This window comes from Ursus arctos, unplaced genomic scaffold (genome assembly GCF_023065955.2).
Source record: "Ursus arctos isolate Adak ecotype North America unplaced genomic scaffold, UrsArc2.0 scaffold_29, whole genome shotgun sequence".
Taxonomy (NCBI): Eukaryota; Metazoa; Chordata; class Mammalia; order Carnivora; family Ursidae; genus Ursus; species Ursus arctos.
The window spans coordinates 15,117,428-15,189,516 of NW_026622974.1; the positions used below are offsets into that span (position 1 = coordinate 15,117,428).

General features: G+C 37.1%; 1 protein-coding gene across 1 annotated transcript; it reads left to right on the forward strand.

The window, feature by feature from the left end:
• The first annotated feature begins 2,694 nt into the window (after positions 1-2,694).
• Positions 2,695-60,440, forward strand: GFRAL (GDNF family receptor alpha like). The gene is made up of 9 exons (XM_026507200.3): positions 2,695-2,716; positions 7,120-7,254; positions 9,504-9,662; positions 21,974-22,030; positions 22,927-23,257; positions 28,484-28,734; positions 57,221-57,316; positions 57,411-57,483; positions 60,223-60,440. The coding sequence occupies exons 1-9, from the start codon at positions 2,695-2,697 to the stop codon at positions 60,293-60,295; spliced, it is 1,197 nt and encodes a 398-aa protein (XP_026362985.1). The 3' UTR covers positions 60,296-60,440.
• The last annotated feature ends 11,649 nt before the right edge of the window (positions 60,441-72,089 follow it).

Here is a 72,089-nt window from a genome sequence, read left to right on the forward strand (position 1 = left end):
ACAGGAGGGGAAACCCTCAGGCCCTAAAACAAGGTAAAACAGGCCTGAGGCAATTCCAACCCTGGACTCTTCCACTGTGGGAACCTGTTAAAGAAGGTCATTGAGAGGACGTGACCTCCGATTGACCCGAGAGCTGAACCTAGGCAGTCGGAGGCTCCGCACGCCTCCTTGCCCTTGGAAAGTAGGTTACCTTAACCACTCCCACCGCGGGAGCTGTTTCAAGGATGCAGCCCCGAGAGAGGCCTGTGCTATTGAGATCGTCTGGACCGTAGACGTGACTGAATCCAGGTAAGGGTTCTGTGTAAACATGTAAGATTCTGGCAGGCGATGCAGAGACCTACTCCTCTTGAGGCTTCTAGACACAAGCCTCATGTGTAAGTTCCCTTGCTTATAAAACCTGCCGCCTGCCAGTCTGCAGGGCCCTGCCTCTTTCTTGGGCTCTCCTTGTCCTCCCTGTTGGGGGTCGGGGGCAGTTTGTGAACCAACTGAGTCACTGAATCTCTCTCTAGCTTTAGCCATTTTTAGTTGGCTTAAATCAAAAAGAACAATCAGGGACGCCTGGGTAGCGCAGTCGTTAGGCATCTGCCTTCGGCTCAGGGCGTGATCCCCGCGTTCAGGGATCGAGTCCCACATCGGGCTCCTCCACTGGGAGCCTGCTTCTTCCTCTCCCACTCCCCCTGCTTGTGTTCCCTCTCTTGCTGGCTGCCTATCTCTGTCAAATAAATAAATCAAAAAATCTTAAAAAAAAAGAACAATCAGCTCGGTAAAGTTTATAACACAAGTTAAGTAACTCAGCATCTTTAAAAGATTTTATTTATTTATTTGAGAGAGAGAGAGTGAACAAGAGAGAGAGAGAGAAAGGGAGAGAGAGAGAGAGAGCATGCATGAGCAGGGGGAGGGAGAAGCAGACTCCCCACTGAGCAGCGAGTCTGATGAGGGGCTCGATCCCAGGACCCTGGGATCGTAACCTGAGCTGAAGGCAGCCGCTTCACCAACTGAGCCACCCAGGCACCTGTAACTCAATATCTTTAAAAGGAGATACTTAAACAATTTTATGATGTAATTCTTTTGTTAAATAATTAAGTCACTGGCTATAGTATAACTGGCATTTGTTGATCTCTGGGATATAAGACCCATATGCATACTTAATGTATATAGCAACCACGGATACAATCAGCATTTTACAGAGAAGTAAATAAGTGTAAATAACTTCCCACATAAAGTCATTTATCTACATTTATAGAGAAAAACAAATTTCAATTTGTTGGACTCCCAAGTCTGTTTTTTCATTATGCATTCTGAAACCAAAATATGTTGTAACCTCTCTCTAGTGGAAAATGAATCTGGGCAATTGGAATCAACAATTCTTCCACTGTGTCACTGTGGACACAAAATGGTTCTATCTCCTCTCATGGCAGTAGCATATCCACACCTGTGATTTCCTAATTCCTTGCCGAAATGGCATTGTATATTTCCAAACATCCATTCCAGAAAGGTCTCAGGTGTTTTAAAAGTGGAAGCCTCATGATGCCCCAGTGGAGCTGATGTGCTCCAGGGTCTTGTGAGGAAGAACATGAGGAAATACAAGGTAAATCCAATCCACCCAGGCTGTTAGAACAAAATACAACAGTCTGGTAGCTTATACACAAGAGAAATCTATTTCTCACAGTTCTGGAGACTCGAGGTCCAACATCAAGGCGCTAGCATGGTCATGTCCTCACGAGGACCCTCTTCCTGGGTCATAGCTGGTGCCTTCCAGTGGAAGGAGCCAAGAGATCTCTCTGGAGCCTCTGTGGTAAGCTGCTTATCCCATTCAGAGGATTCCACCCACCCTGACAACTTAAGCACCTCCCGAAGGCTCTGCCTGTGCCTATAATCATTTTAGGGGGTCAGGATTTCAACATAAGAATTTGTGCAGAGACATAAATATTCAGAGCATAGTAATGTCTCTCATGGAAGCTAGGAGAAAAACAGTTGTTAAGTGGTGAGCGCAAGCGGATGCTTACCTTTCCAGGGGAGCAGGGCACTTCTGCACGGCTGCAAGGAGTCATTGCTTACACCGTCACTGTCTCAGGGGCTTTGGGGAAGTGGACCTGAAGCAGTACAGCTTGAAAGTGTGCTGGAGTGTGAGGCACATGTAGAGAACATTTCTTGTTTGGGAAGGTGAGGCACTCCGGTTTGATTCCAGAGGAACTTGAACTCCCCCATACATTTGCCTGGGCTGCTTAACACTTTTCTCCTTTTCGTATTCTCGGATGGCATAACATTGCTGAATGAGGCTAATTAATGAAGTGGAAACTGAGGAGACTCAAGCACCTTGGAAGTTTTTGGGGTGTAGTTGGGGGGCTTTTACACGGTTAACATTCTAGTTGAAGGAATAAAAAAACCCTTTCTCATGAATGTGCTGAGCATGTATCATTTCTTAGTATCTGGCTTGTGGGCTTTCTTGGAAGCCTAATATCCGACATTAGTACGCTCAGAAGAAAATAATTGAATTTGGACATAATTAGGAAAGTTCACAGCTCAGGAAAGATTGGTGAGGAGATGGTGACAAAGGAAGCTGACTTGAATCAGTAATGCTTGCAGGAAGCAAGAGCAAAAGCCGAAGCCTTGTCTGGACAGTTAATGTTAGGAAGGTGGTTGGAGTAGACACGGCTGCCTTTCCTCCAGGTGGATATCCCCACGTTGTCCAGCATGGTAGCCTTCATTTTCCTCGGTAAGTGAGTCGTGCTTCTAGTTTACCTGGATGCAGAACGCCAATTCTTCATGAACTGAATGCTGTCTTATCTGACTTATCTCTTGATTAAACTAGTGGGCTTATAATAAGAAGGATCAATTGGAAATGTATATTTTAACGTGGTTTGTTACTTTTTAAAAAATGCACGGTTTACTCATTTATAACTGTAGAAAATACGTAATGCGGGATTTGCATTAATCTCTCAGGTTGTTTCTATTTTATTGTGTAAGATAATCCAGTTACTTTGAGTTATTTGTTAGGATTTAGGGAATTCACGTATGTACTAGAGCCTTTGAGAAACGAAACCTTCCAGTATCTATTTACAAGTTATAAGATGATAAATTTCAAATTATCTATTTTTCTTTGAAATTAAATTAAAATGAAATTAATTTAAATCACTCAGTTCCCCTAATTTTTAAGAGTTAATATTTACTAAGTAGGAGTCATTTTGTAGGATAAAGCAACTTAACGTCCCATTGAATGCTTCACATTTCAGTCAGTTTTTGTGAGCTAGAGGTAAGGTTTGGGTTTATTCCTCTTGTGTGGGGTAGTGTGAATGTATTGCAAGATGTTGGTAGAAAAGAATTTATTTATACTTATAGTAGAATCCATGAAGATCTACTTGCTCTATGTGTTATTGGGGACGTTACTATATTTTCTTCAGAATTTAGTAGAATCTATAAAATGGACTCAGGAAAAGAGATAGTTATGATTATAGCTGAATATTAATATTCCATTCATTAAAACAAAGCCAGTACAGTTTTTGCTTACTCTACACTAATAGATATTGATGAATAAAGACATAATTGTGGGCAATGAAAATGAAGGAGTTTATTTCAAATTATGTTGAACGTAAAAGGAGAGTCAAAATAAATCAAATGAAAAAAAGATAAGGGAAGAAGGGATGGAATCTTTTCTGTATCTTCAGTTTTTCTTTAGTTTAGATAATAGTTATTCACTAGGCCAAAATGTTGCTTCTTCTATTTATTTTAATAATATTTCCTTATTTCTATTCTTTATTATAAAGAGAAATCTAAGAAACTTTAACTTTTGTAGATAAGGCAACAATAAAAGAGAACACACAAAATACATTACAACCTCATTCTGGCCGCAGTTGAAAAAGCAAGGATGGCCGCTTGCTTTAAAGTTTCACTTCTAAATTAACCTTGACATTAGGTTGCATGAAGAAGGGAAATGATTTCTAATACTGTTAGGGTCAAAACTGTACTATTTGATTGGTTTAACCAGAATTTCCTATAGTGCATTCTTCAGAATACTTGTTTAACATCATCTAAGTAGGTCTCGCGATGTGCAAAAGTTACAGAGCCAAAGAAATGTGGGATGTAGTGAATTTTTAAAATAGAACACGTATTATCATGATAAGCCTTAAGAGGGTGATATTACGTACAGTATTCTTCATCTTACTATTTTAAAACAGAACTTGTTTTTGACTGAGCATTTGAAGAGAATCCTTGAAAATTCCTGGATTAAATATGTGGCCACAAATCATAGTAAGGAATGACTAAAATTTTGGAAAGCTAGAGTTATTTTCATTCTTGTGGGTCAGATCACTGAGATGGTTTTCCTAGTGGATTCAGTATTTCATTCAAAGGGAAGGTGTAGAAAATCATGTAAAATGATCGAGTGGAACTTAAAATTTTAATATGGAAGAAAAAATAAATTTGGGAAAGATTATATGTAGAATTCATTAACATCACTAGACTGAGGTACTGGCAAGGTTTGCATGATATTCAAAATACTATCACCTATAAGTTTTCTGAGGGAGCTGTTTGAAAAATGTAATGATCAATGTCAAATGAAATTCCAGTTTCTTATGAGTTGAGTTTCTGGCATAAAATACCTGGGCCAGAATCGAAGGGGCTCTCTCTCTTTCTCTAGGCTTGCTAACCTAGGACAGGATTTTGGCTAGATGAGGTTATTCATGAACACATGAAAAAACAGAAGGCTGATATGTCAATTTCTACTCCAGCCCTCAACAAGAAAAATGTGACTGAACCACACCCTTGGGCCTAATCTCCAAATGCAGTGACCCAGCAAATAGTACATATGATCCTATGAGTTGACTTGGATTCTCCTTAGGAGAAGAGGTTTGAAAGAGGTAAGATAAAGACAAGATTGTAGGTTTTACTTGAAGCCTATAACTCTGCACTGGCACAGGTAATTCATAATTAACATCATCTTTTTAAAAATACAAATAATTTGGCCCTAAGACATAGCTTGAGGTCTCTTGATTGTAGTTAATATATCGTCTCTATAATTGCAGTTCCCATATTTTTCTATGGATTGATTAAGCAAGTGTCAGTTTGCATGCTTGCAGAATCAATTCAGGTAATTTGTACAATATACTAAATTAGCATTGCTACTTTCTTGATATTTTTAGAAAACCTACTGGAAACTACTCTTCTACCCAAAATAACTTGTAAATATCTGGAAGGTGTTATTTTTATTACAGTATCACTTACTTATTTATAACTCATTCTTAAACAACTATTCAAGTTGGTTTAAGTCAATATACACACATAATGTGTCATTGTGTTTGATGATGAGGATACGATTATGAATTATGTCTAACGCCTGTCTAATAAAACCCTAGAACCTAGAGGTGGAGATAAGCACATAAATACACACTTTCATTACAGAGCAGTAAAGCTATGGTTGGGGAAATCCTAAGATTGTAGTGAAACAAATGAGTGGTGTTAAAAACAATTTGGATATAGGAAAGGAGGGTATTGAAGTCAGGGAAGCATTCCATAAAATAGGTAATCATTGTGTTGCGTGTTAACAGACAAAAAAAAAAAAAAAAGTGTTCCAGAAGAAAAAGAAATGGAGTGTCTACTAATAATTGTAGAGTAAATACTTGGAAGTACAAGACAGCATAAAGCATTTGGGAAACTATAAATGTTTAAGGACTCCCCAGATTGCATGAGATAAGGAATATAAAAGTTACACTATGAGGAGCCATCCAAAGGATGAAGCGGAGAAATGGCAGGACTCTGGCTGGTGCAGTAGGCAGCTTAGGGGTGTAAAGAACCTATGTGAATAAGGTGAAATTGAAGGCACATTGAGTAATTTGTGAGTTGGTCAAATATTCAAAATAAGAGTCAGGGATCTGTGCAAAAATGGTTATAAGAGAGTGAAGTTGAGGATAAAAAAGGAGGGGGCACCTGGGTGGCTCAGTTGGTTACACGTCTGCCTTCAACTCAGGTCATGATCCCAGGGTCCTGGGATCAAGTCCTGCACAGGCTGTGTCTGCTTGTCCCTCTTTCTCTGCCCCTCTTCTCTCTCACATGCTCTTCCTTTCAAATAAATAAATAAAATCTTAAAAAAGAAAGGAGTCTATCATGAATCCAAGGTTTCTAGTTCAGGTGCCTATGAGAATGGTGAAATTGGTGGAGCAGGGTGGTCAACCAGGGAGTGGTGATGATAGAAAGATACGAGAGTCTGGAAATGTGTCTGGAACATTTAGGTGGAGATAGCAACAAATATAACTGGAATCCTGAAAAATAGTGGGATCGAGTTATACGTTTGAGAACCATTGGTCCAGAGGTTTTAGTTAAAATCATGATAGTACATACAATTGTCCACAGAGAATGTGCAAAATGGGAACGGGAAAAATCTGAGGATAAACATTAACCTAAAAATATAGTTCACCAGAAGAAGACAAGGACCCTGGGAAGAATTCTAACTATGGTCAGAAAATATCAAATGAATAAGTATCAAGAGAACTAGAAGAGAGGGCTGCTAAAGAAACAGAGAATTTCAAGAACAAAATGGCAACAAAATGTTCAGTGATAAAAGTAGGCAAGATTGGGGCACCTGGGTGGCGCAGTCGTTAAGTGTCTGCCTTCGGGTCAGGGCGTGATCCCGGAGTTCTGGGATCGAGCCCCACATCAGGCTCCTCTGCTATGAGCCTGCTTCTTCCTCTCCCACTCCCCCTGCTTGTGTTCCCTCTCTCGCTGGCTGTCTCTCTGTCAAATAAATAAATAAATAAAATCTTAAAAAAAAAAAAGTAGGCAAGATGTAGTCTTAAAACTATTAAGTTTGATGTTTTGGAGATGATTAGGGAAGTTTAAAGAGCAGTTTTGATAGAGCAATACTCACAAACATATAAACTGAGGAATGAATAGGCATCAAATAGGAGTACAAGCATAGACTTTTCATTAAAGAATCTTATATAGGAAGAATATAGATCTATAACTAGAAGGAAAGTTAAGATCCATTCCAACCTTCTAATGATTTTATTAGATTGTATTTTCATTAACTCTGTTCTTTATCATCAGTGACTTAGTTTTGAGGTGCACAACTGCCATGCTGTAATATTGTAAACGTGTTGTTGTTGTTCCGTTACTCTTGTATTTCAGCTGTGGCGCTGTGCTTGGAAAATGAATCCACTTCCGAAACCATTGATTGCACATATTTAAGAGAGCAATGTCTAAGGGATGCAGATGGATGTAAATATGCATGGAGGATAATGGAAGATTCATGCAATGTTTCAGGTACAACACTATTTAAAGCACCCTAGAGTGATTTCTTTTTACTGAGATAAAAATAGGTTTGGATATTTTCTGTCACTATCCTGGGAACTAAGTGAGCTTTGCTCTAAACACCTTACTCAAACTTGATATTCAAGTGATTCACCTTCAACTGCCCGTTAGTGAAGGTGTTTGTAAAAGCTCAAGAGCCCTGATACACTGTGGGGAGCTTTATGAAGGATTTCAATCTTTTTTGTACTTATCTCACCATGTACATTGTCATAATTATATGCATGCTTGTCAGAAGTATGGCAAAAATTTTTCAAATATCTTTTTGCTTACATGTTAATATCTCAGTAATAAAATAGGAAAAATAACATTTGTGACTATTAGAAACTGTTATTTGTATGTGCGTAATACATGTTACACGTGTTACACGTTGTATTCACATTTTACATTCTTGCAACAGATATGTGTCTTCCCTTCCCGCTGTGTCAAGAACAATTTAAAATATATTTTTATTTTTAACTTGTCCTATATTCCAGATATTTAAGGGGAGTCCCAAAGGGTAAAGAATATGAAGATTAGAGTTATTGTTCCTTGTTTTTTTTTTTTTAAAAAAAAAAAAGCCGTACAGAATATATCAATTAGTTGAATAAATATTGAATGGAGCATTGGAGTAGGACTCCGTGTGCTAAAAATAAACTGATGATATAGTGAAACATTGCCCTAATACTATCATCATAAAAGTTTCAAAAAATTGTATTCTAACATAATTTATCATCCTGTATAATGGATATTATAATACTATAAAAACCTAATAAACTTTCTGGAATACTCAGTAAGAAAAACTGAAAAAGGAAAATAATAGATTCTTCCATGTCTCACTTTCTCTATTCATTTCACGAAGATTGAATTCTGTACTGCTCATGAGTCTTCCCTATCTGCGTGTGCTTCCCCTACTTCCCAAAAGATGTAGAGGGGAGTGCTTTGGGTTAAAAGGCAGCAACCTATAGTTCTGATGGCCAATATTTACAATCCCCATCATCAGAACTTCGCCCATCCACAGGACCTCAAGGAATTACATGGGATGCAGAGGAAGGGAGAAAGATTTCCTTCTCTTTCCTGCCCTTGAAAGGAGTATATGTAATTTTTTTTTTTTTAAGATTTTATTTATTTATTTGACAGAGATAGAGACAGCCAGTGAGAGAGGGAACACAATCAGGGGGAGTGGGAGAGGAAGAAGCAGGCTCATAGAGGAGGAGCCTGATGTGGGGCTCGATCCCATAACGCCGGGATCACGCCCTGAGCCGAAGGCAGACGCTTAACCGCTGTGCCACCCAGGCGCCCCGTATATGTAATTTTCATACTCCAAAGAAAGTTATGGCTGTCTCACCTGACATTCTTATTACAGTTCAGGAAAAGAATTTTAAAAGCATAATTTGCTCAAAGTAATGCAATAACCTTCAGATGAGACTAGAAGACAATGACAAAAAAAGATCTGTTATTGGTTTTGATGAAGAAGCTCCTTGTTACATTTTATAAGGCAATTTAAAATATTGCATTCAGTGTCATGAATTATAACATTTACTTCAGTATACAAATAGCAAGTCATTTGCAGTGAATTGCAGTAATATTTGCATAATTATCCCATGCATGAAGCTGAAATAGAAATATTCTCAAATACACAAATGGAATGAACTCAAGTAGTTTTATTCAGAAAAATGAATAAAAGAAAATTGTTGGGTAGATAAATATGGCTTTGTAAATTAAAGCAGAAAATGAAATGTTGGTAATTATGAAAGATTCATTATTCAATAATATTTACTGAGTGCTTACTAAGTGTCAGGAGCACTTCATTTCTCATGGTAAATTCTGAGCCACCTGCATGTCTCTTATTATAATCTTAAAATGACATATAAAACAAAATAGAAGGTTATGACAAATAGCTAATAACATAGCTAAACTGACAAAATGGTGAAGATTGTAGGTCATGCTGGTCACCTCATATAAGGACAGCCTTGATTACTTTGAAGAGTAAAAATCGGCATTCTAAGTGGGGACAAAGTCATTTTAAAATACAGCAAGCTTTAATCTATTTTAGAAAGTAAATACTGGGGGGAAAGTCAGTAAAGAGATTTTGTGCTTAAAATGTCACTTCTGTGGACATGTTGCTACAACCCCAGAAAATCTTACATAATAATGGATTACTCAGATTAATATATTAAAAACATTCAGATTAATATCAGGAATGTTATATGTTTGACTGTGAAACCCAGGTAACCCCTGCAAGATGAAGGACTCATCAAACTGTAACCTGAGCATCCAGTCCTTGGTGGAAAGCAATTTCCAATTTGAAGATTGTCTCTGCACTGATAACCTCTACTGTACTATTAACAAATTGCTTGGGGAACAATGCATCAATGAGTCAGGTAACAATACATTGTTATATGGAATACTTACAGTCATGAAAAAGAAAAGTACGGTTTCACAATTAACCACATCTATGTAATTTAATTCTCATTTTTTGATAATTTGATCCTTTGTGTAATTTAAACTTCCGTGAGCTGTAGATCTCAGTAAGTGCCTAACAGAGTTCTTTAGTTGCTAACCATAATTTCAAGCTTCATTCAATTATAATTCATTGGAATTATAGATTCACTCACTCAATTCATATATTTGTGGGGTTTGCTATGGCTTTGCACAAGACCTAAATGATAGAAGATAAATAAGGTATTGGAGAAAGTCCAAATATAACCATGTATCTAGAATTATACTTGCCTTTGGATAGGAGCATTTAATCATTTAATATATATTTATTTACTGCCTGTTTGAGGTGCCAGGCTGACGCTGAAGTAGTGGTAATCAGAGTACTCTTCCTGTGTCCTTAAGCATTCATAAAGATTTTCAAAGGGATATGTGGGATGAAATGGTTCTAAAGAGATCAGTGTTTGTATCCTCAATGTCCCTATGCACTCTTTTTGAAAAGTGGTCAGCTTGGGAATGCACCTGCTATCATGGGGTTCTTGCCTCTTCTTTGACAATCAGCCTTCTCCCGTTTTACAAGAAATAGAGTTACCTCTCATCTATCATGAATGGTCCTATTGTCCCACCTCTCAAATCATTCATGGTGAGCTCACTGGACAATCTTCTGTTCCATGGTTTTGCTTTTTCCAGAATTTCACATAAATAGAATTATATAACGTGTATTTTTGAGCCTGACTGTTTTTTTTTATTTAACATAATGCATTTGAGATTCACCAATGTTTCATGTACAAGTTTGTTCTCCTTTTTGATTAGTATTCCATTGTATAGTTATACCACACATTGGTTATTCATTCACCATTGAAAGTGATTTACATTCTTTCCAGGTTTTTAGAAATGATAATAAAGCCACTATAAATATTCACATGCAAGTTTTATACAAATAGAAATTTTTGTTTCTCTTGGGTAAGAAATTGGTGGGTCATATGGTAAGGCGTGTGTTTAACTTTATGGGAAGCTTCCATACTGTATTCCAAATTTGATATAACCATCAATGTGTAAGAGTTCCAGTCGTTCCACATTCTCAGTGGCACTTGATTTCTTTATTTGTTTTTGTTTTGGGGCCGTTCTAATATGTATTTAATGGTGTCACATTGTAGGTTTAATTTCCACTTAAATAATAGTAATGTTGAACATATTTTCATGTGCTTATATTTTCATGTGAAACACTATTTAGTAAAGCATCTCTTCAAAATTTTGCCCTTTTAAAATTTGAGTTTTGGCTTTTTTACTGGGCTTTAAGAGTTGCTTCTCTGTATTGAATAGGATTTATCAGAATATGTGTTCTATAAACAATATTTTCCACTCTACGTCTTTTATTTCCTTAGGATTATCTTTAAAAAAAAAGTTATTTTTTAAACTTGAATGATGACCAGTTTATTGGTTTTTTTCTTTTATGAATAATACCTTTGATGTTGCATCTAAGATATCTTTATCCAACCCCAAATCACAGAGATAGTCCTCATATGGCCTAGAAATTATGTAGTTTAGGTTTTACATTCAACTCTATGATATATTTTGAGTTAATTTTTGACTGGTATTAACAATGGGCCAGGTTCCTTTTTTTCCCTTAAGGATAGACAATTGTTCTACCACATTTGCTAAAGAGACCATCAGTTTCACCTTCCTCAAAAATCATTTGGGTGGTATATTAGTGGCTCTATTTCTAGATTTTCTATCCTGTTCCAATAATCTGTATTTCTGAACTTTTGCCAATACTCTACAGTCTTATTGTAGTTTTATGAGGTGTCTTATAATCAAGTAGTATAACTCCTTTAACTTTGTTCTTTTTAAGAATTCTTTTGGCTATTCTTTGACTTTCCATATAAATTTTACAATTAGCTTGTCAGTTCTACAAAAATATCTACCTTTTGGGGGGGCTTACATTGAAACTATAGATCAGTTTGGGTAGAATTGACAAACATGATATATCTCCCCATTTTTTGAAGACTTCTTTGATTTCTTTTATCAATATTTTATAGTTTTCAGTATATAATTCTTACATCGTGTTAAGATTTATACAAATATGCTTTGTTTTTTTGATGCCGTTGTAAATAGTAACTTATTTTATATTTTCATTTCCAATTGATTATAGAAAATCTATCAAAATAAAATTGATATTTTGTATGGACCTTATATCCTATAACTTACTCAGCTCACTTATTAGTTCTTATGTATCTTTTATTTTGTAGAATCTATAGGATTGTCCATATAGATAGAAATATTCATATCAGTGAATAGAGTTTTATTCCTCCCTTTCCAATCTGTAGGCATTTATTTCTTTTTCTTGCTCTGTTGTTCTGGATGGGACCTCCAGGATAATACTAAGTAGGATCCTTGGGAGTGACCATCCTTGTCTTTTTACCTATCTTAGGAGAAATGCATTAGATTTGCACCATAAAGAATGGTTTTTGCAGTAGGTTCTTTGCAGGTTCTCTTTAGCAGGCTGAAGAATTCCTTCTTATATCCCATTTGCTTAGAAATTTTATCACAAAAGATACAGATGTTAAGTTTTGCAAATGCTTTTTCTGCCTCTATTGAAATGATCATGTTTTGCTTTTATATATATATATAAATATATATATGGTGAATTTTATTGTTGATTTTTGAATGTTGGTTCTAACCCTTCATTCTGAGGCTACAGCCTACTCAGTCATGATGTATTATTCATTTTATATATTTCTTGATTCAATCTACTAACATTTTGTGAAGGGTTTTTAATCTATGTCCATGGGGGATATTGGAATATTGCTTTCTTTTCTTACAGTGTATTTGTCTGATTTTGTTGTCTGAATAATGCTGGTTTTTTAAATGAGTTGGGAAGTATTTCCTCCTGTTCTTTATTCTAGAACAGTATACAAAGAATTAGTATTATTTCTTCCTTAAATGTTTGATTTAATTCACCAGTGAAGATACCTGGGCCATTCTTTATTGGAAGGTTTTAAAATGTTCAATGTGTTTAGTTGTTATAGGACTGTTTTACTTACCTATTCCTTTTGAGTGAGTTTGGTAGTTTGTGTCTTTCAGTGAATGTTCCCATTTGTTGCGTTTATGTTGAATTTTTGTTTTTAGGGTTTCCATTTTACTTTTTTTTCTTTTTTCTCTCTCTCTGCTAAGATGTTCCTAATATTCCCAAATTGTCCTTTAAATGTCTATAGGAATTATAGTGATGTCTTCTCTTTCATTCAGACATTGGCAAACTTGTATCCTCCTCTCTCTCTGTCTCTCTCTCTGTCTCGCAATTTGCTCATTATTTTTTGGTTGTTGTGTTTGCTGACTTGAAGTTGCTCTTCGTTTTCTGGTTTCTTAAGATAAAGGCTTATAACATTGACTTGAGATTTTTGTCTTTCCTCCTCTAATCATTTCATTATATGAATTTCCTTCCAAGTGCTGTTTCAGTTACATCCACAAATCTTAGTATGTTGCATTTTCATTTTTATTCAGTTCAAAATGTTTTCTCATTTCCCTTGTGACTTCTTCTTTGATTCACGGTTTATTTGTAATACTGTTCTTTAATTTCCAAATATTTGAGGATTTCCAAGATTCCTTTGTTATTTACTTTTAGTTCAATTCTTAATTAAAATGGTAAGTGCTAAATGTCATCTGTACAACGTGTTACATGCTAGATGATACACACGTGCGCGCGTGCACACACACACACACACACACACTCTCTTACAAAGTATTTGAAGCTATAGATGAAGAAAGAATGGTGACTCAGAAGGTTTCACAGAAGAAATGACAGACTTGGGATTTTAGGGTGAATTGGGTTCATTAGAGAGACAAAATGGATGTTCTAGACAGAGGAAATAGAATGAAGCAGAGCACATTCGAGGAGCAACGAATCCTTTGTTAAGCTGGTCTGTAGAGCGGAGCAGTATTAGCAGATGATGCTGGAAAGAAACCAGATGTTATAAGAAGGAGGGAAGCTGAACTTAGGGATCTTTATAAAGGGATTAGACTTCAAACTGTTATTGCAAGGGGCTCTTAATGCATTTTAAACAGAGGACTGCAGACTCAGCTTTTCAAAGGGTATCACTGGCAGGAGTGCAAAGGACAGAAGGGAGGGGAGGGAAAGATGCAGGCCAGGGATATCAATTAAAAGGACGTCAAAATAATTTGGGAGAGGGGTGATGCAGGCCCAGACTACCACAGTGGTGCCGCAGACTATGAGGAGTAGGCTGGAGTGAGATATGTTTATGAATTGTAATTGATAGGAATTGGTTGACAGTTGGATATGAGGAGGATGAAATGTATGAAGCATGTTCTACAAGTTGCTGGCTTGGGACAAGATACTGTGCTACACTGAGACAGGGAAGAAGCCATAAAATACAGGACTGGAGACAGAAGTGTTGAGTTATATTTTGGAGACGTTGCATCTGTGGAATGCTTTGCAACAGTCACGTTAGGAATGTTAGCATTTTAAGTTTTACATGATACAAGTGATTTCAAAAAAGAAACGAGGGAATGCGTCGTCTAGCTTGCATTTTGAAACATGGATCTTGCACTGAAGAGAATAATCTAAGATAGACATACAAAAAAATAAAATAAGAAAGATAAACAGGTTTTGGAGTTAAAGGTTTACAAGAAGTAGATAAAACCATGAAGGAAGATAGAACTGGTCTGTAAAAGCTATAAAGTGAGAGTATAAAGATCTTGATAACAACATTCATGATCTAGTTGAAGAGACAAAAAAGAAGATTTCAAAGACAGGAAAAGAAACCACAGAAAGAGTTTTTGAAGTCAATGAAAGGTGGAATAGTCAACAATTACAAATGTTGAGATGTCATCAAAAAGGAGAGAGCCCGAAATGAGAGTAGTTAGCTGATTAATAGGTCTTTACTAGTTTTAGTTTGAGGTAGACTGAAATGAAAACATATTGAAATACTAAAATATGTATTGACTTTTGTTTCATAATGGCAAGACAACTTAATTTTTATCTCTCTAACCACTTTTAATCATACCAAGTTTTGACAAAATGTAGTCACCAGTTCAACAGGTATGTACAAAGTTAGAGCAGTTAAACTGAAATCAGTTCACATAGTTAAACCTTTTTTTCCCCCCGAAATAGACACTTATTAGAGACGACTATGTGGTAATATTGATAAGCCAGGAATATAAAAACCCTGTAGAGGAGGAGAACACTTAAACAATCTCACAAATACACTTCATGATGGACATGACCTATTGTTGTGTATACAGAGAGCATTAGCTGATTGCTTATAATTTAGCTTAGAGTGAGAAAGGAAATAATTGAAATCTTATCATTCATCCTATCTTAACTGTGGCATCCTCCACAAACTCTTTGATCATCAGTCCAGCAAGCCATGATCGACCTCTCTCTCCTTCTCTCTCTCTCCTTCTCTCCCCCACCCCCAGAGCCCCCTCTCTCTCTTCTTCCTTCCCTCCCCACTTTGGACTCTCAAAACATTCCCCAACATATATAGGCAGGTACTTTTCTGTTCTTCATTGATATATTGTAAATTTCTCGAACAAATCAGCTTTGGCATTTCTTTTTTTTTCTTTCTTTTTTTCTTACTATGAGAAAGCACCCAGTGTAGTACCTGATAATTAGTAAATGATAGATAAATAAAATGTAAGTATTTAAAATTTTTAAACATATTTTTGAGCACCTGAATCATGTATCTGCTTGTATTTATTATTCAGTTAATATGTGTAGACATTTTATAAATGCTGAAGGATGGCTATGAAGATGAATAAAACATGGGACACCAGGCTGGCTCAGTTGGTTAAGCTTCTGACTCTTGATTTCAGCTCAGGCCATGATTTCAGGGTTGTGAGGTGAGCCCTGCGTGTTGGGCTCTGCGGTCAGCGAGGAGTCTGCTTGAGATTCTCTCCTTCTCCCTCTGTCCCTTCCCCCTCGCTACCTCTCACTCTCTCTGTCTCAAATAAATAAAATCTTAAGAAAAAAAAAAAAGGTGACTAAAACAGTCTCTGCTCTTGACAGCTGAAAACATAGTAAAGTTGATATTTAGCCATATTATTTCATTTAGCCCAGCTAATTAAATATTTAAATAGGAAGATATTTAGATAGATTGACATATAGACAGGTTTCTAGATTATTTCAAAATACATAATTACCATTGTAATAGAACTAATTATATGAGGACAGCATTAATTCACATGCGTCCTATTCATGTAAGCCTGCATATGCTAGCCAAAATGAATAGAAGACCTCTATTTTAGTAAAGGAGTCTGATTTACGTAGTTATAACAATCCATTGTGAGCTGTTATTTGAGAAATGTGTCAAATGCTATCGTAGCGTGTGTTTTCAAACACATGCAGTACAGAGGCTAGACTCAGAATAGTGCTTATAAGGATGCCCTAGCAGTTTTTAAGTAAACGTTTTTATATCATGAAATTGATCATGTTATCTTTGTCTTGTATAAGTGTGAGGCATGTGTAGAAGCTAAGGTGAAATAAAACTCATTTAATAAAACAAAATTAAACAATCGGTTTTTTGTTTGTTTTTAAATCGTAATACTCCAGAAAAAAAAAAAAAGTAACTTTGGAAAGAATGGTAGGGTCAAGGACTTTTTATTGTGGCGATGTATTTGAAGTACCTCAAAGGAAGATACGATATTTTAGAAGTAGACGGTATACTTCTGAAAGCCTATGTTAAGCTGACTTGGAGTCTCGTGTCGAAGTTCTTTTTCTGATCTTTTTTCTATGACGTTCCTATAAGTATGGGCTTGTTGAAACGCTCTAGTAGAATGTGCATTCTCAATGAGGAATAGAACCTCCAGGGGTGAAAATCGGTACGTGGCGGTGGGCAAAAAATGTTTTACTCTTTATTGTGTATGAAGCACAGATATACATCCAGTTTCTAAGCAGATATACAGTATATCTGCGGAATTAAAATCTTACGAGGAGGTTGGTGAATTAGAAAAATAAAGGTCTGAAAAGGCGGTTGAGGGGGAAATAATAAATTTTTTAAAAAGGTGGGAAAGCACTTTGAGTACATTTGTAGTAGAAAATAGAAATCCATAAAAATTTATACAAGGGAAAGTATTACTTTATAAGTATCTTAAGTTATACACGATTTCTATCACTCATCATCGAAATGTAATGAGAATTTGAATAAAAGTAAATGACGAGAACCAAATGTCATCGAGAGAAATTGAGCATTACTATTATGTGGTTACATAAACTATAAATAATCAGTTTTTATTTCAATTTTTAAAAATTCAGGATCATTCACAATAGCTCTTGAAGTTTTTTAATGGTTTTTGAAAGACAATAGTTATAAGAATATAAAATACAAGTCTAGGGACACATGGGCGGCTCAGTTGGTTGAGTGTCAGACTCCTGATTTCGGCTCAGGTCATGATCTCAGGGTCCTGGGATCGAGCCTCAGGTATGACTCCATGCTTAGCAGGCAGTCTGCTTGAGGATTCTCTTTCTCCCTCTCCCTCTGCCCCTCCCCCTGCTCACTCTCTGTCTCTCTCTCTCTCTCTCTCAAATAAATCTTTTAAACAAAAATAAGTCTATATACTTTTTAGAAAACATTTAAAATATCCTAAGTAAATGAACTTATTTAATTTTTGGTCAATTTTTAAAATTTTATTTATAGAAGAATCAGCTCTGTCTTTACATTTGGCTGGACAGTCAAATATCACAAAATGGCTCCATCAGAAAGACACATCATTAATGGTTGGAAAAAAGAGTGACTGTGTCATAGCAGCACATATCTGCCAAGAATCAGAACATTGCACTCTGTTGTATGAAAATTTTAAGAAAACCTGTGGGAGAGAATCAGAACAATGCAAGACCACTGATGGAGGCTACCTGTGTGCCACATTAAGAGAAAGTCTGAAAGAAACGATACTGTGGAATTGTCATTGCAATGACCCTTCAGAAGTAGAGTGCATTGAAATTTGGAAAAGTTTGTTTGAAGACATTTGTATACAGGATGCTCAGATGAGTCAAGTTCCAGCCTTCAGTGATGACTATGAAGATAGATTCAAGCAGGACATTTTTTCAGGTTGGTATTCTAAAGAAGAATTTAGGAACATTAAGTATATAATCACAAATATGGATTCACTAAAGAATATCTAATTTCTGATCGCCACTTTGTCATTTCTGCCTGTGTCTCCTAGAAAATTAAAAATAAAAAATTAATGCCATGACTGTGTCCAAAAGGGATTATGAGGAGGCAAGAGAGGCAAATGCTAAAAGGTTTTAGCATAATGTTAATTGTATTCATTCATTCATTCGAAAAATACTTATGAGACATTTACAATGTGCCAGGTCCTATACGGCAGGATTAAAAAAAAAAAACAATAATGAAACAAAACCAAAAAACACCTGTCCTTCATTCAAGGACAAACTTGTTTGTTAGGGGATTTAAAAAATTAGAGAAATAGATAAAATGTGGTTACGTGCTGATTATTTATTTATTTAATCTTTCTTTTGAGTCCCTACCGTGTCTTAGCCCACGTGCTGAGACCTGGAGGAACAGTAAACAAAACCAATAAGTCATTGCTCTCTGGGAGTTCACGTACTATACTGAGCAGTGTCTTGAATCACCTTCCCAGGCAACGGACTCTGAGACAGAGGTTTGCGCACAAAAGGTGTGTTTGGCTGAAGGTTTAGGAACAAAAGGTAGAAGGAACTGCAGGAAACAGGATCAGGTGGAGGGAGAAGCTGAAATGCAGAGCGGCTACCACAGCAAAATTAGTTTATTCCACAGGAAGTTTGGACCTGGAAAGACCTTTGAGGCAAGGGACCTGATCCTCGAACCCCTCCTATGGGCTAGTCCTTATACAGGAGCTGTCCCTTGGGAAAGTCTGTCACCTTGTCTGTGGCAACTTTCTTCAAATGAGGGCAATGCCTAGAAGAGGACTGGTGTGTGTCTTCACCCAACCAAACTTTCAGCAGCTGAGGAAATGAGAGCCTAAGGGGGTGTCTTAGTAGTGGGTCACAGCATCCAATATGGGGACAAAGAGAAAATTAGCAGGATAAATGACTTAAGATAGATATTTTATTTTATTTTATTTTATTTTATTTTATTTTATTTTTTTAAAAGATTTTATTTATTTATTTGACAGAGATAGAGCCAGCCAGCCAGAGAGGGAACACAAGCAGGGGGAGTGGGAGAGGAAGAAACAGGCTCCTAGCAGAGGAGCCTGATGTGGGGCTCGATCCCATAACGCCGGGATCACGCCCTGAGCTGAAGGCAGACGCTTAACTGCTGTGCCACCCAGGCGCCCCTAAGATAGATATTTTAAACAGCATGAATGCTAAGGAGAAAACAGAAGCAGAGGGGAAAAGAGGTCTGAGTGGGTGATTTGTAATTTTAATAGGATGGCCATGCAGTTTGCACTCTTAATGTTTGAGCAAAGATTAAAAGAGATAAGGGAATGCGCCTTGTGGATATTTGGCGAAAGAGCAGTCAAGGCAGAAGAAACAGGGAGTTAAAGGCCTTCCACTGGACATGGGTCTGGAGGTTTGAGGAAGAGCTAAGGGGAGACACATAGGTAGAAGAGAGAATATGGGAGAGAGGTGTGGGAGGTGAGATCAGAAATAAAACAGGGACAAGATCAGGTAGGGCTTTCTAGATCATTTCTAGGTCATTGGCTCTTTCCCTGAGGGATATAGAAAATCACTGAAGAATTTTCACTAAGAGATTGTGGTGATCTGATTCCTATCTTTGAAAGAATAATTCTGGATTTTATGTTGAAGATAAGCAAAGACTCAAGTAGGAAGACGAGTTAGGAGGCTTTTATGATGACACAGAGAGAAAAAAATGATAGATGACGGACCACTGTGGGAAGTCGTCTATTCTAGATATATTTTGATGGTAATAAACCATATGGGGATGTAAGAAAAAAAAGTAAATGGAGGTTGATTCTGAGGTTTTTGTCCTGAGTTACTAGAAGGATGTGGTTGCTATTATTTTCATTAACTACTATGGGAACAACTACAGGAAGAAGAGGCTTCAGTGAGGGACAGAGAAGTCAGAGGTCAGTTTGGGACATGTGAAGTCTGAAATGTTTATTAGATAGATACCAAAGTAAATATATCAAATTAGGCAGCCCCATGTATGGACCTGATGTCTAAATTCTAGGTATGACACAACAAAGTGAGAACTTAATCTAAGTGGGGGGCCATTCACTTATAGATGATAAATGAGCCCATGACCTAGATGAGGTCAACAGAGAAATGCGTGCAATCTTGGGCCAGGGTGGTAGCTAGGTGAGAAAATGCCAGATTCTGGATATATTTGACATTAGTGGATGAATAAGAAGGAACAATGTGCATTTTTTTTTATGTCTATGATCTATCTCAGATGTAGATTGGATTGGTACAATCTTTTATTTATTCCCATGACATATTGCCCTTTAGCTGCTCTTCAGCGATGAAGCTATGGCTTAAAATATCCTCCGGAAAAAATGCGTATGTACATATGTAGGTACCCTATGAAATTAGAATTTAATGTGCAGAGAATTCATATGAAATTACTCATAGCATATAAAATAGTACACATCCAAGATAGGGTTTATTTTCCCATGCTAAAATAAATGTTTTGTTGTGTTTATAATAATTACCCACATAGTGAGTATACTAGTCTGCTGGGCCTGCCGGAACAAAATACCACAGCGTGGGTGGCTCTGACGACAGAAATGTATCTTCTCATAGTTCTGGGGGCCGGAACTCCCAGATCAAGGTCCAGGAGGGTCCGTTTCTGGTCAGAGCTCTCTTCCTGGCTTGTTGACTTCCTGGTTTCTTTATGCGTCCTCGCATGACCTTTCCTTGGTGTGGGAGTGCGTGGAGGGAGAAGAGTAAGTAAGCTCTCTGTGTCTCTTCTCCCTAGAATGATCATCCTATCAGATCAGGGCCCCACTCTTATAACCTCATTTAACCTGAATAACTTTCAGAGACACGGCCTTCAAATACAGCCACACTGTGGGTCAGGGCTTCAACACGTCAATTTTGGAGGGACATAAACATTCAGTCAAAGTGAGTAAGGTCAGTGTTTATTTATGTTTCAATGATAGTTTCTAGAATATGTTATAGTTAATCAGTGGCATAGCCATACCAATCAGTCCCAAAGCAGAGATATTAATTTACAATAGAGGTCTAGCCTAGACTTTTGTAACCGTTACAAAAGCTATATGCCTCTCTGAGATTCGCTTGTGGGATTTCACTCAATGTGGAATAGTGCAGAGAAGAAGGAACACCTCAGGCTTCCTCAGAGACACAGGAGGGCGGATCTAGAAACACTGTGATTCTTGCGCTGAGACATTATGGGTATAAAAGTGAGAAACCACGTATAGTGAGAACAAATGGAACAAAGCAAGGAGTCTGGAAACACTGACCCAGTGGGGAGTAAAAAAGAATTTTCTTGTGGTTATGCCTTCTTCTTTCTGTGCAATGCATGGGCAGGGAGGGAGTTTGGACAGGTTGCTCAAGTAGGGAAAATTGAGTCATGAAGTCATAACAGAAGTCAATATCTTAATAGCCAATGTAACAATTCAACTTTTATTTTAAAATGCAAATCTGATCATACTGTTCCCCTATCACTTTATGCATATGTCTATTTGCACTCCTTCTATTTTATTTGGATGTTTTATTATATCTCCATATTCCATGCCAGGCTGTGGATTCTCCATAACAGGGACTACGCATTTGTGTCTTCAGTATGGCACCTGGTACATAGTAGGGATTCAACCAATGCTTCTTGAATGAAAGAGTTTGGAAGTAGCTGGCCACTGAGTTCACTTCCATCGACACAATTCTCTAGTTCTCTGATTATAATTCCTAAGGGCTCTAAGAGACTAAGATAATCAGAGGTGGAAACCATCTTTAAATTGCATTTCAATTTAATTAAGACCCTACTGGGAAGGATTTTTTTGATTCAGACAATTTGCTTCTGTTCTTTCTCCCCAGATTCTTTGTTTACTTCAGTACACATGGTCTGATTGTTAGCATTTGTCTAAATCTTCAAGGACTAAATCCTCAGAGCAGGGCTGTTTAACTCACTCAGTATTTGGGGTGGGGGTGTTTTTCTTCATCTACACCTCCTTAATTTTGAGTATTAAGGGTTAAATAAGTGTTACATGAGCTTAAATGTATTTTTGCTTGATTATTCATTTGTAAATGTAACCCACCTTCTTCTATTAAATTTTAAAAAAGTGTTCACTAATGAATTAGTCTCTTTTGTTTTCCTTCTAGGTAATGTGAAAGAGGATAACCAATCCAAGTGGAATCTAACTACTCTTCCCTATCAGGGTAATGTTTATACATTGTAATTTTCATCTGCATTGTAAATACTAGACAATGTAATTTAAAACATAGTTACTAGCTATGTTAAGGATATGCTAATATAAAATAAATTGTGCGGTTTTTTACTAGTCTAATATTGCAAAATGCAAAAAAATCACAGTATTTCTTCTATTCGTATATCAAAGCAACTGTTTTGCCCACCCATCCTCTGTTTACAGTTATGCAAAGGAATGCTTTGCAATTAAAACCAAAGACTAAATCTTTGTTAGATTTCACAGGTATTTTAATCACGTAAATTAACTGTTTGAGGCTGTTTTCATGGATATATGCTTGGTGGGGGGGATGGAGGCGCTCCCATGTACCTATGTTTGCCAGAATGTGAACACCTTTATGTACTAGAATAAGTATGTAAGTATGTGGAGCCTTTAGTCAAGATTTTCACCCAAAATAAGAAGTGCAACAGAACAAAAATCATTTTTATTTGAGCTCATGAACTCACCATAAGCTATATACCTCAAATGAAATTTCTGAAGATTTATTGTTTACATTTGAGAAACTTCGACTCAAGAATTTTTTTTCCCACTCAGTTTCGGACCTACACCCTTCCCATCACTTCTAGATCACAATATGTATCCAGTATAAATGAAAGATGATTCAAATAGCTCACCACTCAGGCCTCAGTAAATTCACACTAACTCTTAAAAAAAAAAAAAGAAAGAAAGAAAAGAAGGAAGGAAGGAAGGAAGGAAGGAACGAACGAACGAACGAACGAACGTTGGCCCCAAATAGCACATTGGTACATCACTGTGTTTTGCTCAAGGTCTTCTCACAGCATTTTGCAGATTCCGTATGTACAGATTTATGCTTACTTTTTCATGACCCGGACATATCCTTGCTTTCAGGAATCAAAGGGATCCAGTCCTGTTTGGAAGTGGCAGAGGCGTGTGTAGGGGATGTGGTCTGCAACGCACAGTTGGCCCCTTACCTTAAAGCTTGCTCAGCAAATGGAAATCTGTGTGATGTGAAACACTGCCAAGCAGCCATACGGTTCTTCTATCAGAATATGCCTTTTAACATTGCCCAGATGTTGGCTTTTTGTGACTGCGCTCAATCTGATATACCTTGTCAGCAGTCCAGAGAAGCTCTTCACAGCAAGCCATGTGCAGTGAACGTAGTTCCACCCCCTACTTGCCTCGATGTAATTCACAGCTGCCGAAATGATGAATTATGCAGGTGAGTAAAAACACGCATACCTTACTTTCTTATTTCGGCACCTTATTTGTTACAGTCAAGTCCTAACACTTGATCTCATTACATTAGCTGGAGTTCCCACCCTCATCCAGCATGACGTAAACAAAGCCAGACAACTCGTATTTTTGAATCCGTGGTACATGTGTAGTATCCTTTTCGTAATTCAAACGCAGAACGTGTTTTTGGAATAAGTGAATTCAGTGTGTCAGGGTTTGGTAGCCAGGAAGCAGCATTATTAATATTATATATTCAAGTTAGACTAACGAATTAGTAAGTAGACCTGACTGGCGCATCAGTTTAATTTGGTTTTTGGTATGATGACCGAAGGCCGTTAAATGTCACAGAGCTTTGATGAGGTGCCTCTTCAAACTTCAAAATGAATCTTTCTCTCTTAGGCTGGAGATCTGGAAGGAGAAGGTAGCTTGAGTCTGGTTTGGACATCGACAGAACCTATGTATGCCATGATGTCGGAAGTGTACCCATTCTCCTCTTCCCAGCCTTACACCCTCGACTTTCAGAGGAGTAACGTTGGTCATTTGCTTGTTTATTTCAATAAATAATTATAAAGCACCTACTACTGCTTTAGGCATCAGTGCACACAAGACCAACATGCTTGCCCTGGGGAGCTTATATTCTAGTGGGGGGAGAAGGGTAATAAATAAGTCAAATGCATATTATAAGGTCATGAGTGCTGTGGAGGCGAACAGGCAAAGGGAGAGAATAGGAGTGGCACTGTGAATGGGCAGAGAGAATTGCAATGTGAACAAGGTGGTCCCAGAAGGGAGCATTTTACCAGATTTAAACAAGTGGGAGAGTGAACCTCTCTCAGTAAGAATCTGAAAAAAGAGATACCAAACAGACCAGTTCTGAGGAAGAAATACTGCATGTTCAAAAACCAGTGAAGGTCGAGCATATGTGAGGGAGAGCAATAGGAGATGCAGTTAGACATCTGACTGGAATGGGGGCGGGCAGGCCTAGATCACAGGGGGCCTAGAGGGACACTAAGGACTTGGTTTGTACTCCCAGGAAAATGGTGGGGTTCTGGAGGATTTTGAGCAGAGGTATGGATGATCTGGCTCACTTATTCAAAGTTCCACTCTTGCTGCTAGTAGAGACTAGACGGAATCTTGCAGGTAATTACTTTTGGGAACCATAAATCTAATTCAACACTAACTTTTTCTTTTCCTCACTGCAGTCTTCATTAACACATTTCCTTGTATATTCAAGATGAATTTATCTTTTGTGTGGTAAGAAATCCACAGTTAAGTGGGCCTCTTTGGACGAGTAAGAAAATGCAGAAAAGAAAGAGTATTGAATACATCCGATGAATCAAAATGATTTGGAACACTGATGTTACCAGGTTAAAGGAGCTTTATTTAAACAACCAGCAATTAAATCATATAATTTATGGATTCATCTTTTTGCTTCTTTTTGGCATAATTCTTCATATCAGTTTGCCCAGTGCCTTTAATTGGGGACTGTTATTTCATTTAAATAAATAAAACTCCATAAATAGCAAAATCATTTCAAGATCAAAATAAACATTTAATGTGGAAGAGTGGTTAGTGTGTGATGGCTCAGAGCAAGGATCGTCACATTTGTCACTTGCTTTGACCATTGCCAAATGAGCTGAAGGTTTTAATACCAACTGCCCAAAGGGATGGATTCTTGGTAAACTTCTTTCTTTTAGATTTTAACTGTCTCCACTCCTTTACGCTGCCATTCCGACTTTCAGAGTAGCTCCAAATCCTATAAATATTTGTCAAAAAAAGACAACTGCTTTACTACAACACACATTCTGTAAGATAAGGGTAAAGATCTCAGCAGAGTGCTAGAACGCTGACGTATTTTTGGTTTCAACTTATCACATAGAATGCCAAAGTTCTTAAGAATGTCTTACTTGAGGATCCTATTTTACGAAAGTTGTGAGGCTTATTAATTATATTTCCTGAGCGAATAATAAAATTAATGATAAAAACGTGTTTTACAATGAAATGTAGATGTTTCAAACTCATATCTTTAAAGTCCTTATTTAGTGAAATATTGATTTCATTGATTCTCAGATGCGATTTTTTTACACATTTTAATATCCCTAACAGCTTTGGAATGAGTCTTAAGCTCAATGACAAGAAAATATTTATGAAATTAAAATAATTTAATTTCCAAAAAGTTACTTTAGTCATAATAAGATAATGGTATTTTCTATAGTCAATGACATAGGATGAAAACGTTTGATTACACTATCTTTATCATATCACAAATAGAATACTTATCAATCATCTATCTACACTAACAATGAAAACTAGTAATACTTTAACCAGCCAGGAAAACTTTTTTTAAAGCAATCCCTGTAAAAATACCAGATGTCTCCACGAATGGGTATCCAGCTTCACCTGATTCCAGTGCCAAGACTGTAGGCATACTACCTCATTACCCTAGTTATTTGCATTCAACTTTCAGAACATAATATATCTAAGCTTCCCTATCAAATTAAGTATTCTAATGGCAAGTGATGGGATTTGTGGTTAGAGTCCCTGAGAAGCCCCAGGAAGGATTCTGAAGCACACACTTCTGAGTTAAATTCATCTTGGCATCAACACCTTCTCAGATTGATTGGTAGAGAGTTGGTAATTGTTTTCCACCAGGAAAGGAGAGAAACCATTATCTCCAAAATGGTTGGTGCACAGTCTGCAAAACCAAAGGCACTTAAAAGAAGTCATCTTATTTCTCTCCACCTTTGACTAGCTTGTGATTAATTTTTATGATTTTTAATGTACATATACATGTCTCTTCTTGTATAATTTCTGTCTTCCATGGATTAATTCAGAGAGTAAGAACTGTGTACTTTAGATTTCTTTTCACAGTGTGCAAATTGTCCCTTAATGAATATTTTATAAAGGTGCTGGAAATATTATTCAATATTAGTAGTCAAGGTGAAAAAGACAAATCCTGTCATTTTCTCAAGCAAATTTTGCCTTAGGGAGATTTCTAGCATTTATATTAACTTATTGTTAATGTAATTCAGATGGAAAAAAATCCAAATGACAAACTACTTCTTCAGTGAGGGTGTTAAGCCCTTCATCTGCTACCTTTTTGGCTGAACAGCCTGTATGTGCAACGAGGAGAGAATTTGGGTCTTGAAATAAAACTTCTGTCCCTGTTCCAGATTCTTCAGTACATGATAGGTTTTGAAACTCCTTTATTTATTTGAAAAGGCCAGAGAAGGCAGTATAAAGACCATTTTTTCAACCGATTTTGTCTAATATAGATGTATACTGAGAGATGAGATTATATTTTGCCAATTATAAATGTTTAGGCACTTACAGAAAATTGTAATACGTTATATTCTCATACGTACAAACTCAAGAAAGTAGTAAAAAAAATATTTGCTTAAAAAATTCTACTTTTTAAAAACAAAATTCTGCAATGTATACACTTATTTTAAGTGCTGTGAGTACTTACAAAATCTGATGACATATTAGGTCACAAATCCATGTGCAGAAATTATACCAACCACATTCTTTACATTGTGTAATGTAACTGGAAATCAATAGCAAAAATGAAAACAAAAATAATTCCATTTAAAAAGTACCTCTAAATAATTGAACACAAAACAACATAGAAAATTGCAGAATATCAAGAAAATAAGGATAATGAAACATTATACATCAAAACATTTAAACCTGAAATAGAATTTCTACCATATAAAGTCTTTTTTGCCATATTGAAATCTTTTTTCAAATCACGTAGGTAATGTCTACTAATTTTATGAATTTTTAATTTAATTTAATTTTTGTTTAAGATTTTATTTGTTTGTTGGACAGAGAGAAAGAGCGCAAGCAGGGGGAGCAGCAGGCAGAGGGAGAAGAAGGCCCCCCACTGAGCCAGAAGCCTGATACAGGACTGGATCCCAGGACCCTGGGATCATGACCTGAGCCAAAGGCAGATGCTTAACCAATTGAGCCACATAGGCAACCCTGATGTTTTAATTTTAAAGTATCCTTTAATTCAGCATTTTTTGCAGAATTTCACAGCTAATTTTCTGAATGAAATAACTTCTATGAGTAGATAACTCATACAACTGTAGCAAAATACGTATTTAAAAATGAATAAATGGCACCTAGGTGCAAATCTCTTCTCTATCAACTCATAAATGGTAATCCATACTGTCAATACTTATATTTAGAAGATATTTTCCATATAACCTTTAATTGCGTTAAAGGAACATAGTTGTTCTTCTGGCTCAAAACTTTTGTAGGATTTTCTTAAATATAAATTTTATTAGATTTTTTTCCATTACATTAAAAAGCTGATTCCTTTAAGGTTACTTAAAATATGAGACTATTAAAAATAATAGTTTATGGATTTAAGTGGAGTAGCACCATGTGGACAATTAAGCTCATGATAAGTGTCTATTTACTCAGAGGGTTTTCATGCTTGTTTGATGGTGATCTATTCAAGAAAAGATAAGTAATTTTAGGTGATAAATAATAAGTAGAGAGATTAAAATGCTTGGTTCCACTTAGAATCTCTTCTTTCTGTGAAAGTTTTGAAAATGAAATTATTGTATGTTATCCAGACTTTCATTCAAAGCTAGTACAGCACGAATCAAATACATAGCCAGAAAAGTTATGAACTGATGTCATTCTAATGGATTATCCCAGTCATTAAATAAACTCCTAATTTTTGTTTTAAATTAGCTCTTGCTGCCAGAGAAGCTCAGAATATTTGTAAATTCTAATTAGTCTGCCCAGAAATATTGAGAAAAAGAGTACAGTACGTTCCATCCTGTGGGAGAACTGGCTGGAAAGGTCAAGAGCCTTATATGAAATCACTTGGTGTGAGACAGTGGCCAAATGCTAGCCCTAAAAGCACATTCTGCTTCAAAAATACTGCTAATAATTCCACCAAGTAGTTTATGCTGCAAATCATCATCCATTGAAATAAAATTAATAGTGAAGGATGATTCATCCAGGGAATCCTAAACTTAGCCTCTGTCTTTCATCACAAAAGGAAAATCATGCACAAGGTTTCTCTCCTTTGCTGGTCTCTACCGGGATGTTGTATAGCACTAACCTTGTTTTCGGCTGTGTACTGGCATTTAGAAGGCCTTTGGTTTCATGCCAGTCCTTCATTAAGTGAGGCAGTACCACGTGCTATTGCAAGATAATATTATTCAGACTAATTCCATTTCTTGATTCTTTCTAGGAGGCGCTATAGAACATTTCAGTCAAAATGCTGGCACCATGTGACTAGAAAGTGCCATGAAGATGAGCTCTGCATCAGTACCTTAAGCCAGCAGGACCTCATTTGCTCGGGAAGTGATGACTGCAAAGCAGCTTACATTGGTATCTTTGGGACAGTCCTTCAAGTACAGTGCACCTGTAGGACCGTTACACAAAGTGAAGAATCTCTGTGCAAGATTTTCCAACATATGCTTCATAGAAGATCATGTTTTGGTAAGTTATATATATTCACTAAATTGTACACGTATTTTTTTTTATCTGTGCAGCACAAAGTAATAATCCAACATAGAAAACTTAACAAAGACAACTTTATGTTTGCTATTCCATTTTATTTTATTTTTTATTTTTTTTAAAGATTTCATTCATTTATTTGAGAGAGAGAGAGAGTGAGTGAGAAAGAGAACACAAGCCAGTGGTGGTGGGGGGTGCGGGTTGAGGAGGCAGAGGGAGAAGCAGATTGCCCACTGAGCAGGGAGCCTGATGTGGGGCTTGATCCTAGGACCATGGGATCAGGACCTGAGCCAAAGGCAGACACCCAACCAACTGAGCCACCCAGGTGCCCCTGCTATTCCACTTTAAAATATATATTCTGATTATGTTTTGTGTATTTGCTATTTTACTCATTTATATTTGAGTGGTATATGTTTTTTAATGTTTATGATTGGTCATTCCCAGTTATCATTTACTGATTTCAGTATCAAGAGGATGCAAGGTTTATCCTACAAGATTACTGAATATGTCAGTTATCTATTGTGAATAACAAACAACCCCAAAATGTAGTGGCTTAAAACAACCATTTATTGGCTCATAATTCTGCACAATGGGCTTAGCTTAGTAGGGTGGTTCTTCTGATGGTCTTGCTTAGGGGCCATTGAAGTAGCTACAGTCATTGAGTGACTCAGCTGAGACCAGATGGTCCAAGATGGTGTCCAGCAAGCACTACTGGATGGGATGCATGATTCTTCTCTATGTGTCCTCTTTAGCAGTTGACCTAGACTCTTACATGGGAGATAACAGCTAAGCCCCTATGTGCATGTACTTATCAATTGTCTTCATCTGTCACATTTGCTAATGTCTCGTTGGACAGAGAAAGTCCCGTGGCCAAATCCAGAGTCACTGAGAGAGGAAACTACACAAGGATGTATATATTTAAGGCTTGATTCATTGGGAGATCATTAATTTAATAATCTAATGCAGCTGTCCCAACCTATGTAAAACATTGATTCTTGGATTTAGTTTTTCTACTCTTGGTCTTTAACATGTCTGCTCATCTCCCTGTAATGAGAGAAGGAAACACATTTTTTAAAGTTATTATTTACTCAATTTTAGGAATAAAAAAAAATGAGATTTAGGAATTTAACTAATTTATCCTGAACCTCAGAATGAGCAAGTGGTTCACAGGCATATGTGTATGAGTCTTGTAGAAAAAAACCTAAGGATGTGATAACATACTAATTTAAGACTTCTCTATCATCCATCTTCAAGGTTTTGTCCTTACAACTACCATGTCTTAAAAATACCCCCAGGCTGTTCGGCTCCTCATTGTAACCATGGAACCTGCAAATACCATTCCCAGGAGAAAATAATAGATGTTTACTGTTTTACTGCAAACCAGATCTTTACATTTATACATAAATTTGACAGATATAGATATGAATGTGTCTCTACCATACCCATTTAACTATATATAGATACACACATTTTTAAATGTTTTTTCTTAGATACTAAAGAGATACACATGAACTAAGGTGATCAAAATTGTGATTTGTTGTGTATTAGGAGATAGATACACAACTCAGAGTGTATGGTTTTAATTCCAACATAGGTCTCTGTGGAATTTCTACAATTTGTATAATTAACATTATTTCAAATCAAATTTCATCTTCAGTTGAAATCATGATACAGAGTGGAAAACTGTAACACTACATGTGTTGAGTCATATTCCATAAATAATCTTCCTCTCTGATTACTATTTGGTGTCTAATTCGGTTAGAACTAAAGGTACTTATGAGCGGCTCATAGCAGTACAGAAGGAAATACCAAATAAAATAATTTAAACCAACAGAAATACATACAGTTACACTATCGTGATAATTTATAAGTGGGTTTCTCCGTATTAAATGATATCCAGGAAAAAAAAATGAAGATCCTACAGGTCAGCAATAACTCAGTTCCTAAAAATGCCAGTTCCAGCAACCTAATTCTAGTTCCGAGCCTCGTTTTCTCCCATGTGTTTTTAATCATTGTTATACTTTACTCGCATTGCGTTTAGCTGCTGTCACCTGTACACAGCCCAGAACATTCGTAGAAAAACAGCAGAAATGGACATTAAAAAATCCATAAACATCGAAGTACTATAAATGTTTTGGAAAATTCAAAGCTCTTTCACTTTCTTCACTCACGTAGATTCAACTTTGTGAGATTTCTTTTCAAACATTACCTACTCAAAGTAGGAGTTTCAAGTGATAGGTTTGTATAATTAAAGGAACGTTCAAGGCCTTTCATCGCAGTTCTCGAATTAACAGGAAAAGTTTCAAACACAAAACAAGAACTAAGTCCTTAGCCCTGACTAGTTCTAAGAGACCCCTATCCCCTGCTCCAGGGGCTTGAGAAGAAGCACGACGACCGTCGGAATGAACCATTTCTCTGACATGTTTGCGTCCTGACTTCTCACATCACTCACGCATGCTCAGGAGTTATCAAAATGGCCCTCGGTGCAGCTCGTTTCCAAAGCTCTGGGGCGTCTGCTCACTCTACTTGAAAGGAGCGGAATGGAGTAGGGCTGAGAGGGCAGTTACGGAAAATTTTCAGCTTGTCACCTTTCTTTGGCTTAGAAGCATTATTTTTCAAACTCATTTGACCCCAGGCCACAGGAAGCAATGCATGTTCCATTAGCTTTTTGTGTGCAATGTCTTCTATTTTTTTAAATATATATATATACACATACATATATGTGTGTGTATATATATGTATATATATGTATATATGTGTATATATATAAAATTATTATTTTATTCCATTAATTGTTTTCAGTGCTGACGACTACCCACTAAAATGACTTCATGACCAGCTAGTGTGTTGCTCACTGAAGTTTGAAGAGCACTTGCTTGGAGTACAAATTCATCTGGAAATAACCGGCATTGATATACCCAAGCCAGTGTATAACAATTATGAATAATTACAGAGTAGCTAGCATCTATTGAATGCTTATTTTTGTTCACATTTTCTCACCTAGTCTTAACTCAGTGAGCTAGATACTATTATGTTCTCTGTTTCACACATGAGGAAAAGGAAGCTAAGATGTGAAACGGCTTGCTCGGGGTTCTATACCCAGGAGCACGCGGCAGACTCAGGATCCGAACCCGGGCTGGCTGCCTCGGAGCCCGCTATGTTCTCCTGCCTGTGCGATGGTAGAGACGAGCTTGCGTCTGTTGAGCATGCTCCAAAGCCGGCTTGTGGGAAACTCTGAGTTCTGCTATCAGAACTGAGCTTTGAAAACATGCCAAGGAGCCCGCCTCCGTTCCTGGTGCAGGACCAGAGTTAGGCAAGTGAGCATCCCGAACAAACTGTATTTGGCCACTAGCTTCCTCTTAACTCCGCGTCACTAGAGCTGTGCAGACTTCCTTTTCTCTGATCTCTTGCAGTACAGAGCAAATTTGTGGCATTTAGAGCTGAGAGAGAGGTGGATAAAATGGAAGAGAGAGGAACTGGGTAAGACAGAGAGGACTTCTGAAGTGGAAAGACTGAAAGGAGCACTGCTGTGTTTCCTTGTTACGTGCAAGGATTCAGTCCGCAGGTGTGGGGGTACCTGGCGCTGACAGGAATGTTCCCTTTTGCCTTGCTCAGCATTGTCTTTTTTCATGTCACCTGTAGTCATCTTCAAGAGATTTGGACACATCCCTATTCTGCTTCTAAAGTCTCAGTTTCTTTTTTGCTTTTTGAAGAATGATTTTTAAAAAATAAAAATAAAAAGAGACTACCTTTCTCTGTTAAATCCTACAGGAAATGGAAAGCATAGCAATACAGATGCAATAGAAGTTAAAACAAAATTTAAAGAAAACAGAAATAAATAAATTCTTCCCCCAATCCCGTTCTTTAGAGAGTCAAGGTTAAAAAAGTTGGTGCATTCTTTTGAAACTTTTTTTTCTTGTAATACATACATAACTTGAATATCTTGTATGCACCCAGATGCCCCCCTCACATTGACACACGCATACACACATATTTTTTTTAATGGAATGAAACTATACATACTTCTTTACAACTTGCTTTTTAACTTCAAAATATATGGTGGGCCATTTGCAAGTACATACATATTCGATGACTTTATTCTTTTTAAAGGCTGCATAGTATCCCACGGCATATGTGCACACACACAGCGTGCATGTATGTATGTCATAATTTATTTAATCTATAATTAATAATGTGGACGTTTAGGTTGAATGTGATTGTTTATTATGATAGGCATTGCTGCAATAAATGTTATTGCACATTTTAGTTGGCATTTCAATAGCATATATTTCAAACGGTGAGATTACTAGATTATAGCATTTTTATATTTTTAAATTTGGTAAAAACTGGAAAAAAAGTTTGTTCCAATTACATTCTTAGAAAAATCTTAATGTTTTAATTTGCATTTTTATTATAAGTGATGCTAAACATTTGTTCTGTCGTTTGTTGGAAATATTCTATTTCTTTTACCTACTCATATTCTTTGCCCAAAATGTCTGCCTTTTTTAGTATTGATAAGTGAAATTTTTGTTGCCTATATCAGAAATTTGTATTGATATGTGAGAATTCACTAATCTGCACACGTCTTATAATAATCTTGATTTCATGGTCTCTTATGGCAAAGTGATGATCTGTTATATTGTGGGCTTGGGCTCAGATCTCCACCCTGCTATGTGTTATCTGGGTTATGTAAAGAAGGAAGTTTTTGAATCATTTCTTCAGTAGTCAACCATTCATCAACTGGATAATTCCCACTGCCATTGTAAAAGATGTTTTTTAAGTGATTAGTAGTTATCTAAGAAAAAGTATCATACAAAACCAAAAACAGATTCTTAAACTAGATAAACTTGTGGTTGCGGGAGAGGAGGTGGGTGAGTGAGCTAGGTGAAGGGGATTAAGAGTACACTTGCGGTGGTGAGCACTGAGTAATGTATAGAATTGTGAATCATTACATTGTATACCTGAAACTAACATAACACGATGTTAACTATACTTGAAAAAATATATAAATTAGGAAATTTTTTTAAAAAATACATGCATGGAAAATTATATATCTACCATTCACCTTAAGATATAGAACATTACCATTATTTTTTAAGGTTTTTTTAAAGATTTTATTTATTTATTTGAGAGAGAGGTGTGTGAGTGAGCTCCTGGAGGAGCAGAGGTAGAGGGACAAGCAGACTCCCTGCTGAGCCCGGAGCCCCACGCGGGATTCGATCCCAAAACCCTGAGATCATGACCTGAACTGAAATCAAGAGTCAGACACTTAATCCACTGAGCCATCCAGGTGTCCCTATTTTTTAAGTTTTTTGAAGTTTTACTTCATATCACATCCTTTCTCCCCAAATTCAGGGGTAACCAACTACACACCTACGCACATGCATGATACATAACAGAAATACACATGCCTGATATTGTCTAGGACAGTGGTTCTCAATCTTTACTGCAGATGAGAATCACCAAGAGATTAAAAATTCTGAGGCCCAGCAAACCAATAAAACTCCATTATGTGAAAGCAGGACATGAGCGTCAGGAGGGCTAGTCTCATGAGCATGTGGTCAGTGTAGTCACACGGGCTGTGTGTTCAAAAGGGCCCTGAGCTTGGGGCTTCATATTCTGCATACATCATCCTGAAGTTTTTAATAATTGCTTTGTTGAATTTGTGCTTTGTAAATAAACTCCAATGGAGCATAAACAAGGTGCTTGGAGCCTTAGCTCACATATGTTCCTGCCTCTTGCCACTTCGTAGGGACATGCAGATTCTCAACTGCCTGCCCCACCCCTTGGTACCCTGGGCACTGCTCAACACTCCTCCTCTCCCCACTCTTTACCTGTCACCTGACATTTGTCTTTATATATTTTTAATGATATTGAGCCTTCCAGTACACGTATGTAGATTTTCCTTGATGACTTTCAATAAGCCTTTATTATTTTCTCAGTAAAAAAGCTTCTCAATAATAGTTTTCTTATATAACTTTGGCTATAATTATTTCTAGATATTACTAAATATTACAATTGCTGCTGCAAATCACATCTTCCAAATCAAATCTATTCTATTTTCAAACTGTAGTTGAATAATAGAAATTAATTGATTTTCATACATACATTTGTATGTAGCAACATTTTTAAACACTCACAAGATTTAACAATTTTAGAATTCTTTTGTATTTCCTATGTAATCATATGCTCTTCAATTATTATCGTTTTGTTTCCTTTATCTAATGCTCATACCTTTTTTTCTCTTTTCCCATTCCACATCTAGGACCCACAGAAAAATGTTAAATATAAATGGTGACAGTGAGTACACTTTTGCTGTGCCTGACCGTAAGGGGCATCTTTCACCATTCTTCCATGAAGTATAATGTTTGTCATTATATCTGCAGATACTCTGTATCAGAATAAAGAAATTCCCTTCTATTCCTTGACTGTAAACTCCTTTTAAAAAATGAGCACTGAATTTTAGTAAATGCTTTTTCTACATTTGCAGTTTTCATTTAAAACATGTTCGTTTTCTAATCATATTCTTGTAAAAGAACAATTGGTCGTGGGGCCAGTTTTGTCATACTATTAGAAATAGAAGCACTATTCCTTTCTAAATACACTCGAGGATTTCCATCTGTATGAAAAGGAAAGGAAAAAAAACTTATTATTTAACATCCTATCTCTTCTCCTTTAGCCAGATTCCGGAGAAGAGTTACCTGTGTCTATTGCTTCAATTTCTTCATCTTTTACATCCTGATCCGTCCAGTCCAACCTGCTCTCTGGATATGGGTCCCTTCACAAAAGATTTCCTACAAGGTACCAATCACATCCATGTCAGAGATTCCAGAAGTCCTTGTCTTACTGAAATGTTGAGTCATTTTCAAGAATTGTTTAATGCTTTCTTGATACACATTTTTTCTCTCTTGGTTCTCATTCCTCCGATCACTCTGGATGCATCTTCTATGTTTACCTTGTAGGCTTATCCAATTGGCCAATTGATATTTGTGTTGCTTAAGAATTAGCTGCAGTATCTCTACTAGAGTAAGTCTCAAATTTTCTCCTAAGAGGTGTCCTCTATGATCACATCATTACCCCGTACATTGATTTACAGTCTTTAGGGCAAACCTCTTTTCTAAGCTTTGGGTCCACTTATCGGCCCACCTACTTGGATATTTTCTTTTGGATTATTCTAGATCTTGGGTGATATGCAATCCAGATGCTGTGGTATCTTGTAGTAGACAGGCTACCTATGACTAAAAGACAAGTTTTTCCCTGTCATCCTTCCAACACAAACACCAGACACCACACACCCTATATATATGTGTGTACGTGGATGTATATATTGTAACAGGCATACATATATTATAACAGGGACAACATAACCTCAATAAAAGTTTCCATTCCAAATAAGGGAAAGGGGAGAGTAATAGCACACAGTAATGAAATCCTGCTTAATAGGCATTGTGAAGCCTCTCTTTAAGTGTGGATTTCCTTGGATGACTGGGAAGGACCACCTTCTCTGGCTCCCATCTTGCCCTCTGGAAGGTTCTTCCTTATCCATCTTCCTCCATAGCCATATCTGAAGGAAGTTTGGGGGGAAATGACCTCCTTGGGGAATATGGAGCTCTCAGACACTGTATCCTGTTCATAGTTTGAAGCATTAAAAGTTTAGCAGTCACAGACTTTTTGCAAATGGACTGGTGGCTCCTTTGGCAATATAATCTCTTAAAAAATGTGTTAGGTTTCTAATCTTTTTTTTCAGTTTTATCCAGCTATATGTGCCAGTATCCACAATAAAAAAAGTGTTTTCTTGACTTGGTTCCCAAGTCAGCCTTATTTCCTTGATCCCTCACCCCCATGCCCCTCTCTCTCATGTAATGATTTAAGCTAATCTAAACAATAGACTAAAGTGAAAATGTAATACCTTTAATCTGATTTTTGCTGCATGGTTGAGTCAATTTGTTTAACTCAAATACTGGGTTTTTTGTAACTGGAGATCTTTTTTTCAATCTTATCTTTTACTATTTGGAATCTAGAATCAGTCCGCTTTCAATGTTGGGGAGTCCTCATTTCTAGCTGATCCCTGCTAGGATCAAGATAAAAAGATCTGCCTTCTTTGTGCCACTACCATGAAAACCAGCCGTTTTATACCTGGTTATATCTTTATTGTAAAACTCTGCACAACGCAGTCGAGAGTAATCAATTCACACTATCATTCTAACTCTTTCAAGTTGTCTTGCTCCTTTTGGGACCTTCCAAGGTGCTTGGAGAAATGCATCGTAGAACTGTCTTCATGGTAAAAGGAAGGGGAAAGCCTTGATTCTTTGGCTCCTGTCTTCCATTTCTGAGGAGGGGTCCCATGAGCCTTGATTCCCTGGAAATTGTGGATAGTGTATCTGCGAATGCGGAGTGGAGCCCAATGTGCATTTCATGCTGCAGTGACTGAAAATCACTGAGGAGGAAAGAAGGAAGTGTATGGTGCAAAGGCCAAGGTAAACACTGTCAGGCTGCATCTGCACAAAGACAGATGAGGCATTTGGGGAAGCATTTTGATGGTAAGGAACAAAGACAAATCCATATGCATCATTGCCTCCTTTAGAGTGAATGGATAATGGTATCATCAATCTGCCACCAACCTGGCAGACTGTGGGCACAGTGTAGGTCCTGCTGTTGCTAGGAGGTTTGGTATTCATTACTAGCAGAACTTTGATGGATTTGCCTTAGGGAGAGACAATCCATTCTGTGGGGCCCATGCATAACCACTGTCTTCGTCACCACAGCTGCTATCCATACTCATTGCACAGGGCTTGGGTGGCTGAAGAGGAGGCATGATTTGCCTCCACTGGGTAGATCATCAGTTTACCTGGTTGGTGAGGGCCTGCTCTGTCGTGGATACTGTGTAAGGCATTAACCCAAGATAAAAATATCTGCCTTCTTTGTGCCACTACCATGGATGTTTCCATATGCCTCTTTACCTCATTTGCCTCACCATGTCTACAGTCTTCCAAGTTTGATCTTTTCATCTCTCTGATCAAACAATTTTTATTTATTTTTTTATTTTTACAGATTTTATTTATTTATTTGATAGAGAGAGAGAGAGCCAGCGAGAGAGGGAACACAAGCAGGGGGAGTGGGAGAGGAAGAAGCAGGTTCCCAGCAGAGCAGGGAGCCCGATGCGGGGTTTGATCCCAGGACCCTGGGATGACTCCCTGAGCTGAAGGCAGATGCTTAACGACTGACCCACCCAGGCACCCCTGATCAAGCTATTTATTACTGCCTATCAGTCTTAACTTCTATCCACTTCTTTCTCTACAAAGTGAACAATCAGAAGTACTACTCATGCTTGGCTGGTGGGGAAGATTTCCCTTCACCGTTATCCTCTAAGGCCATTTGTAAGTGGATCTGTGGTGTGGCAGCTGTCCATTTACAGTTAGCACTGATGTACTGTGCTCTCCTCTCTGGGACCCAATGACTTAATGGATCTTATAATATTCAGTAGCCTAGTAGGAGCTATATTTCAAATAGCAAATGGTCTTCCACTGCAGGTGGCATGACTTTGCTCCAGAGTATGAGGGGTCTGAACTGTAACCCTCTTATTAGGGATTGTCAGAAATTCTGTATTTATCTAGAGAGTAAATGAGATTAAGTGGATAAAATTCCCATTACATAGCAAATATTCTATACATTTTAATTGTCCAGCCCATAAAAAACATTGTTTTTGGTCCCAGATTCAAGACTGAAGCATTGAGTGTCTTTCCCTAATGTTTTATAGAGACTACACACATTGTTAGGAATTTCTATATTAATGTTTCACTAAAGCCAGCTGTTTCCCCAATTCTGTTAGGAACAATCTTTCCAATGTTAACGAAGAGCCTGATGACCACAAAGGCAACCCGAAAGTATTAAGAAGATGGATATTAAATTGTTAGTTCTCAAACCTGTTAATTTTCAGAAATGTATAGAGAATGTGTTTAAAAATACTTTTTACCTAACCTCAGTTATCCTAATTCAGTGGGCCTGGGGTGGAGCTCAAAATCTCTATATAAAAAAAAAAAAATGACCCAGGTGGTTGTGATTTTCAACCGAGTTTGGGAACCACTGCTCTAATCCACATGTGGGAAAAACCTGGTTACTGGCCATAGGTCCCAAAGCCTCTTTTTCGCTCACACCTCTCAGAGAATGAGAAACGTCTGTGCTCAGAAAGGCAAGACTAATATCATGCAGTTTTCAAGGTGGTCTGCTTTACCCCAAGTGCCTAAAAACACAGTTGGCATACATTAGCCACTCAATAAATAGCTAATGAATGAATGAACACATGAATGAATGAATGAATGAACGGATGTCTACTGTCAGCACTGTCTTTTGAATACTGTTGTTTTTCTTTCCCTGATTAGAACTCTTCTAATAATACAGCTTCCTTCTTAGCAGCCACACTCATTTATGTTTCCACTTAAGCTGGAATTTTCAATTCAGACATTTGACCAAAAAAATCAGGAATTAACAAGACCGGGCTGCTACTGCTCACTTGAATAAAAGCATTTCAAGCCCCTTCTATTTTCCAACACTTTTCCTCTTTATAGACCTATTTTCAAAAAGTCTGAGGAGTAGGAAACTATTTTACAGTTGATCCTGAGATGGGGTCAACATGGTAAATAAGCAATTGATCCTGACACAGTTTTTCTCTTAAATGTGTATATTTTCTTAACGAACTCTGTGATACGATTAGCTCTATGAATAGTAAAGATAAAAAAAAAGATTATCTCCCAGCAATTTGCAAAAGTAGCTTATATTAATAAAGAATATTAATAAAGAAACTCCTAAAAATGTATATAGCCTTTTGAGACACTTAAGAAAAGAGTCCTTCTAACTAGTACCTTTTCTACCACTTAATTTCCTTTTTGAAGCCCTTCCTTCCACTATCTGTCTATTGAGGCTTCATCTTAAATATCAAGATTGCTAGTAAGACCATTTTACTCATTTTTTTCTGCATTCAGTATATAGATTCTTTATTTGGCTGCATTTCCTCTTGTCTTACAGCATTTCATGTCTGTTCCCGGTGAAGGTCTCTATCTAAAAATAAGATTCCATTAGTGAGCATTTTAATAGAAAGTCCGTTAAACACACTCATATATGTACAGAGGAGCATAATACATAGTTATATATATATCTTTTTCTAAATTACATAAAATTTTACACTTATTTTTAGCAAAGTCATTTAAAGATTGTGCAATATGGATTCATAAAGGCTCAAACTCATTTTTATATATTCTTAATTTTACTGTCATCTCATCACTGTCTATCTGAGAAAGGAAGATTATAGACTATAAATAAAACAGTAAGCTAAGTGAATTATGGAAGATATTTCCATGGCAAAAATATCCCCAGCCCTCTCCCACTCTGTCTCTCTCACATATGGAGACACACACACACACACACACACACACACACACACACACACACACCATCTTCTCTTATAGCCAATTCACATAGGTAGTATTCCAGGAGCTTTATGTTAAGTTTTGGCTTTAAATAAATCACTTCACTTAGCCAAAACCACTGACTTTTTTTTGGTTTCTACACAAAACTCTAATTCAGGTCCAGTTTCCTTCAAATTCAGTCCAGGTGCTAAAAAAGTCTCTTGGTTTTCCAAGGAACACTCAACAGAATTTCTCTTCTATGTATTCATATTTATAACGTAGCCTCTAAATAGTTCAGTATTTTGTATTTTCTGGATTAGAGTGGCTCCATAGTGAATTTGTAGTCCATCAAATTCATAGATACTCACTTATAAGTGTATATTTTTCCTCTTAGAAATTAATGATTCCTTTAGGATCTTGTTTTTCATTATTTGCAAACTCTTGAATTCTTTAGAGAACAGGCATGTGTGTTACAAGTTAACAATGAAAAGAATGATAAAAATAAGTAAACCAGTTCTTTAGAATGACTTAGTTACCATCCAATGTCAAAATTTAGATTCATGGTAAATTCTGTAACTTTTGGTTTTTACGCTGTTTAATTTGTAGTCTTAGAATTCTGGATATTTCTTTAGGCTTGGGACCTCAAGGATAATTCAATGTATTTAGCCTTTATTAAATTTCAAACCTAAGGTATATACAGGACCTCTTCTACCTCGTTCCTCCTCAGCCCCACTCTTGAATTTTGGTTAAAAATCACTATCAGCAGCAATGCCTCTAATAGTCATATGAAATGTTTGGAAATGTTAATTTCCTTCTTAGCGAGCACAGCCGTAGAGAGCACCAGCATGTGCGGGTTCAAATAATTTCTCTACCATTTGTAAGATAGGTAACTGAACAAATCACTCCCCTTTTGCCACAATTTCTTATCTGTGGAATAGAAAATATAATCAATTCTAACCCAAAATGTGGTGCAAAGATTGTATCAGTTGATTTGTGTAATGAAATATCCAGAACATAGTGAAATTCAATAAAATTAACTCTTACTATAGATTTTGCAGGACTTAGAAAATCATCATGATGGTTTTATTTCTAGATTTATTTCTAGGTCTAAGGTATCATATTTTTTCAAGATAAGTGAAATCCTAAATATATCTTTGGATAATTTCAGGGCAGATGATGAAATCAGATAATTGGCCTCAAACTTTATAATAGAATCACATGGTTTCTAGTTAAAATGCAGATTCTGACTCAGTAGGTCAGGGATGGGGCCTGAAATCTGCATTTCTAACAAACTCCCACATGATGCTAATGCTGTTTGGTCTAAGGATCACACTTTGAGTAGCATGACCTTGACAACCTCTTAAGAGCAATTTAAGAAAAAAATCTGATTATGTATATGTGTGTGTGTACATCTGTGTGTAAAATACTTTATGTATCTCATATATAACAACCTGTCTGCTACTGAGAAATAGACCAACTTAATTGACCTGACGCATTTTGTTAATGTAGTAATCTCTTTTTCATGGACACTATGTGTCTTTGTGTCATGAAAGAGTTTAAGTCGATGTTCTTATAATTTCTAAAACTCTTCTTGAGATAGTAGCTTAGAATAGTGGTTTTCAAACTTTAGCTCCATGAGAATCACCTGAGGGCTTGTTATTATTGGGTCTTCACCCCAAGAGTTTCTGATTCAATAGGTCTGGGAGGGAACTTGGGCATCTGCATTTCTAACAAGTTCCCAGGTGTTGCACATACTCCTTGTCCAGGAGCCACACTTTAAGAACCACTGGCTTAGGATACTCACTGGTTCTTTCCTGAAGTCAGCCAGTCTAGCAATATTCTCTTGAATCATCACTATAAGCATACCCTTCTGTACTTCTATTGGAAGCATTTCAACATTGGTTGTTTTGAAATATTGTGATAGTATGATTTATAATAAAAATATATATATATTTCCTGTTCCTGGCATAGAGCTCCTAAAACCCTTGGAATTTCCTGTGACAAGAATGATAAAGGTGTCCTTTGTTAATTAGGTGACTCTTGGAAAGGCCAAGGATGGAGGGCTGGTTGCCAGAAATCAACCAAGTAAGGGGTTAGAGGGTTGGAACTTTCAGTATCCACTCCCAGCTTCAACTTCTGGAGAGGGGAGAGGGGCTGGAGGTTGCATCAATAGCTAATGGACAGTGAATTCATCAGTCATATCTATGTAATGAAGCCTCCATGAAATCCCAAAAGGACAGTGTTTGGAGAGCTTCCAGGCTGGTGAACACACGGAAATTCTGGGAGAGTGGTGCGCCTGGAGAGAACATGGAAACTCTGGATTCATTCCCCATGCCTTCCCCTATGCGTTTCTTCCATCTGGCTGTTCCCAAGTTATATCCTTTTATAATAAACCAGGGATCCAGGAAACAAAACATTTCTCTGAGTTCTGTTGGACACTCAAGCCAATTAATTGAACCTAAAGAGGAGGTCATGGGAACCTGTAATTTATAGCTGGTCATTCCAAAGTATAGCTAACAACCTGGACTTGCAACTAGCATCTGAAGTGGGAATAGGAGGAAGGGGTCTTATAGGGCTGAGACCTTAACTTGTGGAATCTGACACTATCTCAGGGTAGTGGTGTCAGAATTGATTTGAATTAAAGGACACCCAGCTGATGTCTTGGGAATTGCTTGTTGACATGGGGAGACTCTCCCCTGCCACATTGAATTTGGTCTCAGAACACCAAAAAAAAAAAAAAAAAAAAGATACCATCCCTAGAATCATAATTCTTAAATGTTTCAATTTGCTTACCAAGTCAGTGAAGCAGAAGATCTCATCACCTCCCATTTATCCCCACACAATAAAACATCCCCAGAATCAATAGCAAGAGAGGCACTGGTTTTGATTAAAGAATAGTGAAATGATGTCTGTTTTTTATTAAGTATAAATTATTAATATATCCAGATGTATTTAGTGCCAAGACTGTCATGTTATAAACATGAAAAAGTAAACATGGATCACTAGAAGAATGCTCATTGGCCCCCAAATTCCATTGTCCATGTGAAAACCATTGATCTGCTGGATAAAAGTCATCAGAACAGTGTCATCAGTTGAGCTTTAGCATACAATATGTGGTATTGAGAAAATAGTACAGAATGGGTGCTCCACACTGAGTGAAATTAGGCTTGGAAGTAAAGAATAGTCAAAAGGTGAGGGGAGGGAGCCCACTAGATAAAGTTACTTGTTTGAACGCTGAATATGGAAACTTAATGTGTTTGAGTAAGTCATATTTCCCATATTAACTCTTGCAATTCTAAAGGATACTTTGAATAAACACACACACACTCTGTCTTGGTAGTTGCAATCTGCATCAGAACTCCAAACATAGAAGAATCTCAGGACCTATCAGTTCACCCTAGATTTGCCTAACCTCTCAAGGATAGCTTTGAGTATGTTAGACTCTGTTATCAGATTAGACTACATGGAATGCTCTAACCTCTTTGATGGTGTACCTGAGGCTATTCTGGAAGGCACCAGTCTTTAGTATAGAGAGGTAGAGCCTATAGATGAGCTTCTCCCGCGCCTAGCTTCACAGTTGACTTCACTTATAATGGAAAGCGATGACTATTAGCTATTGGTGATCCTTGAGCAAATTATCACCTGCCTCAGAGAGACTGCAGAAAGAGTGGGGGGCTAATCTCCAGGAGCAGATCTTTACAAAACTGCGTTAATATTAATAATATTAGGATCTGACAAACTCCTGAAAATAATCCTACTATTGGGCAAACAGCAATGAACATTTTAATGGATCTGCTTGCAAACTCAACACTGTAAAATGATAACATGGAGGAAACTGAAGCTATAATAGATATAATATCCTTAAAATGGAGGTTTAATAAATATCTAAAGATAGTGCTTCCCAGTTTCAAGCTGTACCATGGCTATGAACACTAGCTTACTTGTCTTTTGCTTACTCAGGGTCCTACAACGTAATTGAATGTTTACTAAGTGTGAGACACTATTCTATTCATTTTATATGTCCTGATTAATTTCCAAAAGCAATATATGAAGTAGAGGCTCTTTATTTTACCCTAGAGGAAACTGGGACACCAAGATGTTAGTAACTTGTCCAAGGTCACACAGAAGACAGTAGATGCAGAATTTAAACAAGGAAATTTTGGGCACTAGAAACTGTGATGTTAGAAACCATAATATACTCCTTTCATCTAATGATGGGAAGTTTAGAATTGTCGACTGATGTTACACCTCCCAGGGAATATGTCTCTATAACAAGAGGATCTTCAGGGAAAAAAATGTGTTTAATGGGAGGCAGTATGTTGTAATATAAAGAACGAGAACTAGGACACAATTTCGAACCCTAACTACACACAGTGGTATTGAGGAAGTCAATTATCCTCTCCCTAGACCTCTCAGATTTCTTGCATATTAAATTTTGGTAATAGTTTAACAGAAATAGATGACCTCTGATATTAGATGTGGTTAATATTCTTGGACTAGATGACTGAAGATATTTTTGAGGCCAGTACATTTTTAGCAAACCTCCACTCTGCGTATGTATAAGGACAAATCTGAAGTGATTTATATTTCTTATGCCCAAAAGACTGCCAAGAACTTTTTCTTCCTATGATTATACTAAAATTTTAAGAAAGGTTGTATCATTTATTTCTTTTTGCCCTTGAAAAATACTCATTCTCCTCAAGATCTAAATTGAGATTTGTAATAAAAATGGTTTTCTCTAGTGTTGGATTATTTTCTATTGTTTTATTGTCCAAGTTCTAAATAGCTTCATAAATAACACATTTCAATCTCACTATCCAATCATAATAGGGCATGTGTCTTTGCTTCTATTTATATGTTTAAATCTATACAATTGCATTATTTTAGCAAGGAACATGGCGATTTTCACTTAGGGCATATTCGGAATATGATTTGGGATTTTGCTGTGTACAAATCCAATAAGCTGGCCGTTATTTGCTACTTTGACTAGGCACGTGTGTGTGTTGGGGTGGGGAGGGGACTTTTGTTTTGGTGAGTATATGTGTATAGAGAATCATTAGCTATTTTAATTGAGGTAATTTAAAACCAGATTATAGAAAGAGACCAAGCTTCCTCTCATCTCTCTGAAGATTTGACTATGAGAGGCATCATATCTGGTTGCACCTTCCACTTCTCATTGGCTAAGATTTCAATCAGGTACTGTAAGGAAAAATCTGGAAAGTTTCTCTCAGGACCTTTCAAAATTCAACACTCCCTCAAGGGAAGAGACTTGGAGGGGATGGCCCCAAAGATGTAGCCCACTCCAGTGGACACAAACACTGGCTTTCGTTTCACCACTAGGTTTACTTGCATGCAAAAGTTCCCAATAAAATCCAGCTGGTTTAAATTTTGTCTGCAGACCTGAAACCCGGCAAATTTGGCTTGGCTTCCTATTTTGCAGAAAATGTTTCACACGGCTTTAATCTGGAAATACTGAAATGTATGAACCCTCAACAGAAACAACAGGAGAACAGCTGTCTCCTACCTTCACTTTTTCCCACCTCTACCCTTAAAGCCTTGGGTGTTTTTAACGGAGGGGAAAAAGTCTGCCTCTGAGCATGAAAGATGGTATGAATCATCCATGACTACCTTTGTTGTTTGCTCTAAGCCAAAAAGGAAAGATTAAAGAGTTGCCATTGATGAGTGAGACAACTCAACTTTTGGCATCACTAGAGAAGGAAGGAGCATTTAAGATCATGGAGGGAAATAAAACAACAAAACAATACTGTAACAATTTGAACAATAACAGGCTTCAGTATGTGAAAGCATAGTGTTATCTTTTCCATTTTCCACTCTTGTGCTTTCATTGGCTTCATACAATCCCCTTGTTGCCTATAATTGGGGATGGAGTTAGTGCCAAAGCTGCATAAAATAAGCAATCTTTCCTTTATACTTTCTGTGCATCATGATTGTGTATGTGAAGTCATAAAAATAATTTATTATGAGCATGTGTATTCCTGGCTTAAAGAGCCAGCTATTCTTGTGACAACAGTATAACAGCATCACATGTATTCCCATAAAACACCATATGTGGGCACTTAATAGTTATTGCCCTGGCACCTATACACTGGGATATCATCTTAAAGGGAGACCCCTTAGAAGAAAGAACGCTGGTACTCAGACAAATAAAACCCTGTAGATGAGATAGGTGAGCGAGGAGTAGAGACTTATTAAGAATTCATTGATGTTGACAATCATTTGTCTTCCATTAGTCTATCAGATTGTCTCAAACCACTTTCTAGAGTTTTTTCATGGGTTCAGGAAAACCTTTTATGGATTGCAAACATCAACAAATATTCTCTCAGTCTCAAATTTGCAGGAATGCTCTAACATCACATAGATATCTAGTAAACTGTAAGAATGGGCACAACAAAATTTTTCTTCTTCTCACTTATTACTCTTTGGAAAGCATTTAACCGGGGCTTGTGGAACAAACCACAGTAAACAAATTGGTTTTCAAATTAGATAAAAAAAAGTGCACAGAATGGCTGAAAGCTTCTTTGCGGACCAATGTGAGTGCTTGGTGATGTTATGAAAGAGTGCCTCTGTGACAGAGACTGTCGCCATTGTCCCTTTCTTTTCTGCTGGCTTCCAGCCGAGGGTAGAATGGCTTCCTTTGGTTGCCACTGAGGCTGGAGAGTGGCTCTCCCAGTTCTGATATGCTTTGAGTGTGTTAGAATTCTGGGACAGGTGGTTAACTGTTACATTAGCACCTGAATCAGGTGGCCAGACTCTCACTGTAGGCATATGATAAGGACTTTCAAAATAACTGAAGAAAGAGGCCAGAGCCCACTAGTTCCAGATTGTATGTCCACTTTAGTTGGGAGTCAAGGTAATCGGCAAGGAGGGAAGCCATATAAGTCAGATTGTAGGCTTTCTTCAAAGGGCAGCTTATCTTAGCGATACACTGCTGTGTGTCATTGGGGTCCATGTAGGAAGATGCCCCTGTCGATGTCTTAAGTTTCTAGAAAAACCATGATTCAGTACCTGCATCTCTCTTTACTCATTCTTCCTAGTGTAACAGCCTGAAACTTACAATGGTATTTTGTTTAAAGTACATATGGTAGTTATTACATGGAAAATGTACACTAAGCATATGTCTACAACCCTAATAGCTCCTTCCAACACGTCTACACGGCTGCTTCCACCCAGTCAATTTCTCTCACTGTTCTTTGGCCCAAACTTCCATTCCAGCACCCCTCCTCCTCTACAATGGAAATATTGTTGCTTTAAATTGTTTTGTTCTTCTTTTTTTTAAGTTTTTATTTTAATTCCAGTTAGTTAACATACAGTGTTATATTGGTTTCAGGTGTACAGTGTAGTGATTCAACATTAATTGTTTTGTTCTTTTAATGCTGATGGGTAGCTGAAAGAGAACTTTTGAGGTATAACATCTCTTAGTGATTCAAATGTGCATTTTTTTCAGTTAGTAAAACTGGCTTAGCAATTACTATCCCTATATCTTGTTATTCTCTACCAACTGCTGGGTTTTTCAGAGGCCTTTACCTTATTAAACATAAGTCCCTTTCCTCTTCTTTCTCATTAAGAACTTCTTTCCATTAGCCTACCATAATGTGGTTTAGAATTTGATTTCCTTCCTGTCCACTTCCAGAATCATGTGTTTTCAATTCTCTACCTGACCGTTCATTTTATCTTCATCATTGGATTAGGAGATATCTAACAGCAAAGAATTTTGAGAATTTCTCTAAGCTTCAGTTCTCTCATTTGTAAAATGAAACGAGAATACCTAGGTTCATAAGATTTTTTTTTGAGAATGAAAATGTTAAAACTAATATTAGTATCAACAGGGTTTTTGGAGACTTCCCTGAGAAAGAAAGTGCAATTGTAGGGAGGAATAGAAGGGAAAGCAAGGATAAGAGAAGGGATTCCTTTGGTGGTTCTTTCTGTTTACCCCCTTTCTCTTTGTAGCCTCCTTCTCTCCTTTCCTTGGAAAGATCTTGAGTCAATTCACTGAAGTAGAACCTTCTGGCATTTCTTATTTCAGGAACCTGACTTGAAGTCGACACAGTAAATTCAAAGTTTGGTAGAAGAGGCAGAGTTGTCTAAATGTTTCCTATGAAATGCTAGTTCTATAGAACCCTTTTATGTGTTAGGAAAATAAAAGATCTCATAAATAAATGACTTTGGAAAATTTTAGATTAAACAAAATAAGCTATGTCCTGGCTGCAAGTGTTTTCTAGGTTGTTGTTGGGTTTTTTTCTTTGTTTGTTTGTTTTTGGTTTTTTGCTATAGTAGAAGGGACACTTCACCTAAGTTTATTTTCTCCGTGGAATACATCTAGGAAATCATTAAAAAAAAATCTTAGAAAATATGGCTATATGTGATTGATAGACAAATACTTATATATTTCAGGTAGGTACAAAATGTTTATTGAGGCTTCTTATTTTTATTTAGTCAATGGAAAGTCAGAGAAATCATTCTAACAGTATTTTGTGTTCCTGAATATAGGCATTATTTATAATCCTTTCCTCTACTAAGCATACATATATATAAGCACCTGATACCACAATTTCTCTTGTTTTCTATTCCTTGGAGTTAAACAAATTTTTCAGCCTGTGGCTTGGGAGATGCCTAATCCCCAAATGCTACTCCTTATTGCCCCTTAGAGAGGTTGGTGTGATGCAACATTAATTCCACATTTGCTGCCAGTTAATCTGCCATACTTCAACTTCTCAATTTGTCCTCATGGGATATGGAGAATTTAGAATCTGCCCTCTACTTAGGAGACCCATTCCAGCAGAACGAGAAGGAGTTCATGGATCATTTGCACCTAGTCACCTATGAATGTCCGCAGGACCATGTGGCAGAAACCACCAGATTTGGACCCAAGTAAAGATTTTGCAGATAAGTAATTACTTCCTTCTTCAGAGCTAGCACCATGGCAGTCAACATGGGGATATATTGGTAGGATGATACATGACTCTGCTCTTATGAAGTTCTCAGTCTACTTTCAGGTAAGAGAAATAATTTAAATAAAGTGAGGTGGGAGTCGACAAGGGACAGCTAAGGGAGAGGTATGCATTTGAGGAATGGTGAGAAGTAAGACTGATTTGCATTCTGGGTGTTCTTGGGAATCAGATGAAGTTTACACGTGGGAAGGATGAAAGCAGGAGCAATGGAGAGCAACAGCTGCCTTTGCAGACAGAAAGAGCACGATCAAGTCACAGTTGGAGAATTAGTCTAGCCATAGTGAATCGCCTGGTTTGGTGAGGAGACTAAATAGGAAAAAATTCAGAGGTGAGAAGATGAAAACCCAAAAAAGATTGTAGAAGTTATTGTAGAGAAGAGAGACAGTGGATGTGTATATTTAAAACAAAGAGATTTTTGTTGGAAAGCAGAATGGTGTGAAGCATAGTAGCACGAGCGTTATAATCAGGTATGGATCAAAAACCGGCTCTGCCTCACCTCAGCTTTGTCATTTTAGGTAATTTACTGAGACTCTGTTCCTTTACGTTTAAAATGGGATAATGCCTACCACAACATTTATTGTTAAAAATTAAACAAGATGATATGTGAAAAGAGCATAAAGTGTTCAATAAATTATGTTGTTATTAAATATAATTTAGAGTTTTATTTGATACTGAAAATGCAGAGCACTAAATGAAAGGTGACTTTTAGGTTCTTGAGATGACATGATGGTTTAGAATACTTCAGTGAATTGGCCCAAGAAGATCTTTCCAAGGAAAGGAAGGAAAAGGAGCATTAATCCAATGATCAAGACACTTACTCTTTAGACAGTAAACAAACCTGATCGTTAGAATTAATTACCAGGCAAATAGTTTCTTACACATTATTATTGCTCGGGCAACGATATGCGTTCATTACAGGTGCGACAATGAATTTTCATTTTTATTTATTTATTTTTATTTTTTAAGATTTATTTACTTGGGGGGGGGAACACGAGCTAAGGGAGGGGCAGAAGGAGCGGGGGAGAGAGAATCCTCAAGCAGATTCCCCCCTGAGCACAGAGCTCTCTCCCTGAGATCATGACCTGAGTAGAAATCAGAACTCAGACACTCAACTGACTAAGCCACCTAGGCATCCCTGAATTTTCACTTTTAAAAATGATAATGATACGTGAAAAATATGTGATTTATCTAATGACCCTTGGTCAATGTCAAAGATAAGAAAGACGAAACATTATAATATCAAATGTAAAATTGCTATTATATACTTTTTGGCCATTAGATAATTGCATAGGCATGGCATTGTGATAGCCACATTACATTATAAATTAGATAAAGAAGGTGTCTATTTTTAAGAAGTTTGCTATTTAAGGAAAGCTAACTACATATATCATACTTTTATATTCAGCTTTTGCCCTGAAATTTGTAAATTTATGTGCAGGGAAGAGATACTGCATATATACCTTTTTTTTCCTTTTTAAAACTCAATAATTTACAAAACTTTCTGAATTATCTCATCATTCCAAATGTCTATGAAGACTTTCCAAAATGTAAACCTTTTCTTCATTTTTTTCCTGACTTTTCCCTGTGTTTTCAATCAGCCTATGAAAAATTGTGTACGCTAGCCAGGTAAAGTCCTACACATTTTCAAAAGGGCAGACATTAGGGAATCATTCAGTTCCAAGTAGAGACATCAGAAAGCTATCTAGACAATTAATGTATTGTCACATATACTTTTTCATAAGAAATTTCTGTAAGAAACCTCCATATAGGGAAACAAAAACTTACGAATTTGATAAAATGTAGTGTAAATTATTCCCACTCTTATCTTACATTTGTCTCATTGTAAGCTCTCCTAGTGCTTGTATAATATAACTCAAGGTAAAAATTACTGTTCAATTTTGGGAACACATTTTTTTTTCCCAATAAATTCATTCCACGTAGAGGTAGTTTTTAAACAGTGGGGTTATTTTATATTTTTATCTGATTCAGGTTGTATCAATGTAGACATAGATTGTAGCAACCGAAGAAATAGCCAAGTCTGATTTTGAACAGTTATAACGGATCTTTTGTGCATTATTCTTTGTGTGCCCTTTGCCTGGTGAATACACTAGAAAGCTTTATGTATACCCTTAATTCTACATCTGTAAAAACAGCAAATGCTCTTAGCGATAGCATCGTCTAAGATAACGACCTTGAAGATTGCAGCATTTATTCTTTTTTATATTCTGCTAAATGTCAAAGTTAGAGTGGTTGATTTATTTGATTACACTGAAATTGATTAATATAATTCAGAAGGGGGTGCAAGTTGAAACATCCTCCAGGTGTATGTGAGCCATTTCAGAAGCTTTACTTATTAGATGTGTGTCACCTCTGCTTTTGCAGATTTCAGCAAAAGAAACATATGATCATGAACATTTGCAAGCAGATACTACCATGAAATGTTTCTCGTTGTGCAACACTGTCAAATACAACCTGTCCCTATTACTTTTCAAATTTATTTCTTAATCCAGCTGGCTGCCACGTTGGAAAACACTGAAAATGTTTTTTGCATAATTTTTGTGACCTCCATGATGTAGATTCTAGGTATAAATTGTAGAAGATTTTGCTACAGATTGCATCTTCACTATTTACCAACTCGGATCTTGGACAAGACAACTTGTTATCAAGTTGAGCTAATAATTCCTATTTGTCTAGACGTTATAAAGTTTAGCAGTGTTTGTCAAAGTGCCTTTAGAGTATGAAGACCATATATATAGAAGTAAATCATTTTGTTTGTTCTATGAGTATGTACACGTATTTCTTTCTCAGTATGTACACTGTATATACTGTCTATACTATATACACACAAGCACATACAGAATATATATATATATTCTGCTAGCAGCATCAGCAGCATCTGGGAAGTTGTACGAAATTCAGAATTTCTGCCTCCTCCCGGACTTTCTGAATCAGAATTGGCATTTTAAGGTAAATCAAGAGTCATGTTCAAGTTTGAAAAGCATTGTTCCATGTGGTCTACTTACAGTCTGATCTTTCTCTCTCTTTCCGCAAGCACACATGTATATGTAGCATCCAGGGGACTAGGCAAAAGAAGGCAGATTCATCATCACGAGCTGATAAAAGAGCAGTTTAGGAAAGTACTTTACATTTTAACTAGAACTGGCCATCAATAGTAGTGGAAAGATAGAACGTATTAAGTGGCTCATTCCTGGAGTAGTGTGTACTGCTGTCAGTGATGAGGCAGAATGGATCATTGCCTTGAAAGTTTGAATTAGATAACCTAAGATATCCCATCCAATTTTGTAATTCTATATATACATACTTACATATTTATTGGTATATATTCTAAACATGAATATTTGATTCCTATTTCCAGTCCGTATCTTTAGATCTGTTTTGTATGAGCCCACAGGTGACAGATATTTTTAATTCCAAGATTTAAAATTGTTGCCTTCTAAAACAATCATAGTATATTTATGTATATTTATCATATATGAATCATAGTATATTTATCTAATCTAGTGTTGGTTCCTAGATAGCAATGCGTAATTTGCATTCTGATTGCTACCTCGGTTGCGATTTCATTATTTGCATAAACTATTAAGGGAAATGCAGAACGGTTGAGACTCACTATAATCTCTGAGCAATCTACTGGATGTGTGGACAACACTGTTATTCCACCAAGGGCCAAAGAGCTTGACAAGCCAGGCTTGTCAATACAGTCAGTTACTAACGCTGAGCTTTTTGGTTCATGCCAAAAGATCAAGGCAAATCTTCTCCAGTGCATACTTATTCAAGAATGTATTTTTTGCTTTTGTTTTTGTTGACATACAGAAAGCTGTATGTATTTAATGGATACAGCTTGATGAGTTTGAAGATAAATATAACCATGAAACTCACATCACCCCGGTCTATACCATAACTCTATCACCTCTACAAGTTTTTTCCTGTCCTCTATTTATTACTATTCTGTGTGTGTGATAAGACCATTTAACTTAATAGCCGCCCTCTCAGAAAATGTTTAAGTGTAAAATATAGCGTTGTTAAGAATAGGCACTGTGGTGTAGGATAGGTCTCTAGGACATACTCATTTTGCATAACTGAAATTTTGTATCCTTCGACTATGTTGAAAGAGGCCATCCAGAAGATATTACTACTGGTTGACCTGTGAGCTGTACCAGGGAAATTGGAGGCTCCCTGCCCTCTCCCTTGTTCTTGGAGTATACATTCTACTCACTGTTGCCATAGCTGGAGCTGTTTCAAGGAGGCAGTCTTGAGAGAGCAATGTGTTATTGAGACCATATGGACTGTAGATGTGACTGAACCCCATTTAAGACCTCTGTATAAACTTTTAAATTCTAGTGGGTGAGTGCCAAGATCTGCAATCTCATGACTGTCCAAGACAAGCCTCATATATAAGTTCCCTTGCTTATTAAAACAGCCACCTACCAATCTGGAGGGGCCTGCCTCTTTCTCCAATCTTTCCTCTTCCTCTGTGTATGTGGGGCCGGTTACCGATTGCACCCAGGGAACTCCTGAGGTTTGCAAACCAACAGGCTAATACCACTAAATTTTTCTTTCCCCCTAGCCGCTGGCGAACATGTAGTTAGCCATACGTAGAGCAAGAAGGTAAATCTAAGACATTGTTTCATCGTTGAAGTTTGTCAACTAAATAAATGAATGCATGTTTGTTGATGAATGTTATTATTTAGGACAAGCATATTATTTGGTTGATTTACTTTTTACAACATACATTTTAGCAGCAGTGATGTTACACTGTAATTGTATGTGTTTAATACCTTGGTTTATCATGTTACTAATGTGTTGTTTTTTCAAACTTAAAGATGTTTATATATTTTCCTTTCTTCACAGCTGCAATATTTCTTATATCCATTTTCAAAGGAGGTTTTTATACACTAATGATAGAAAGAGTCCATGATACATGGAATCTTACTACCGACTATTAGGTGGAAAAATTCCAAATTCATTTCCAATTTGAGAATTGAAATACCTTCAGGTGACCATATTGAAATATTGACCAAATTAGAAATAGCTCCAACCCTTGGATACACAAGAAGGATCATCCTTGCATTTTCATTCTCACTAAAATATTGTCATAGTATTGGAAGTCTTTTCCTTAAAAATGAAAAGAAGCCAATAACATTTAACTATGCCATGTGACATGTTAGCAATTTTTTTAAAAAGCTACAAAACATATTTAATTATTCTAAGAAAATGTTCACTTCGTCAAGATTTTTCTTCCAAGAAGACTTGTATATATAATTAGAATTTTAATTGAAGGTTTACAAATTTGCACTATATGATATATTTAATTTTTGTTTCAACGACTCTGACATTTCTTTTTAAATCATTGTTTTCTATGTGATCTATCGTATCTTAAATTATGCATTTACCATTTCATATAAATTACAAAAAGTAAACTTTTAGATCTCATCAGCCCTCAGCCACTGCTGCACAAGGATTTGGGAGAAAAAAAGAGAAATGATCACATCTCTGTAGTCATTTGAGGAGAACACTATTTAAATTTGTTCTTAACACAGGGCTGAAATTAATCTTGATTTCCCGTCAAATGTACAGGGATTTTACAATATAGTTCATAATAGTGTTTAACTCCTCTAGGGTACGAGTTAAGATAAACAAGTCACTGACAGTGTTTATCTATAAATATAGCAGATGGTGTGGGACTGAGGTTGGTTATTAACTCTGCCGACTTTAATTTCATGGTTATAAAACACTGTAAACCTCACTGTTTATAAAAGGCAGGGAAGAATCTCCAATGGGCTTCAGTAGCCAAGAAACCCTCTGTAACATTAATCTCTCTAACTGATATTCGGTATCCTCCCAGGGTGCAATATTTAAGATTGTGGAGTGATTGCTAGACACATTAAAATTTTCACTGGGATCATTAGCTAACATTTCTGTCATTGATCTATTATAACTTTGTTAATGAGTTCCATGTGAGTGAAATTTAGTGAATGAGACGATTCTTTCTCAACTTTGCTAGGTGAACGTGTAACAATTACTTTAGGCAGATAAATTTAAAAGGCAGCCTAATTTGTCAGAATAGTAACCTTTTTCTTAGGTAAAGATGAATCATGGTACCTAACTAGACCAAATGTACTTAAGGATAGAATTTCATAAAGGAAAACTACAGCATCATTCAAATAATTAGCCAAAGTACATTACATACACTTACGTGTAAGCCATGAATCTGCCTCAAAATGCCATAGAATTTTAAAATTAAATTTTAAAACATTGCAACGCACCATAGAATTCTTTTCAAAGCAAAACTATCCTTCATATTCTGAAGTGATTTGAATATAAAATTTTAATAGAATTTGTTTCGCTAAAATCTGTAAGATCAACTTGATTAAAATTAATTCTTCCAAAAAGAAGGAACCACTAGTATAAAAATGTTATTATTTTAAATAGCTCAGTTTTTCCGTTCCAGCTTTATAGTGAACAACAAAATATATTTTATGACCACAAAATTGAAAAAAAAAATCCACACGCTCTACCTCTATTCTTTTTATGTTTAGAAGAGATTGATTTTTCAGTTCCTAAGAAAGTCAGACTTCTGTAAATATATGATAACCTAATATGTAAGTCGGGGATTAAAAAATCTTGAACTAAAACGTCATCACTGTATTAGAGTTCAGACTCCTCAAAAATGGGTTTTCTAGTAACAAAATCCTCCCTTTTCTACCTTTTATGCTGGGCTCCTTCTCTTGGATCCATTCTGACAGCTTTGTTACGATCTGAAGTCTGGCTCCTCTGCTTTCTGCTGATTATTCCTAACTTAGACCCCAAATCTTGGCTTCCATGCACCTGGCTTGTGTACAGAAGTAACCCTCGGTGGAGAGAGGACTGGATGGGACTACTGGTAATGTGTCTTCCCATCTCCCTTCCTACTCAGAGCCTCATGTCACTAACTGTCATCAGATGTATGATTCTACTATTTGACGCACTCATTTCTACAAACAACAGTCTACTCAGACTTCCAGGTCTCAAAGTACATGAAACAGTCAGAGAGGACAGCCAGTCTCTCAAGGGAAAGCTTTATCTCATCTCCCCCACCCTTTTTAAAAGATTCAAATCCTACCTGAATCTTCATCATCAAAGAAATTGGTTATTGGGCTATTAGTATATTTAAAATTCACACCTGTGTTGAATTGAATCAAAAGTAGGGGTGAGTTCACTTCAAAGGATCCCATCTTTTTGTCTTGTGAGTTGTGACGTGAGGTAGAAATGTGTTTAGCAAAACGTTGTCATAAAGACTAGGGCCATAGAATGGCTTTTCCATAAGTGTGACACTTTCCCATAAGTGTGACAAAAACTAGTTAATGACAATAGAAAGGGAAGGGATTTACAAGAGACAAAGTAGGGAAATAAGGAAAGCTGGATATTGAAGTCTGAGTGGAGGGGTGAACAGAGTAATTGCTTTAGGGACTCGAAAAAATTCATAAATACAGCATGGCTCAGTCAGTCAGTGTCTGCTTTGGCTCAGGTCATGATCCCAGGGTCCTGGGATCCAGTCCCACATTAGGCTCCCTGCTCAGTAGGGAGTCTGCTTCTCCCTCTCCCTTTCCCTGTGCTATCCCTCTCTCTCTCTCTTTCTCTAATAAATAAATAAATTTTTTTAAAAACGGATTCATAAGTTCAAAGAATCTTAACGAAATGAGATATCGTTAAAAGCACATTGAAACACTCTCGTAAAAAAGAAAAGAGGAATCTTTTTAATATCACAATTGGTAGTTTCAAGTTGATGATTTATTCGCCCTGGTCTATATATATAAGGTACAGTGAACTGTCGTAAAGTATAATCTACTTTCCTAATCATGGTTTAGGGGGAAAAAAAACACAGTTTCTGTAAAGAAATTATCTGATTAAAGGGTGGGGGAAAAAACTTATAAGGAAAGTCCCCCCGCTTTCATCCTCATCTATCAGATTTTATTAAGATAGTGTCAGAAATAAATTGCTGCCTCGTAATATAATAAAAAGCAAATTACAACCCATGGAAAACAGTAATGTATGACTTTTAAATACCGTAATCTCATTTTCATTATTTTCTTTCAGATTATCTGACCCTGTCTAACGTCAAAGGCATGGCATTGCATAAAAGAAAACCTGCAAAGGAGATAACTCTAAGTGGATTTCATTCCCCTTTCAATGGTCTGTTAAAAATCTTTCCTCTACTTTTACTATTTATTCTCTCTAAAAAATCTAGTAATTTTTTCTTTTCTTTTTTTTAATCTTTTGTTTCTAGGAGAAGTAATCTACGCTGTCATGTGCATGACGGTCACCTGTGGAATCCTTCTCCTGGTTATGCTCAAGCTAAGGTAACTGGACACAACTCAGAAGGGAAGGGCTTGAACGGAATCGGCCTAGTTAAAGCACGTTTGACAACGGCAGACCTTACAAAGGGCCTGAGAATGAAAGCTTATCCGTTAAGACATACTAAATCATTTTTTAATGTGGGATAGGTCCATGGAAACATTACTCTAAGTCTTCAGATGCAAGAGAAATGTGATCAGGGAAAAATTTTTTTTTATGTTGCATTTTATCAGCACATGTGCATTGCTCTCCCCAATTAAACTGTTCTCAGTCTTTCCCCTGATTTTCCTACAAAACCCAAGTTGAACTTTGCTGCATTCCTCATTCAAATCATTTGCAGGATTGATCAGCTTACATAACAGAGCTGTTGTGGACTTCATACAGTTTATATTTATCTGAAGCTTTCTTCTTTTTTTTTAATAATAATAATTTTTTATTATGTTATGTTAGTCACCATACAATACATCCTTAGTTTTTGATGTAGTGTTCCGTGATTCATTATTTGCATATAACACCCAGTGCTCCATGCAATACGTGCCCTCCTTAATGAAGATTTCCTCTTTACTCTAATTTATTATATGCTAATAAATTTTATTCATGTGTTAATATACAGTTATTAAGAGAGACATATAATGAGGCCTCGCAGGGTACCTGAGGAACACTTATTACTATTTCCTGACATTAATTCACTCTTTCCAAATCTTTATCCTCGGCTGCCCTCGTTGCTGGAACGCAGTAATGCTCCAGCAAACATGTGAGACTTAACGTTAGAGATATATCAATCTCTACATTTCTAAATGTCCAAGGTCTATAATTTCTCCGCCTATTTACCACTGACAGATATGAAATGGTGCACATTTCCTTACCTTCCATTTAAAAAACCACCATATTTATAAATCAGTGATATATACATTTTCTTATTCATTACACATGTGAGTGTATTTGTGTATAATTTGAGTATCATACAATGAAGAGATATATGTCTGCATATATACATGTGTACCATGTGTATGCACACACACACATAAACTATATTTATCAGTAAGATTAGGCCTGGAGAAGAGCACTGGCAATAGACATTTCTCTTATTAAATCACAGAGGAGGGCTCAGTACACTACCCAATGCATGTACACTGATTGCTCCTCCAGAAATCTCTCACTTTAAGACCTTGACAGCCAGGCACATAAAATGAAAGACTTAAGTGGGGGAGGTGCAAGGTGATACCAAGAGGTCAGGCACTTGAGGAGTCTACACTCTGCCTAAAGATACTCAAATGTATTTCTTTTTAAACGCAATGTCTACTTATCTACTTGCTGGATCTACCCCACTGAGCATTTAATTTGGTGCTCACCAACACCAGTACCCACACAAACTGCTTTTCCCCAAGGCCTTAAAAGCTGCATGTGTATGAGAAGATGTTCTTTGGGTTCCAAGATACAGTTTAAAGGCTAAATAATTAGCATCAGTTTCTAAGAGGGAATATAGCATTGGAATTTATTAAACTTGACTTTATTTGGTTTAAAATATTTGAGAGCACTGTTCAGTTCCTGGACCTGCCTACGTATTTCATTATAGACATATCATTTCAGATAGACACTGATGGTTTTCTAGTCTAGCAAAAATCTTATTTTAATGGTTCTGAATCTTTACTTCTTAGGCACACATAATGTATAAATGTCATATCTACCACATAGGCCAATGGGTTTTTACAGAGTACTGTTGTACCACAGATAAATAAGGTATTGCCTTTCAAAATCCCCTGTGAGTCTGGTGTAAGTTCACCTCCTTTCTCATCTGCATAGAAAGGCCTATCCCTTTATTGGCTGACAGTGTGGGTGTTTTAGACAAAAGTCTTGAATTTACTCTAATGAATATTTTAAGGCAAATCTTTCATGCTATTAAGTACACCACATGTAGTTACAAATTATTTTCCGTACAATTTAAAATGAATCCTTACCCATAATCTGAAAAATCCAGAAAGTAAATCATCTAGGGTTAAGTAAATGACAAAATTACAAGCCATCATGGAAAGGACAAAACAAACAAAACATCAGTAACATCAAAACCCATGTTACCCTAGGGATGACCAGCGCCTCCTTAAGGAAAGAAGGCTGGTTGCCACTTCCGGCATTGTCGCCCAGCAGCCAGGCTCAATCCATGTGAATACCTTTCTGCAATACAGGTTAACATTTGTACATTTGTTTCATGTTATGCAAAATTAAAACAACCCTAAATCTTGAGAGAAATTTGCAGAGAAACCAGTAATTTAAAACTTAAATATTGAGGCATCGGGAGCCTGGGTGGCTCGGTCAGTTAAGCATCTGACTCTTGATTTCGGCTTAGGTCATGATCTCAGCATCATGAGATCAAGCCCTGCTTGGGTTCTGTGCTCAGTGGGGAGTCAGCTTCTCTCCTTCACCCTCTCCCTTTGCCCCTCCCCCTGCTCTTTCTTAAATAATTAATTTAAAAAATAAATCTTAAATATTAAGTAAATCTTAAATAATTTAAAACTTACAAGTGATTTAAAAGACTCTTAAAAAAAATGATTCCTTGGAAATCACAGTTAAATGCATACTTCTTAGAAAGACCGTAGACTATATGACTATTGAGACTTTACATTTAGGATCTTGATTATATTTTTCTCTCCAGGTATAGAATGCATCCAAAAATATAAACACATAGAAGCTCATTTGTAAAATCATTAAAATGGCATGTTGTTAACTTTATTTTTACTTTTATACAGAACTTCCAGGATATCAAGTCAAACAAGAGATCGTTCTCCAATCCAAATACCTGGAGGACTCATGATTCATTAAGAGTCACGGATCATTAACAATCACTTTCTTTACAGGAAGTCTTTGCAGCCAGTCGACGGAATATCCTATCTGCCATCAATAAGGAAAATGTGAAGAAGGATCTAATGATATTGGATCACTAAGTATAATAATGTAAGAAATAGTAATAATGGCATGGTGTTAGATTTATTTTTTTTCTCAAGAAAGTATTCAAGTAAAAACGTATGTGGTATCTTTTATGACACTGGGAGAAAATTAAAGTCTCCCTTGAAGGCAAAATGTGTTAACCCAAGTTACAGTCTGCATGATTTGTTTCATGATAAATTTGAATCTATATAACAGTAATTAGTTGCATCAAAATATGGTATATTATGGTTAGCAGGGTTTGTTTTTCCTGATCAATCTTATGAATTCCCGGTGACTTGCCAAAAGGAAAATGCTAATAGAAATATCCAGTATAATTTGTTATTTGTGTATTCTTATCCATTTTCAAATCATTAGCTATATCATTAGCATTGACTTTTAGTTCCTAAATATATTTGGCTAGATGATTAATCTTAAATATCAGAAATGAAATCTTTGGTTTTTATAATTTAAATACTGTTGAATTTCACTTTTTTGACTTGATATCTTTATTCATACTTAACAAAAATGTAGAGCAACGCATTGCCTGAAAAACTCAATGTTCATTTTAATAATGACATATTTGTGAATTTAATTTCTTCTATACTAATTACTATGAACTTATGCAATAATAAACTAACACTCTAATTATTATATTCTGTATTGTTTCCATATGTTACTTTTGGCCTGATTTGACACCAGAATACAACTGTGATTAGAAAGTTGTGACAAAGATGTTTGTTAGTTTAGTTTTTGATACATATATGCTTTTCACCTATCTGTAATCGTATTAGTACCCACTGCTAAGAATACATATGAGATTTTATTATCTATAGTGGCACAGGAACAGAAACATTCAATAAACGGAGAATACTAATAAATAGTGATATATTTACATTTAAAGGTCAAATATTTTCTGTCTGTTTGGTCTCCTCTCTACTGCTGTTTACCATGTTTCAGGTTAAATCGTTTATATTAATTTAAATTTGAAGTCACCATTTGGCTACGTTTACTCAAAGTAACTGAAAAAGCCATCCGTTATCTTTTAAAACAGGGTAGAATGATTTGGGGAGTCAGAAATCTCCCTCACGAAGTTCTATATATTCCAGTGTCTGTTAGCTCCCTAAGTCATGTGAAGAGAAGATAGGCACTTGTATCTCCAGATCCCTGCTATTTCATATGGACGTGCTAATGTCCAGGAAACACAGACTGTCTCTCGAAAACCGAGGAGAGAAGTCAAGTTGCTTTTAGAAATATGTTTGTGTCGAGCAGGGAAGTGGAGGACAGAGTGTGCAACAGGCGATGCTCTTTAAAAACGGAATCTTATCTGTTAGGCCAGCAAGAATGAATAGGCCTTTCTGGGCAAACTTTCAGAAGTAGGAGTCCACATGCAGCATTTAGAGAACTTAAAGAATCAGCTGTCCCTGGACAGGGAGTCTAAATTGAGAAAATATGGGACATAAAACTGACAAACATCAGGACTGAGACACAAAAAGTCCTTAACCATGTGGCTAAGGAGTTGAGATTCTATAAATGTAGCTTTTGGGCCCCTTCAGAACATGGTCCCCATCCCACCCCAATCTTTCACTCTTCCTCATCCTGCCCTCTAGAAAGCCTTTGCTCAAGCCTCTCCCTGCTCTGGGGTTAGGAACTCCTGCTCAGTGCTTCCCCCATCTTACACTAGGACTTGTTTCTCGTTATTGTTTTTCTCAGTAAATTGTAAACATTCTAAATGAATCTGTTGGTTCATCTCTGATTTCCCTTCCTTTATACATGTTCAATAAAAAAAACTGCTTAATGAATGAATTGCTTCATTTGGAAAGCTATAAAATGCCATTAGATAATTTTAATCAGGGGATTGACTTCCAGTTTATGAACGAGAAGAGGCACATAGGCAGAAATGCAAATGGCGGACTGCAGATGGCTGACCCTGTTGTCAAGGAGTCTGCTAAAAATGCACTGCAATGTGGAGCCAACAAATCTTGAAGGCCTGCATTAATTCATGTGTTCAACACATATGTATTGAACATATACTATGTACCAGCCACTGTACTAGCCAATGGAGATGGAGTTCTGAACAGGGTCCTGTTGGAAATTTGGAAAACATACAAGTAAGGACACTGATTTGTGAAAGTGGTAGCTATTACTAAGAAATGATAGGCTGGAGTATCAGAGTGATGTAGCAGCGACGGAAGAGAATAGCATGGTCATGAATATTTCATAAATAGAATGGATGGGGATTTGAGATTAGATATTTGCAGAGAATAACACTGTAAAGATCATGGCAGGAACAGAGATTAAGAGTAGACTTCTGATTTGTGCCATTAGGCAAACCATGGCGCTACCTCGAACACTGGCTCATACAGGGGGAGGATGAATTTGGAACGGGAAAAGACAGTCTGCCACTTATCTTCAGATCTATTTCCACCTTTCTTCACCTTGAATATACCCCAGGAGGCTGACCTGTATGAAATACAGGTTCTCTTGTCCTCTGGCTTCCAGCTGGGCTCAGCCAATAGTGAGAAGATGGGGAAACGTATTCCCCTGGATTCCTCTATGAGGACCCACCTTGGGCTGGCTGTTTCCCTGGACAGAATATCACTGTTTCTGTCAGTGTGGCTTCTTCTACAAGAATCTCTCCTTCTGGATTCCAGAAACATTTCCCTTTCCCTTCAGGAGTGGCAGTATTAAAGACTCAGCTGTTACTAGTCTTGAGTTCTGAATTACTTCTTGTGGTTTTCCTACAACTACCTACACCTATGTGCGGACTCCCTAAGTCAAACACTCTTATTGTCATCGAGTTTTAGATAATTTGGGCTTTATACTAATTTGAGAATACTATTTGTTTTCTTTTGGGTCCCTGACTAATGTTCCTACTAATTATTTCAGGTTTGGACCATTGACTGCAACACCAGTGGAATATCCATGTGGAGTTATCTAGTAGCCAACCAGAAAATATGGTTGTGCCACTCCTGAGTGAGACCTAAACTACATCTGTTGAATTTAGAATTTTCCAAGATTTTCCTTATATCTCTCCCTCTCCAGATGAGAAAGCAAGTTTACCACCAGAGGTTGCCGGTGATTTCTGGGGAAAAAAAACATTGGGAGAAGGGTTGCTAGATCACAGACGTCTCAGAAGAATTCGAACAACGATGAAATTCCCTCCAGAGGGGCGCCTGGGTGGCTCAGTCCATTAAGCGTTTGCCTTTGTCTCAGGTCATGATCCCTGTGTCCTGGAATCAAACCCCAAGATCAGGCTCCCTGCTCAGCAGGGAGTCTGCTTCTCCCTCTGCCCCTCCCCCACTCTGGCTTGTGCTCTCTCTCATGCTCACTCTCTCTCTCTCTCTTTAATAAATAAACTCTTTAAAAAAAAAAAGAAATTCCCTCCAGTTGTAAGTTTTTGTTCCTTTAGCCTCTTCTGCATATTTACACAGAGCCTCTTTTTCTCCCTAGAATTGTTTGCATACAATCCCACAGGTGTTCCTTGGCAGGAGGGGTCAGCAGAGTCAGAGTTTCACCAGCTGAAACACAGCGAGGTGAATCAGAGAGGTTCTTGGGAAGGCATTTAAGGCAGAAGGAAAACAGCGACTTCCTTGTTACTCTAAAGGCTGGCCTTCCGTCTGTTCCTACTTTTGAGTTCTACCTGGGACCTCTGAGGACGTGTTTTTGGGACTTATTGAAACCTGCACCTCTTTTGTTGCCCTGTACGGTGAAATGAAGATGAACAACTTAAAGAGTAAGTGAAAGGTTTCTTTTTACTTTTTTTAGAACCGTCCAATGTGAGAGCTCTACAACCAAAGAATAAAATCCAAGGAACTGGTGGTCAGAATGCATCCCCGCCTTACGGGCGTGCCAGGTTAGCGTGCGTGTTTGGTGCATTCGCCCTGGTATTTCACATGCCCCTGTCCTCTTGCACTCGTTGCTCCTCAAAACTTTAAGATGCGTATCCGGCAGCAATCGCTTACTGCACTCGGGTTTCTCAAGCTGGGCCCTCAGTGCTGTTTTGAGAAGGGAGCGTTCACTTAGACCACACTGGTTGCATCCAGAAACTGATGCTGGTAGAATGGGTGTTTCTAAAGCTTTTCTGTGCAGTCAAGTCAGTTTCAATAAATGCATCCTCTTTAATCAGGGATTTATAACACAGGTATCTATTATCTTGGTTGTACAAAGAGAAGGAAAATAGGCCTTTAAAACAGCGATTTAGAGTTTTAGTTAGAGAAGACGGTCAGGTATAATTTTATATAAAGTCATAAAACTTCATAAAATTGGAATTTCTCCTTCTAGTGCATCTAATTATGTTAATCCGGCTATTAATATGTCTATGAAATATGTAGCTATTCATTTTGAGTGTAATGGACTATGGATACCTGCGTATAATTTGAATTTATAACCGAGACAACACGGACGATTAAGGTAAAATACTTTCTGAATTTTTTATGCCTAAAAACACAACTGCAAGCATAAAACAGTCCTCTTTTCAAGTAAAAATCTTCATTTCCAAACCCAGAGTTTGCTTTGGTTGTATGTTTACAGTACTAATTAAGGAGGTTTTAATTCTTGGTTTAATATTGTATGTGTGTGCTCATGAACTTATTTTCTGTTTTCTTAAAAATATTTGATTTCCTTTATGCAACTTAAAATTTTTAACATAAATATTACTGTTTTATCTCCTCTGGATAGAAGTTCTTAAAAAGGCTTGAGGATGTATTTCCATGATTGAAAAACTACTTTACATAATAGTGGAAAAAGAAATGTATGTATTTAAGATGGCTAAATAAATACTTTGGGACTTTACTGAAATGTTCTATCATGTTGCATAATTGACTGGTTTTGCAGAAATATTTTATAAGGTGAGTATATTTTTGCTGAATGCTTAAATTTATTATAGTCCTTCAATATTTTGAAACAAATGTAACTGTTGCTCTTCTGCCTGAAAATTCTAATTTAGTGAGTTGCTGAAGGTCATGAGCCCCCTAAGAAGAGCCGGTGGCATTATTAGGACAATGTACACATAAGAAAAGAAAGAGCTGTAAATACGACAGTGGAATACGTCCTCTAGGAAGTATCCACAAACATCAAATATCCGTGATGGACAAGTAACTTAATTTTGGTTTTGGCAGAAATTTCAGTCCTTGAGATCTGGAACAGGTGTTATTGACTTGGCGGAGGCTGAAGCCCAATTACGGTGGAGTGGAGAGAGATGTGAGAAAACGGAAACAATGAGTGTAGGCAAGTGTTAGAGCTTCGCTTTTAAGGACAGCATTGCACATTGTTAGTGTGAGGTCATCAACTGACGAGTGAAAGGAGTAGATAAGAGAAGGAAGGGAGACTGTGGAATGGTTATTTTGGGGAAAGGATAAGTATATTTATTAGGGAAGTATTGTAGCGGCCACATTTCTAAGCTTATCTTGGTTCAAATGCTTGTTGGCTCCTTGTTATGTGATTTGGCTCAAAATACTTAAATTCTGAGCTTTGGTTCCCTCAACTTTGAAATAAAGTTAATAGCCTTTACCTTAAGGTTTTGAGAGAAATGTTTAATGTGTTTATAAATCCTATTGTAACTGCTTTGGCGTGTGGTAAGAAGTCTATGTGGCTTTCGACTATATAATTGAATCACGGGGCATGATTCCTGTGGTCAACAAATATGTCAGAGTTGGGTGATTTGTTTGCATTAAACCAACCAGGTGTAAAGAGCTGAATTTTGCCACAGTTGAATTTTTGCAGGTAAGTTCAATGGACGGAAGAAGGGGGAAGGGGTTGAATTAAAAACTAGTTGAGTCATTTTGGCAATGATGAGGAAGATGGCAAACAGGTCACAGACAGGGTCAAAGCTTTGTGGTCTCGGTGGAGATCAGGGGTTGTTGGGTGGGAATTCTAGTACACGAGAGGTAGAAAATGGGGCCGGAATCAATTCCACAAGTTCTAGTTAATAGGACCGTGAGGGTGGTAGACTGAGTTGAAGGAGACCTTGAGGAAAAGATATTATAAATGAAGCTAATAAGGAATAATGGTCAGGTGGTGGGTAGTTAGTACAAACTCTGGTGACTTACAGCAGGAAACTGCCTAAAATTGAGAAGATAGAGCTCACAGGCAGTAGTCCTATTGGCCCAGTGCTGTGGTTCCTAAACTCTGTTCTCATCTGGAAGTTTCGATAAACACAGCTTTCTGGGATCCATCTCTGAGTTTCTGTTTAATTGGGGTGAGCTGAGAATTTGCATTCCCAGCAGGTTCCCAGGTGATGCTGCCGCTGCTGGTCTGAAGGTCCCACTGATCTCGTGGCTCTCAACACTCTATACTCCTCACCTGGGAAACTTGGATTTACTAAATGCCCATGCTCCTTCCTTCTGGATTTAATTGAGGTGACGTAGTCCAGAGCATTTGTACGTGTCTTCTGTGATGATTCTAACATCCAGCTTATGAGTTAGAATCATTGAATGAGAGTAAGGAGAAAGTAACATCAAGAGGTTAAGGATACAAGATCAGTTGGTTGGTGACCAACTGTGAATTCCTGAAGCCCAGTGCAAGGGTATGGAAGGGCAGGAAGGAATGAAAGATGGGATTCTACTAGGAAATGAGCAGAGTGAAGGAATAAGCATCAAATGGATGGTCTGGGCAGCTGGGACTTAAATAGCATGTGAGATGGTCCTGGGTTTGTCCTGGAAATCACTGAGCACAAAGAGAATGAAGAGCATGTGGTGATGTCATGCAAGCTTGACATTTTGTGGCCATCAGCAAAACTCAGGGTGGCTACTCTTACCCCGAGTGGGAGAGACTGTTAGATATAAAATCTTTTTTCCCAGTGTTGGGAAAATTATCAAAGAAAGAAGAGGAACAGGCAGTGTCCCAGCCCCTGAAAACTGTGACCTTGTATGGTTTGAATTATTATTCCTAGCACTAAGAATCTAGAAAACAGAAAGGGATAAACAGTGATCTGATTCTCTGCTGCCCTATGGTTGGATAAAATGAATTTGTTCACTTGAAAACAGGCAATTAAAAAACTATATACTTACTTCACTAAGCGTTTCTAAAATCTGTGACTACAAGGGAAAACGTGTTCTTCTGATCTGGTGATAAGTACTTCTATACACCAGAAATGTTAAAGTTTTAGTTCAAATAGAAACTTATGTCTCATTTCCACACTCTTGTTGACACTAATGAAGTAACCCCTTCTTTTCCCACATACATGCTTGCCCCCCCCCCCGTCTGTCCATGTAACTCCCTACTGCTCCATCTATTACTTAAAATGCTAAATGGCTTCTCATAGCTTTTAGACTACAGAGTAAATTCCTTAACCTAGCCCTAGAGCAATAATTTCTACAACTTCGCAATGGAAAGCATAGTCCCCAGAGGAAGACTTCCTGGTGTGAAAACTCCTCATTCCGTACCAATTTAACTCAGTGAGTTTAAGAAAGTTACTTAAACTCCCTCCATTGCTTATTATTTAAGGAATCATAAGTAACTCTTTCATAAAGTCAAGATTGAATTATTTGATACATATAACTTAGAACAGTGTTGGCAGGTAGCAGGAGCTTAATAACTGTTAGCTATTACGAGTACTGGCATTCCCTATGTGATGACCCCCTACCTACCTCCCCCAGCCTAACCTCCTAAGGGGCTTCCAACTCGTTTATACTCTGTGTTCCAGCCACAATGGTTTTGTTTTCATCCCTCAACACCCAGAAGGTCTTTCTTCCACTAGACCTTCATATTAGCTCTACCTTTCATCTTCCTCCCCTCTTCACCAAAGTAACTCACATGCAGCATGTAGAGTTTGGATAGCTGCTTCCTTGGGGAGGTTATCACTGGCCTCCCTGGCTAGCTTGGCAGACCCTTTGATAGTACGGTGTGCCTCTCACCTGAAGCAATTACCATATGTGATCACATATTTGTGTGATAATTTGATCAGTTCTCTCCCTTTCTGTGGCTTCCAGCTGCTTGAGGCCAGAGGCCAGTTTCTTTGCTCACCAGCACATCAGCAATGTCTCATGCGGTTCCTGCTACTTACGTAAATGCATGGTTTTCGAATGGATAAGAAAAGGGGGCATTTAGAAATGGACAATTCCTAAAATTGAGTAAAATTCTTAAGTATGTAATAAAGGCTTTTGCTAAGAATCTTGATATCCTAAAAAACAAAAATAAGTGAACTATATCAAATTAAAAAGCTTCTGAAAGCAAAATGAAAGCATAAACAAAATAGATAAAATGGGAGAAAACATTTGCAAATCCTGTCTGATAAGGGTTAATACTCAATGTATAAGGAATTCAACTCAATAGCAAAAAAATAAAAAATGAGCAAAGTGAATAGACATTTTTTCAGCTTTATAAAAATCGCCAACAGACACATGAAAAGATGCTCAGCATTACTATTATCAGGGAAAGGCAAATCAAAACTGCAACGGGATATCCCCTCATACCTGTTAGAATGACCATTAGCAAAAATAAGTTGTGGCAAGAGAGTGAAGAAAAGGGAACACTTGTGCACTGGCAATAGACTGCTGTAGCCACTATTGAAAACAGTGTGGAGTTTCCTCCAAAAATTAAACTACCCTGTGATGCAGAAATCCCACTTCTGGGGATATATCCAAAGGAAATGAAATCAGGGTCTCCAAGACCTGTCTGTACTCACATGTTCATTGCAGCACAACACTGAGTTAGGGAACCAGTCTATGTGGGTGATTGCATAGTACACACCCATACGTATATACACACATAATGGAGTGTTCAGCCATGAAAAGGAAGGAAATCCTGCCATTTGCAACAACACGGGTGGAACATGAGGGTGTGATGCTAAGTGAAATAAAGAAAGACTAACTCTGCATAATATTACTTATATGTGGAATCTGAAAAAGCGGATTTCCTAGAAAGAGTAGAATGATGGTCGCCAGAGACCGGAGTCTAGGGGGAAAATGGAGAGAGTTTGGGCAAAGAATAAAAACTTCCTTTTATGGGCTCCTGGGTGGCTCAGTCAGTTAAGCATCTGTCTTCAGCTCAGGTCATGATCCAGGGCCCTGGGATCTAGTCCTCCATTGGGCTCCCTGCTCCACGGGGAGCCTGCTTCTCCCTCCGTCTGCCTGCCTGTCTCTCCCTCTCTAATGAATAAAGAAAATCTTTTTAAAAAAATGACAAAATGAATGAGTTCTGGAGATACTGTGTACAACATGGTGACTGTAGTTGTCAGCATTGTATTTTTATTTTTAATTGAAACATAATTGACCTATAATTTCAGATGTACAACGTAGTGATTCAACAATTATATATTGTAAAATGTTCACCAGAGGGCAAGGCCTGGGTGGTTCAGTCAGTTAAGCATCTGACTTTGGCTTAGGTCATTATCTCAGGGTCCTGAGATCGAGCTCCACATCAGGCTTCACCTCTACTTCTCCCCTCTCTTTGCCCTTCCCCCCACACCCTGCTCGTGCGCACGTGAGCGTACACTTGGTCTCTCTCTAATAAATACTTTAAAATATGCAAGAAAGCATAGTTACATTCTGCCACCATACAAAGTTATTACAATATGATTGACTATGTTCCCTATGCTGTACTTTTCATTTCTGCGCTCACTTTATATTTGAAAGTTTGTGCCTTTTAACCCCTTCATCTATTTTCTTACCCCTACCCCCTTCGGGACCACTAATATTTTTCTTTGTATTTATGAGTCTGTTTCTTGTTTGTTAAATTGTTTTTTAGATTACATATAGAAGTGAAATCATATGGTATTTGTCTTGTTCTGGCTTATTTCACTTATTGTATACCCTCTAGGTCCATCTATGTTTTTAGAAATGGCAAGATTTCATTTTTTTATGATTAACACTCCTGTGTGTGTGTGTGTGTATACACCACATCTTCTTTATTCATCTGGACATGTATAATGTTTCCATGTCTGAGTTACTGTAAATTTATATAGGAATAAACCTAGGAACACATATATTTAATTAGTGTCTTCATTTTCTTTGGGTAAATATCCAGAAGTGGAATTACTTGGTCATACGGTAGCTTTAGTTTTAATTTTTTTATTTAAAGATTTATTTGACAGACACAGCGAGAGAGGGAACACAAGCAGGGGGTAGCTGGAGAGGGAGAAGTAGGGAGCCCGATGCGGGGCTCCATCCCAGGACTCTGGGATCATGACCTGAGCCGAAGGCAGACGCCTAACGACTGAGCCACCCAGGCGCCCATCTATTTTTAATTTTTTGAGGAACCTCCATACGGTTTTACACTGTGGCTGCACCGAATTACCTTCACAGTGCCTGAGCGTTTCCTCTGCTCCACATCCTCACCAACCTTCGTTATTTCTTGTCTTTTTAATGCTAGTCATTCTGACTGGTATGAAATGATCGTGTAGGTTTGATTTCTGTTTGCCATTAGTGATATCATATGGTGCCATTAGCATCTTTTCATGTGTCTGTTGGCCATCTGTGTGTTCTCTCTGGAAAAATGTCTCGTAAGCTCCTCTGCCTATTTTTTGTTTTGGGGGAGCAGAGTTGTGTAAGTTCTTCACACGTTATAGATAACAACCCCTTAGTGGGGATATCATTTGAAAATACCTTCTCCCATTCATTAGGTTGCCTTAAGGTTTTGTGGATGTTCCCCTTCACTGTCTAGAAGCTTTATAGTTTGATGTACTCCCAGCTGTTTGTTTCTGCTTTCGTTACCCTTGTCTGGGAAGATCTATCCAGAAAAATAATGCTAAGGCTGATGTCTAAAACATTACTGCCAATGTTTTCTTCTGGGACTTTCATGGTTTCGGTTCTTAAATTTAGGTCTTTAATCCATTTTGAGTTTATGGATGATGTAAAAAAGGGGTCCATTTTCATTCTTTGTCATATAACTGTCCAGTTTTCACAACATCATTTATTGAAAAGTCTCCCTTTTCTCCATTGTATATGCTAGCCTCCTTTCTTGAGATTAATTGATCTTATAAGGATGGGCTCTCTATTTCTGGGCTCTCTATTCTGTTCCACTGAACTGTGTGTCTATTTTTGGGCTGGTATCATACTGTGTTGATTACCACAGATTTAGCCTGAAATCAAGAACTGTTGCTATCTCCAGGGTTGTTCTTAACATTGCTTTGACTCTTCAGGGTTTTTTGTGGTTCCATACAAATTTTAGAATTAATCATTTTAGTTATGTAAAAAAAATACTGGTATTTTGCTAGGGATTATGTTGACTCTATAAATTGTTGTGGGTAGTATGGACATTTTAACAATTTTCTTCCAGTCCATGAGCATGATATCTTTCCATTTATTGATGTCCTCTTCAGTTTCTTTTATCAGTGTCTTAGTTTTCAGATGACAGATCTTTCACCTTTTTGGTTAAGTTATTCCTTGATATTTTATTTTTCATGCTATTTTAAATGGGATTAATTTCTCTTTCGAATAGTTTGTGTTTAGAAATGCAACAGACTTCTGTATATTGGCTGCTGTATCCTGTAATTTTACTGAACTTTAATTAGTTTTAATAGCTTCTGATAGTCTTTAGGGTTTTCTCTATATATTGCCATCTGCAAATAGTGAGTCTTATTTACCAATGCGGATGCAGTGAATTTCTGTGTTCAATTGCTGAGGCAGGACTTCTAGTATGATGTTGAATAAGATCCGTAAGAGTGGGCTTCCTTGTATTGTTTCTGATCTTAAAGGGAAAAATTTCAACTTTTCACCATTGAGTATATACCATAGCTGTGGACTTGGCATAT

Excerpts from the sequence above, each read along its gene's own strand:
- GFRAL (XM_026507200.3), top strand. The coding sequence starts at position 2,695 with ATGGTAGCCTTCATTTTCCTCG. Across the intron at positions 28,735-57,220 it reads TCATAGAAGATCATGTTTTG|ATTATCTGACCCTGTCTAAC; the intron begins GTAAGTTATATA and ends ATTTTCTTTCAG. Across the intron at positions 57,484-60,222 it reads CTGGTTATGCTCAAGCTAAG|AACTTCCAGGATATCAAGTC; the intron begins GTAACTGGACAC and ends ACTTTTATACAG.